Source organism: Xyrauchen texanus, chromosome 16, assembly GCF_025860055.1.
Source record: "Xyrauchen texanus isolate HMW12.3.18 chromosome 16, RBS_HiC_50CHRs, whole genome shotgun sequence".
NCBI classification, from domain to species: Eukaryota; Metazoa; Chordata; class Actinopteri; order Cypriniformes; family Catostomidae; genus Xyrauchen; species Xyrauchen texanus.
Window position 1 is genome coordinate 45,755,088 of NC_068291.1, and position 64,530 is coordinate 45,819,617.

The following is a 64,530-nucleotide window of genomic DNA, read 5'->3' on the forward strand; positions in this document are numbered from 1 at the left end:
TGATGGTTAATGTGAACATTAACTGAAGCTCCTGACCCGTATCTGCATGATTTTGTGCATTGCACTGCTGCCACATGATTGGCTGATTAGATAATCGCATGGATAATAGGTGTACCTAATAATGTGCTAATTGATTATATATTATGTGCTGTTTAATGGCTTTGGAGAAAAATAAAAACTATAAGGCAGGAAAAGTGGAAAAAGTAACAAAAATATACAAAAAATGTTTTGGCCAAATGAAATTCTGATAAATGAATTGTATAAAATGACAACATATAAAACCGATCTGACAACCTGAACTAACCTTAAAATATGCTAAGAATACAATTCAGCCTTTCAGTCAATATCTGCCTTCAATATAGATCATTCTAGAAAACCTCCCACACATTTGTGTAATTACACTTTCGACTTCTAGTTCTAGAGATAATGTCATTGAGTAAAGCAGCAGTATGAATGTTAAATCATCCCATTTCACAGGCAGAGGATGAACGAACTATGGGGTAAAGCTACCCCCTAAAATGTTGTTTGAAAAGAAACGTTCAAGCTACATAGCAAAAACTCCATTACTCATATTGATTGTTATTTAATGAAGGTAAGAGCACGCATATTCCTGAATTGTTTTGTTAAATCGGCATTACTGCAAACTTGAATCATAAGTAATAAACTCTGTCTTTCCTACATTTACATTTTTTCATTTAGCGCTTTTATCCAAATCTTCTTACAAGAGGAAAACATGAGCGAATCATCTCAAGGAGACAGTGGTACAAAAGTGCCATATTACAAAGTTTCACTACAAAGCTTCATTAGCTGTTTTTTGAAGACCCAGAGTGAGTCCGCTTCACGGATGGAGTTGGGAAGGTCAATCCACCAACAGGGTATGATGAAACCAAAAGTCCGGGAAAGTGTTTTGGTGCCTCTTTGTGTTGGTGCAACAAGGCGACGTTCATTAGCTGACCGCAGGCTTCTGGCAGGAGTGTAGATCTGCAGGAATGATTTTAGGTATGCTGGAGCAGATCTAGTGACTGTTCTGTATGCAGCATCAGAGCCTTGAATTTAATACGTGCATCAACCTGCAGCCAGTTGAGAGAGACAAAAAGTGGTGTAACATGTGCTCTCTTAGGTTCATTAAAGACCAGAAGTGCTGCTGCATTCTGGATCATTTGGAGAGGTCTAATAGCACATGCAGGAAGGCCTGCAATGAGAGCGTTACAGTAGTCCAGTCTAGTTATGACAAGGCGACTGAACGAGCAGTTGTGTGGCATGTACAGGGAGGAAGGATCTTATCTTCCTGATATTGTCGAGTGTAAATCTACATGATCTTGCAGTCTTTGAAATGTGGTCTGTGAAATTTAGCTCATCATCAATGGTTACCCCTAGATTTCTGACCGTTTTGGAAGGCAAAACTGTAGTTGGACCCAGCTGCACGGTGATGTTGTGTTCAACAGCAGGGATGGCTGGAAAGACAAGGAGTTCGGTCTTGGCTGGGTTGAGTTGCAGGTGGTGTTCCTTCATCCAGGCCGAGATGTCTGCCAGACAGGCAGCGATTCGAGCGGTCACTGTGGTGTCGTTGGGCTGGAAAGACAAGTAGAGTTGCATGTCATCAGTGTAGCAGTGGTAAGAGAAACCATGTGACTGAATGATGGGTCCCAGTGATGTTGTGTATATGGAGAAGAAAATTGGCCCAAGCACTGAGCCCTGAGGTACCCCAGTAAGTAACTGATGTGGCTTGGATACCTCCCCTCTCCAAGCTAACTTGAAGGACCTACCTGAGAGATAGGAGTTGAACCAGCCAAGCACAGTTCCAGTGATACCCAGTTTAGAGAGGGTGGAGAGTAGGATCTGATGGTTGACTGTGTCAAAGGCAGCAGAAAGGTCCAGCAAAATCAGAACGGATGATCTGGATTCAGCTTTCGCCTGTCTCAGCGACTCGATGACAGACAGCAGGGCAGTCTCAGTGGAGTATCCACTTTTGAAGCCCGACTGATTGTCATCCAGCAGCTTGTTCTGTGAGAGATTGAAATCTGATTGAAAACTGCCCTTTCAAGTGTTTTTGCCATGAATGGGATGAGAGAGACTGGTCTGTATTGTTCTATCTGTGTGGGGTTAAGTGCAGGTTTTTTCAGCAGTGGGGTTACTCGAGCCTGCTTAAATGTAGTGGGAAAAGTGCCTGCAAGAAGGGATGTGTTAATTATGTGTGTAAGTGCCGGTAGGATGGACGGAGAGATGGCCTGGAGAAGGTGTGATGGAATGGGGTCAAGGGAACAGGTTGTGGGGTGGTTGGAGAGGAGGAGTTTAGAGACCGCAGTGTCAGTCAGAGGAGAGAACATAGGGAAAGAAGGGTTGCATACAGGAGACGGGTGTTTGACAGGGTGTGGTGCTGTGAATATATTGCTGATGGCTGTAACCATATTAGTAAAAGATGTGGTGACGATATCTGCAGTCAGTGATGTGTCAGGTGGTGGAGGGGGAGGGCAGAGAAGTGTGTTAAATGTTTTAAACCACCTGCAAGTGTCTGTGGTGCTGTTGATCCTGTTCTGGTAAAATTAGGTTTTTGCAGATTTAAAATATTAGAAAAAGTTGTAAGCAGTGACCGATATTTACCTAGATCTTGATTTCCGCCATCTCCTCTGAGCTGCCCTGAGATCAGTCTGATGTTCCCGATGGCCGTCAGACAGTCAGGGGCTGGGTGGTGTAGTACGTGCTGTCTAGAGGAGAGAGGACAGATGTTGTCCAGGCAGGTTGTCTTACCACAGTAATCTTAAATTGAAACGAATTGCTTGGACCTGCATATTTAGCTTTGTGTTCCCGCACCGACATTAATGTCATAAAACGATGTCTTGAAAGGTTTTTGAAGTTTAGACCAAAATTTTTTTATTTATTTGTTACAAACTTGGATGAACATGTTTACATACATTAAATACTTTGTAATCCAAGAACTACACTACTTTATTTGTTAAAAATGTCAAATTATTTGAGAAATGAGGACATTCTCTTGGCACATGCACTCATCGATAGGCCGCAGCCCCACAAGCGATGTAAGATTAATTCGGCTGCAGCCGCTGATCTAGAGTCAGCTGTTTTCCTTCACACTAGCAATAAGGTTTGGAATTGTGATTGGGAAACAGATCCTAGAGCAGATACGAGCAGCAGCATCTCTGAGCAGCAATCAGAATTGTCTTTGTATTAATATAAACATGCCAGTGGCCAGGCGGAGACTAACCCTTCCCCAGCTCCACATATGTCCCGTTTCATAAATTTGTTCCATGTTTTCATTGTCCTGGGAACCGACATGGGTCAAATTATATTGGCATTATTTCCAGTTCCTCACAATTATTCCTGAATGACAGATTAAAATAACCTGGACAGACAAGTGTCATCATCAAAAATTAATACATTTATCTTTTGTGAATTGCATTATGTTCATTCTAGACAGTTTCATTCACAGGGATTGAGAGAGAGTTTGAATATATTCTGATGACGTTTGTAAAAATACATCATTGAACACTACTAACGCACATGTAAAGGTTCTTAAAGGGGCGCAACACCCCTCTGTTTCAGCACAGTTGAGCTCTCACCACAAAACATGCAGTGAAAGTGGGAGTGAACCCCAAAACTGTCTGATCCAGTCTTTATTTCAATAATGCAGTTAACAGCACCAAAGATTCTCATAATAGTTCATAACAGAATGCACAAATAAAGTGTTTCATCAGCTCACAATACATGCACAGAATCACACTGCTCATTTTATATCAGTAATTTAATGTGCAAATAGAGTAAATGCACAGCTATGCTGAAAATATGCACATACAAAAATTGTACACTTAAGATTTATTCTAAGACGTTGATTTCAAATATAAGTGCTTAGATCGGTTAACACCAAAAATGAAGATTCTCTCATCATTCATTATCATATTTAGAATAATATTTAAACTCTGTTGGTCCATACAATACAAGTGAATGGGTGCCAAAATGGTGACACATAAAAAGCACATAAAGGCAGCATAAAAGTATCAAGTGGTTAAATTAATGTCTTAAGAAATTATATGTGTGGGTGAGAAACTGATCAATATTTAAGTACTTTTTTTATCATAAATTATCCTCCTTCCCAGTAGGGGATGGTATGAATGAAGAAAGTGAAAGTTAAATTGGGGATCGACTGAGCAAGGAGGAGAATCTATAGTGAAAAAGCACTTAAATATTGATCTGTTTCTCGCTCACACCTATCCCTTCTGAAGACATGGATTAAACCACTGGAGTCTTATGAGTTACTTTTATACTGACTTGTGTGATTATTTTTAAACTTCATGATTTTGGCACTCATTCACTTGCATTCACCTACAAAACTGAAATATTGCCCAGTAGGTGGTGATCAAAGACTCACTCAGACGTGACTTAAATGTCTTCAATGGTCACACTGAGCGTGTCCCGAACTGTTTATAGAGATAAGTGAAGCTTCCGGCTAAAAACAGACCTCATAATAAAAGCACGAATCAAAATAAAAAAATGGTGATGCATAAAATGGAAGAATTAGGGACAAAAATATAATATAATTGTAAAGTAAAATGTAATATTCACTGTAATAATAATAATAATAATAATAATAATAAAGCAATATATCACCTGCATTTTTTAAATAAAAACGCAAAGACATGTTGAAAAGTTGTATTTTCACTTGTTAAAAGTTTTAAGGATTAATTGAATAGATATCATTTTGATAATTAAATTAAACTATAAAACATGGAATTCTGGAAAATAATAATTATTAAAATAATTATATTATTAAAAATAACTAAACAGGTGTGGTCAATAGCACTTTATCATATTAGCATATTTTTGCTGTGGTATAGAAATTGGTATCGTGAAACTTAAAGTGAGTGTGCACCGAGTTTACAGCGGGTTAGTGGGAAGTTTGTTTCACAGAAAGGGTCGTTTAAAAAAGATGTCTGTATTTCCTCTATTGGAGTAACATCAGTGGTGTATACATGAAATCTCTGTTCTTGAGGTATTTGGACCATTTCTACTGTGTTGTCTATTTTCACCAGAAATACTTTGCTGATAAAAGTCTTTCAATACTTTAGTGATAGCATTAAAATAAAGTGTAAGCTGTAAGAATTGAGTTCACAGCATTATGAATCCTACTGAAACTGTTCAAGCTCTTGTGCATCTGGTTTACTGTGCAATATTTGTTGTGTGTTGCATGTTCAGTATATTTGGTATATTGTGTCTAGAACGTCTATATGCATCGGTCTGATTCTCGAACAAAGGGTTGATCTTTTTAATTTGATTAGATTTAAATATGCGTTGGTTTATAATTCAAAGTTTTGAAGCATTTAGCAAAAGTGCTGATAAGTTTTATTTTACACCTGTTCAATTCTTCCTTCAGGTGTGTGTGTGTGTGTGTGTGTCGTAGCTTCACTCTCGGATCTCTGATCCAACTGTGCTAGCTGGGATGTCCTAACATGATATTACTTGTACCCTTTTCCAAACTGATGTAGTTTCTGTGCTCTGTGCTGTATAATGCTCCTCATTGGTTACAGAGCTGAAGGATCTGAGGTGATTAAATGATCATTATAAAAGTGGTGCTTTTATTTTCACAGGAACAAAAACCTGCTTGTTGACTTAATATCTGAGGCCAATTGTTAGGTGATCGTAATGCCATAAGGACATTCCCCAGCTGTGTAAAAATGGAGGTTTCATAGAGGGGTTGGATATTTAGAATTTCAACAATGTTCAGATGATTTTAGGTGGTTTTAAGATTAAATGTTTTCCGAATATCTCCCAGAACAAGTTCAATACAGACTGTGTGGAAATGTGAATTGTTTTAAGGGTCTGAATACTTTGTACATGAGCTTGTTATGCAGTCCTCTGGCATTCTCTTGTGGCGCACTAAATTACTGCAGTTACCACAATATCCCATAATGTGGATCTTACTGATGTTTTACTGTTTTAATAATGAATAGACTTCATTGAAACGTTAATCGCACTTCACTGAGTTCATTTGTCCTATAAATATCTATTTAACCATAAAGTATTTTATGAACTGGTGAGGGTTCACACTCAAGGGTCATCGCTGTGCCAATATGTGGCAGACATTTAGTTTCAAATGCAATTAAAATGGGGAAAAATGTATGTTGTCAATATTATTTGCAATTGATATGAAAGTATCTAAATGATTAAGCTTTTAATTTCCAATGTTGATTAATGCTCATTTGCTTTATCAAACTGCTGTTTTCAACAAAGCATGTGTCTGTTTTTGCTCTTGCATCAGTTTTCTCGTGGTTCCTCGTGCTGGTTAAAGTTTCTTCATCGTCTGACTATAACTTATTCATATTCTTGAGCTCAGCGTTGAAAGGATTATTTACATTTGAGCTAAAGAAAAAGTATGCCTATTTATTCAATTTCATCTTTCAAAAGTTGCTACAATGTTTCTGCTAAACTAGTTAAGCTTTATGTAATTCACTGCAAGCGCTTGTTCTATTTCATGATTTTGCTGCAAGCTGTTTTAATTCATGACTCGACTGCTCTTGGTTTAATATTTTACCTGTGTGCTCGAAGTCCTTTCACTAAATGCTTGTGTTAATTTCATATATTTTTTTTTTTTTAAATGAATGATTTCTCCAAGTTAATTGTATTTGTTTTCACTGCAAGTTATTAATTATTTTACAGGAAGTGGTTTTAAATTTGTGATTTAGCAATGAGCCATTTTGATTTTACGGTTAGAAGACTTGTACGTGTACTAATTGTACCAGAAATGGCCAACATGATCAATCTAAACTTGGGTAAATTCTGAGACGTGAGGTGGCATAGGCCAGATTATCAGTTATTCATGGGGTCATCCTAACATTGTGACATTTATGCTGTTAGAAGTAAACCATCTTGTTTCAAGAGTTTCCATTAGAAGTGCCTCAATGTAACCTTGATTTCTGCTTTTTCTTTCTTTCTAGAAAAGGAGTCTAGTAAAGGATTTAGTTTTGTGGTAATGACATGCCACACATGCGGCCGATTTTATCCTTTTAATTGTACTGAACCTGGAATATTCTCTATTCATATTAAACTGACACCAGTTTGTTCTTTCCATGGGATGTGGTGGACAAACATTCTTGTTTTAAGTGTTTAATCCAGGAGGGAGTCTTAGTTTATTCAGATTTTTACATTTCAACAACTGAGAATGATTTTCATAAATGGTTCCTATCCTCCGCTACGGAGGGTACATAACGATACCATGAACATTGGGGGGGACCAAACTCTGTGTGTGTGAGACAAGGTCCTGAACTATTATGAAGACCCTAAAGAGAAATTATTTTTAACCAAAGTAAGAATGCGAGTTTCCAAAAAAGTACCATAAATGTCCAGTACAATGCAAAAAAAAAAAAAAAACTATGTTTTTGTTTTTTGATTTAAATCACCACAAGCCTGATTCTCATTTTACTCAAGTGGCCGTCTGATGTTTGAAAACAACAAATCGCAGTTTGAGTCCATATGTGATGTTCAGAGGCATGTTAGTCTGTGGGAGGGACTTCAGACGACCCCAAATAAACCAGCATGCAACAAGCGCTGAGGGCAAATATTGGCGTTCTTGGAAACGTTGCCAAGACAGCATGAAATGAACTGGAGCCTTATTTACTTGACCCCTAAACAAAATGTATGTTTCCATGAACTTCGGAAACTGTCAAATAAGCAATTTCTTGTTCTCGTGTGCAGCCATCTGACACGACTCGCACGAACATTCAACTTGCATGTAACTAACAGGCAATGCACATCTCACATATTCTAAAATGGATTTGTGCAGCGTCCAAAAAGGAAATCACGTGATTTTCTGAAATGCAGTATACATTTACTCTTTATGGTTGCTGTGTTTTTTTTTTTATAAATGTGTTTTCAACAGACCAGTTAGAATATCCATACTTTAACAAAAATGTATATATGTAAAAACTGCAGATATTCATTTGCTTAACTAGTTGGCAAAGTCCTTCATGTGTAACAATTGGGTGGTCTAATCACCTTGCCAGAGCGTGTCCTAGTTTCTTCTGCAAAAACTTTGGGTAATGAAACCACCACCTCTGGAGATGCTACTGATGACTGGTTGATTTTTAACCCACAGCAGGAGCAATGTCAGTAGTATATGAATCCATCAGGAATGTGTAGATTTGGAAAATCAACCTTTGGCTTGAGTGGATGTTTCTCCTGTAAATTCCTCCATTGCCTATATCTGGTAAGATCTTTGGCTTATGACTTCAACACTACTTCAGGTTGCCATTGGTTCTCTGCTCTAACTCAGACTTTTTCTCCCCAACGCAAAGTAGTGTGACAACTCTGGTCTGCTCAGGGGAAAATGAGGCTGCGGGAACCAGCTTAATCAGTTGAGGGTGAGTTATTCTGTGAGGCTTTTCAGCGTTTACTCCAACTCTGTAGCACAAACACACACTGCCACTGCAGTCCGTGCCCTTGTAAGACTCTGGTCTCCTTCCCAACTGCCAGTCTGGCTGCTTTTTAATCTCTCTTAAGCTCCTCACTGAACCCAAAACAGCTGTTAAATTTACATTTTATTCATTTAGCAGATTTGATCCAAAGCGACTTACAAAAGAGGAATAAGACATCATTAGCAATTCAGACAGTGGTATGAAAAGTGCTGCATTACAAAGTTTCACTAGCATCAGAATAGTGGTATCCAAGACCGATTAGAGTGCAACAAGAACATGTGTATAATCATAATAAATGTATATTTAATAGGGCTGTTGATTTAACGTGTTAATTCAGTGCGATTCATTTGACAAAAAATAACTCGTTAAAAAAATGTACGCCATTAATCGCAATGCCCCCCAAAACGTAATATGGAAGATTCCTGAGAAATGCTTGTAGTACCACCTGTTTCCTCCAGAGGACACTAAGTGAAACTTCAGCTGGATGGCAATGCGCAGTTTATATAGTGAAGAAAAACACAAACGCGTGTTACATTCTTGTGTTCAAACACTTGATGAGCACAAATCTGAACTAAGAGATCTCAAGATGTGTTTAAAGTATTAAACTATATTTAATGACGCAGTGACCTAAATAATATGTTTATGACACAACACACCCGAGACGTGACACAAGCATGTTTGACACAGGTGTACATAGACGGTCCTTAAACAAGCGCTCATAATAAATCTCTGATTGATAAATTCACTTGTGTAATGGATTACTGTGAACTGTGTGTCAATGATTGACTTATGATCAATAATATGGTAATAATCAATACATTGTGTTCTAAAGACGCTTTTATATTGTTTTATTAATGATGAACTCTTCTGCTACAAGAATGTAATGCATTTTAATTATATTAATATTTTTTTATTTTATATATATATATAATTTTTTTTAAATATTTAAAGATAACTATGTATCATTATTTCATCATTATATATTGAATATATTTATATGAGGGGCTTTCTCAGCAAATTGTTGTATATCCGATTAATCGCGATTTAATTAATCGGGAGACCATGTAATTAATTTTATTAAAAATTGTAATGGATTGACAGGCCTAATATTTAACTGAACGGATTAGAGAATTCTAATCCTAACCTCCCCAGGTGTCAATCCTTGCATTTTCCTCTCCTGCCCTCTCTCTCAACAAATGTTGCTCAGCCACACCCACATCACCACATACCAATGACCCAAGTGAAAGCTCATACATACATCAACCAGTCCGATTGCATTCTACTTTGGCTTTGCTGTGAGGTCCACACGTCTTTACCACCTCAGGACAGCCCTTGGATGCAAGTGTCGCTGCCAATCATCACTGTAAATATCGTCCAGATAGGCAGTGGTGTAAGCAGCATGTGGTCTGAAGATTCGGTCCATGAGCTGCTGAAATGTAGCCAGGGCCCCAAACAAACTGAATGAATGGGTCACGAATTGGTGTATTTCGAACGGTGTGGAAAACGTTTTTTTTTTTCTTTTCTTCACTGAACATTGGAGTTAAGGGGATCTTCCAATGTCCCTTCATCAAATCTAATGTCGAATAAAAGTGATCGAGCGGTTCATCAATCCGAGGCATCTGATACATATCAAATTTAGACACCGCATTGACTTGTCTATAATTCACACCGAACTGGACTGAGCCGTCCATGTAATTAATTTGAATTAATTACACGGTGTCCTGATTAATTAATCTCGATTAATCGCCTATACAAATATTTGCTGAGAAAGCCCCTCATATAACAATAATTCAATATATAATGATGAAATAATTATACACAGACATCTTTAAATATTTAACAATTATATATATATATAAAATACAAAATATTAATATAATTAAAATGCATTACATTCCTGTGGCAGAAGAGTTCATCATTAATAAAACAATATAAAAGCGTCTTTAGAACACAATGTATTGATTAATATCATATTATTGATCATAAGTCAATCATTGACACACAGTTCACAGTAATCCATTACACAAGTGAATTTATCAATCAGATTTATTATGAGGGCTTGTTTAAGAACCGTCAATGTACACCTGCGTCAGACATTTTTATTTTTAGCAACAAGCCACATAGTGCACAATACTACAGATATATTTTATAATAATGCCGTTATATTCATTAGTGCAATGCTTTTCAATGCTTTGGAGTTGTTGGAGGTACAAAGAGAATTTAAATAATATATAAAATAAATCTCCAAAATACTACTGCGTGGGCACATTCCCATAAAAAGTGAGGGGCAGATTCATTCATCTACAGCATTACAGAAGGAGCGGATCTATTTCAGGAGCATGTTTCTTAAATAAAGATTGACGGGGTAAAAACGGTGTAACAGTTTAAAGGACACCTCATTAACCGGTAATTCAATATTTGTGAGGTAAAGATCGTACAATAGGGTGACCACCTGGCTATTGCTCTGTTGCAGGTCAGCAGACCTGATTTTGCGGGACACGAGGGAGAGATTACTTACTATTATTGTACTAGGTGAATAAATATTGATTTTATATTAGATGTATGTTTGCAGTGATGTTAAATGTTAATGACGGCGCTGTGAACGTCACTCAGTTATAAGGTCTACGATACAAACTAATTTGAACAGCTCAGACCTACTCAATGTAAATATAATGAAGTGAAAATAATAATCTAATCGTTAAAAAGCACATTTCCAAATAAGCACATCAATTCCATTATTAAAGACTAGAAAGATTAAATGCGTTCTTACAGGATTTAGTGCATCTTGAATTAAATGTTTTTGTCTGATCTGGCGGCTTCGACTAGGGCCTTCTCATTCATTATGACTATAGAACTCCTGGCAGGTGTAGGTGTTCACTTTCACCAGGAGTTCACTTTTGATGAGGTCCACAGATGCTCAGTTCCTTGTCTCTGTCCACGCAGCGGTCATCAGTGAAAACACCCTCTCCACGAACAGCTCAAAGCCAAAGATATCAGAGCTGTCATGTTTGGGGCACAGAAATGCTTCAGCAGAGCTGTCCGTCAAACTTCGGTGGCATACCCTGCACTCTCCTTTTTTAGGGTCACCTGTAACTGGTTTTAACCATGTATATATTTTCTCCAATTCTTTATTATACGAACAAAGACACTTTTTCTTCTCGGGAGCTCCGGATAGACCCGTGTTTTCCCGCTCTGGCAAGAAAAAAGGCTGCGCTGCGCATGTTCAGTGTTTTCTTATTAACTTTTTTATTGTGATTTTGAAAATAAAAGGACGATGAAATAAAATGACGCCGAAATAATAATAAAGGTAAAAAATTATACAGACAAAATTGAAATGCGGGACACTGCTTATGACTTGTGGGACGCGGGACAAAGCTTCCAATTTCGGGACTGTCCCGATGGTCACCCTACCATACGACCTGCGTCAGACATGCTTGTGTTGCGTCACGGGTGTGTTGCGTCATAAAAATAAAATGTTTAGGTAACTGTTGTTAAATATAGTTACTGTAAATACTCAATCTTTAAACACATATTGAGATCCCTTGGTTCGCATTTGAAACCTTAGTAATGCATATCTGTGTTGTTTTCTTCACTGTATAAACTGTGTGTTGCTCACACAGCTGAAATTTCACTTACTGCCCTCTGGAGTATACAGGTGGTACTACAAGCATGCGATTTAAATGTGTACATTTTTTTAACGTGTTATTTACATTTACATTTACATTTACATTTATGCATTTGGCAGACGCTTTTATCCAAAGCGACTTACAGTGCACTTATTACAGGGACAATCCCCCCGGAGCAACCTGGAGTTAAGTGTCTTACTCAAGGACTTTACCTTACTAATGATCAAAGAAATTGTATTAAATCGAATGGTAACAATGTTTAAAGCTTGTATTTGTTAAGAGTAAGATACACATAACCTGATTTCACCTTGTTGATAAACTGATAAACCTTATGAGTACCAATGTATTATACAGTGCACTTATTACAGGGACAATCCCCCCGGAGCAACCTGGAGTTAAGTGTCTTACTCAAGGACACAATGGTGGTGACTGTGGGGATCAAACCAGCAACCTTATGAGTACCAATGTATTATACAGTGCACTTATTACAGGGACAATCCCCCCAGAGCAACCTGGAGTTAAGTGCCTTACTCAAGGACACAATGGTGGTGACTGTGGGGATCAAACCAGCAACCTTCTGAGTACCAATGTATTACAGTGCACTTATTACAGGGACAATCCCCCCGGAGCAACCTGGAGTTAAGTGCCTTACTCAAGGACACAATGGTGGTGGCCGTGGGGTTCAAACCAGTGACCTTGCTGATTAACCTTCTGATTAACAGACCTGTGCTTTAGCCACTACGCCACCACCACTCCTGTATATTTTCTTGTATAATTAATCGCACATTATTAACTCGACAGCCCTAATATATGTATATATATATATATATATATATACACAAACAAACAAGTGCCTGTAATGTTGCTAACAAAACATATGGACTTTACCTTACTAATGATCAAAGAAATTGTATTAAATCGAATGGTAACAATGTTTAAAGCTTGTATTTGTTAAGAGTAAGATACACATAACCTGATTTCACCTTGTTGATAAACTGATAAATTGATTTTTAGTTTACAGGAAATCTGAGTTAATCTTTAACACGTCTTTATGACCCTTTCAAGAGTTCAGTATTTTGAATATGTGACTTTTTCCTAGTATTTCAGATTTGATCAGTTTCAGATTGAATTACTAACTACGCTGGAGGGACTATAAAATGTATCACAGCTGTTGAAATGCTTAACACATTTTTCTGACCTTTAAAGAACATGCATCTTCTAATAGTGTCATGGTTTGTCTTCCACTTCTCATTTCTCGGAGACGCAGCTGTCGTTAACCAATTTGCAGATAACACAGAATGTGACATTTTTTTTTTTCAAAGACAGAACCAGTTGGTTTGAACACTACAAGTCACGCAAGAATTTGTCAGACCTACAGGAACGATGTAACGGGTCATGAGAGTGTTTATTTTGCCACACTCTATGACAGAATAAATCGCATACCAATATATTCTGCCTATATTTTAAAGATCAGCAATGGAACAAAAAAACATTATTGGCAAATAGAACCACAGGTAAGAATTTTTAATGACTCTGTTATCTATTTTCTGATGGAAAAAAAAAACTTTTCAATATTACTAATCTCAGTCAGATGTGTAGTTATGATTCACAGAGACTAGGGTTCAAACTATGCAGCAACAAGTGCTGCAGTCACTTCCAATAGGATCTCATTATTTTACGTCTCATCACAAGGAGGTTTAGGACTTGCTCAGGGTGGCACACAGTGAGTCAGTGTCTGAGCTGGACTTGAACCAGAAACTGCCTAACCCTGCCCTTTTATTTAGCCACTGGACCACCAAACCTGCTTAGTTTGGTATTTGAATATTAGTTAACCAGCCAGCATTTTTTTTTATTATTAATTTGAGTTGTTTTTGTGTATAATAAAAAGGATAAGTTGCATAATATTCAATTTGGTACCTGTAGTTAAATACTTAAAACAATGAAGGCTCGTGTATCATTGTGTTTGCTGTGATTATGCAAGTAATGGTTATTTTGTTGTTTGTTTTTCACCCAAGGGACGCATTATTGAACTATCTTTGTTGATTTATACCATTTATTGTATTTTAATGCAAATATATCACACATTAAGGGTTAACAAGAAAAAACTAATTTCTGACTCTATGAGAAATGACCAGTTACCACCAATAGATTAGTACCAAAGCATAAATCAATTAAGTAATGCAAATCCATATGAACACTATTTCACATGTAAGTTACACACAAAAGACACATACTGAAGGAAAAAAACATCACAGGTTGTGATACAAAAGTTGTAAGAGAAAATATTCAATAAATGCTATGATACATACAGTAGATTTGTGTCTAGAGCTGCTTCACATTAATTGGCATCATTTATATTTAGCAGTTTGTCCCCTTATATTTCCATTAAAACTGCACTATTTTTCAGCTTGTAGACAACAACTTTGAAGCAGCAATGACAAGAGAAAGTGACCTTAAGTTGGAACATAATATCAGCGATGAAGATATCAAACTACATCAAGCTGTTGATTCCGACTACAAGATGTATTTGAACATCTATGACAGAGGGCATCTCAACCCAAAAGGACACCACGACACAACAGAATCCCAGTTAGCAACATGTACTCTTACAAATATCGTCCCACAGACAATATTGGTAAACCAGAAAAGATGGACCATATATGAAAATGAGTTACAAACTTTACAAAAGAATAAAAAATGTAAAGATTTGTATGTTGTGACTGGTGCAGTGCCCAGTGCAAATCGATGGCTGATGAATGAAACTGAAAAGAGAGTAAATGTGCCGAGTCACATCTGGAGTGCTTATTGCTGTGTAGACAATAATGATGAACCTCTGGAAAATGGGGGTCGTCTAATAAAAAATGAAGAATTTGATAATGAACTACAATCAATGAGTGTGCCTGAACTTCAAGTTCAGTTAAAAACACTGTTTAATGCAACAGAACAAATAATGATTTTCCATGGAAAATGTAGTCACGACAAGAGTCGAGTAAAAAAAAGTATGAGGAGAGTAAAAAGTTAACCAAATTTGGGGTAGAAATATGACCAAGCAGCAAAGAAATATATCCAGTGCAACTGGCATTAAAATGTAACCATTATAATCCATATAATTTGAGATAATAAAGTCGTAAAATATATACATACATGTTCTTTATTAATCTTTGAAACTGTATGGAATGTGAATTAGGTAAATGCTTTTCAAAATTCATGCGATTATTACAAGATTAATACTTAGTAAAAATGTTTGTTAGGTACCGTTTTTCTTCAGGTTGTTGATACATTATTTTGTAACTAAATAAGAATTGATTAAAGGTAATGATTGTGAATGATGCTTGCATTCATTAATAATAATAAAAAACTTGCTTGGTAAACCGAGTTTGTTTATTTATTTAGTTTATATCCAACTTGATGAAAGTCAGGTATTAGGATGTGACTTAATTATCTATTTTATTTTTACACAATTCCCACCTCAAGTTCATCAGGAAACATATAGAGATAGATGAATAAAACAGACTAGACAACACTACCACATTATCTATATATTGCACTTCATTCTTTTGCCTCACCTTTTGAGATTAGGGTTAGGGGCAAAACCTCCAAGACTCAGAAACAACGTGCCCAATAACAGTCTCCCCAGACTTGTACAGTTTGTTTAGGGGACTCGAAGGTTTCTGGTGAACCAACTGAACTTTGGCTAAATTACAAGAAAAGGGGTTCCTACCTATGCCTATTCATGCCCCCCAAATGGCCTTTGTGACCTTCGGAAACTAGTTTTTTTTAAGAATATCTCGATTAAAAAAAAATCCTAGTTCAACTACTTCCAATCTGTCCCTGTTCTAAAAAAGTTGCAGTCATATGTTTATTTGTGCCCCCCAGATGGCCTCTGCGACTTTCGGCTATTAGATTAAAACAGTTTTTTGAGAACCTCTTAATAACCTTCCCTCCAGTCTATCCTTGTTCTAAAAATAATCTCCTGTCTGTGCCCCCCAGATGGCCTTGGCGACCTGCGGCAACTAGGTTTTTCTCCTTTTCAAGGAAAAGGATCCCAAAAAAGATGAATTTAGGAACTTCATGCGTACATCTTTTCTGCCAATCTATCCTGAATATATACTCAGATCCCCAAACATATTTCTCCATATCTCATCAGAATTCCTCCTAAAAATATTTAAAAAAAAACCTTGCCCCTCCACCCCACTATGCCCCGAAGACTATCAAAACCAGAAAAAAACAAGGTAGGTTTGTGTAATGCCGTGTTGAGCAAAAATGTACTGTTGTAATGGTGGTGCTATTCACCAGTAAAAAAAATCTGCCCCCCATAAGTGCTTTGTCCTAGTGGACACAAGGGGGCAGTTTACTCACGTGATTCTCAACCCAGCCAACCTGATCGTTAACACCGCAAGGTATCCACAGGCTGCCCGAGAAGTGACTGAGAAGGATCTCATCTCGAAGGCTATGACTGGCGGATCCCAAAGCATCAAGCTTCTACCAGAGATAACCCCCTAAAAGTTTACACAAGCCAAACAGACATCATCCTTACAAAGACAACCGGATGCTGCAAAAACTTCTAACTAAACTAATGGTTCATTCTTCTTCTTCTTCTGATTAATGGCGGATCATATCTGGTGTATGAGTGTGTGTGTGAATGGGTGATTGGGAAACCGTGTAAAGTGCTTTGGTAACCTCTAAGTTTAAAAAAAGCGCTATATAAGTGCAGACCATTTACCATATCTTTATGATATATACCGCCACCTACTGGACTACTACACAGGAGTGTGTAAAAAGGACGTTTGGCAAATTATACATCAAATCATAAAAAATAAAAAAAATAAAATTCTTCTACTTAAACCAGTATCATTAAGATATATAATTAAATATTTGCTTCTTTGTCCCTGCACTCCTTGTGGCCCAACCTCAATCTGGTTATCATACATTCTTCATGCCTTTTAAGACCCAATGAGGTGATTCTTTTCCCTCCAACACAGTTCTGGTTCCTATGATAATGTCTGGCATTACTCTCTAACTCCCATCCATCTTGCCACCTAAGTATGATCTGTGATTTAATTAAAGCTTTAGCATCTCCTTTACCCAATGTAATGTGAATTTGTACTTGGTCTAATCCCAGAGCTTTTTTAGCTAATTTATCAGCAATTTCATTGCCATCAATTCCATAATGGCCTGGAATCCAACAGAACTGTACCACTAATCCAAGGCTTATAAGATTTAAAAGAAGATGCTTTACTTCTAATACCAAATCTTCACGAATTGCATTATCTGTTATAAAACTTTGTAATACTGCCATAGAGTCAGTACATATGACAGATCTCAGAGGTTTAGTCTCTTCAACCCACCTGAGGGCAGTAATTATTGCAGTCATCTCTATTGAATATACTGATAAATGGTCACTCACTCTATACCCATATCTTTTTCCAAATTCTGGAATATAAATTCCAATACCACAATGACCCTTGGATTCTTTAGAACCATCTGTAAATATTTTCAAATATCCATAATATGAAGTATTTAAATAACTTAAGCAGGCTTCAGTAAAACTTTGCTTAGTGTGATGCTCACCTTTTCCCGCTAATAAATCAATATTTACCTCTGGAACAGGAAGCAGTCATGGAGGAACACAACTTAAAGCTAATGCTGGACCATACTTCAACTCTTTTAATCCATAATGATTTACTAAATTGTCAATATTCCAAGCAAACCCACTGGACTTTTTACAATATTCCCAACAATCACTAAGTACTGACAGAGCTGGGTTGTTGAAACTTCCTTTTAACCTTACCCAATAAGTTAGTGACAATTTCTCAAACCTTAAATTAATAGGGGTTTCCTTAGATTCAACTAATAAAGCACTTGTATGAGTTGTTTTAAAAGCACCAAGGGCAATCCTCAATGCCTTAAACTGCATTCTTTCAATTTTCTTGAGGGATGTCTTACAAGCTGAGCTATACATTATACAGCCATTCCTAGTAAAATAAACAACCTTTGACTTTGAAATAGAAAATTTAAAACCCCAATCAATTCCCCACTGTTCAAGTACATGAATGTCCTTTTGAATCTTATCATTAACATATGTAATGTTACGTCCTCTTCTCCAAATGACAGCATCATCTGCATATAATAGACCTTCATTACTATCTCCCAGTTTTTCATATATGTCATTAATCATTATGTTGAACAAGATGGGACTGATAACACTCCCCTGAGGAATTCCATTTTCAACAATAAACTAATCAGACACTACATCACCCACTTTGACCCTGATGGAACGTTGAGATAGAAAGTCAAGTATATAATTATACATTTTCCCATTAATTCCCAATTTTCCTAATTTAATCAACAAACCTTCTCTCCACATAGTATCATAGGCTTTCTCAATATCCAGGAAAACTGCCGCCATTACTTCTTTCATTATTAAAGACTTTTCAATTTCATTGCATACTTTAACCAGAGCATCAGTTGTTGACTTACACCTCCTAAATCCAGTTTGATACCCTTTAATTGGATTTATGTATTCTAGAAAATAATTTAAACGTCCAACTATAATTTTTTCCATTAATTTTCAAAAATGTGAAGTGAGTGCAATAGGTCTATAGTTTCCTGGGTCACTTGAGTCTTTACCTGGTTTAGGAAATGGAAGGATTCTTGCCCATTTCCACATGCTTGGTAATTTACCTTCATTCCATACTTTGTTAAACAGCTTAAGAACTTTCTTCAATATATTATCAGGTAATTTCCTAAACATAGCATAACACAGGTTGTCCGTCCCTGGTGCAGAGTATGCAGTATTACTCAATGCCCTTTTAAGTTCTGACATATTAATTTCAGCATCCATAATAGACATATTTGACTCTTTGGTATTTAAGATATTCCTATTTATTTTCAATACCTCTTCTTTCCTTTTCATATACCGCTCCTCCAGGTGGCTACCCTTGTGTATGTCTGCAAAAGCTCTATAAAGCATATTGTATTATTCCATATCTGAGATTGCATGGGTCCCATCTTTAATTAAGACAGAAACCTGAGGAGGCTTAAATGTGCCTATCATCTTCTTAATCATCATCCATACTTTATTTAAAGTGGTCTCTCTTCCTATTGTTGAGCAAAACTGTCTCCATGAATCTCTCTTAGCCTCTTTAATAACCTTCCTGGCTAATGCCTTCTTCCTTTGGTAGTTAATAAGATTGTCCATTGTTAATGTTTTACGCAGATTCTTAAAAGCTCTATTCCTGTCCTTGATAGCCTCAGAACATTTATCATTCCACCATGGAACATTGGTTTGCTTCTTTTGGTTTTGACTAACAGGAATGCTTTGGCTGGCAGCAACCAATATAAAAGAACTGACAATACTATTAATTTCATCAACTGACTGATCATTATTAATTTATATACTTTCCCCATTCCCACAGCTTTCTACAAATTTCTCCCAATCTGCTTTTTTAAAATTCCATCTTTGGGGCACATAACTCTGTTCAATCATAAATGCAATATCAACTGCACAATTAATTGGGAAGTGATCACTACCCATGCTTGTGCTTTGATCTATTTCCCATTCACATCTACTGGCAATTTTCCTATCAACTAGAGTTAAATCTATACCAGAAGTTTCATTTTTATAAACATTAATTCTAGTACCATAACCATTATTTATACACACTAACATTCTATCATTCATCATTTCTTCCACTGCCTCACCATTCAAATCGGTCTGTTTACTACCCCATAAACTGTTGTGAGCATTGAAGTCCCCACACCAAATCTCTCTGTGGCTTCTCTTAACAATACTTTTCAATAACTCACTATTTAATGCTTTACATGGATTATAATAGTTAATGATAGTAAAATTACCTCTACCTTTATTAAATATTTCAGTTACCACACATTCATGGTCCTTGGAATTAATAGACCTATACGGTATTCCTAATTTAATAAATGTCATACACACTCCTCCTCTGCCTTTTCCTCTATCACATCTAATGCCATTATATCCTTTCAATACAAAATCAAGGTGTGGTTTTAACCATGTTTCTTGAATGCATATGACCTCAGGTTTTTCTTTCAGATTGTGTATATATCTCTTAAATTCTTGACCATTTGTTATTAGACTTCTGGCATTCCATTGAAGAATGAAAAACACCATAAGGCTTTTAATCACTATTTTGACCCTCATATTTACAATTCAGTATCTCTTGAATTTTACTAGCTTGTGAGCTAAATCCTAAAAAGTCATTTGCAATATCCACAATTGATTTTTCCTTATTACTTCCCTGATGAGGTTCAGTTGCTTTACTGATCACTGCGCAAATGAAGGCAAGGAAGTCATTTTTCTTGACCAACATTATTTCTTCTGACATTTTCTTTTTGAATTCACAGTATTCTGACTGTTGAGAATTACGTTTAGGCCTACTGACCTGTTGGACTCTCTCGTTAGGATGGCTCCTGTGGTTTACTCTGCTTATTGGGTTGCTAGCATTTGTTTCCCGAGCTTGCTCTGGTATAAACTGGGGAATTAGGCTAGCACCTTTCTTTTCCATTTCAATTTTCTTAACCGCCTCAGCATAGGAAACTTTATGAATCATTTTGCATTTCTGGACTTCTTTTGCCTCTTTGTGCTTCTCACAACCTCCATAAGCTGCACTATGATTGCCACCACAATTACAACATTTTAATACAGCATCATGTTCACATTTGCCATACTCATGTTCTCCTCCACATTTCGCACATCTAATTTTTCCTCGACATTGGCTAGCAGCATGACCATACCGTTGGCAATTAAAACATCTTAACGGCGGCGGGATATATTCTCTCACTGAATATGACATGTATCCCATTTGAACCCTGCTGGGTACTTCTTTCTTGAAGCCTAATAAAATAGACAGGCTTTCTATTTTATCTTTACCTTTTGTCAACCGCTTAGCTTCAATTAAATCATACTCTTTTAAACTTTCCATGATCTCTTCTATTGAAACTGAAGTTGGGATTCCAGATATTACTCCTCTGACCTTAGATGCTGCACCCGGAATATGTGACGTTACCTTGAGTTTGTTGAGTGTGGTTTTCTTGAGAATATTACTTCGTTGTTCCTTGGAATTTGCAAAGATCAGTATTCTCCCATTACCCATGAAACACGCGTGATTAATCTTGCCTATTTCCTTCTCTATTGCTTTCGTGATATGTATTGGATGTAAATCTGGTCCTCCCTTTTGATCAAACACCAAAATAACTTTCCAAACATCAATCTGAGGCCTCAAGGCCCGGTTACCATCTGTTTTGGTCTTTTTCGCCATAACTACTGATTCTATGGAGTCCCCTTCACTCTCTGATCTTTGTCGTACATTCTGCTTGTTGCCATTAACAACCTCATACCAAAACATTTTACCTTCATCAAGCATGTTATCTAGGTTTAACGATAATAAAGATCCACCAGATTTCTCAGCCATTGTCCAAATTACATTCACTGTGAGTAGTTTATTTAATTTTACCGTCCCACTCTATCAAACCGTGGAATTGTGTCCTATGAACGATTTCTCATCCTCCTCTGACAAACTGCCCTTCTTCCACTGAACTCTCGATCAGACACGTCCTGAATTCGGTTTTGCTTTGAGCTTGTGATGCCTCTCACGTCTTCCCTCCCCTAATGGTTCATAAATATCCGTACAACACCGGTGAGTACTTGTTACCCACAATTCTCCATCCAATTTAAAAAAAAAAATGCTTAACTATCTATGTGGAGGATATTCCCAAAACCCAACTACTCTCACGCCATCTCCCTCTTCCTACCCGAGGACTGTAAGTAAAAAAAGAAGGAAGGCCTATGTCCCCACTTTGTTTTGGGCTTGCCCCGCCATCCACCTGGACAAGGCCTCCCAAGCCCCCTTCACGGGAAAGCGAAGGGGGGGGGGGGTCACAAAAAAGAAAAATTGGAGGACTATAAATCAGGTTAGGGGAGGGCCCAGGTTAAAGACAGAGCCTGGGGGCGGGATTAGATCTTAAGTTTAGGGACGGGGACTAGGTTTAAGTTCAGGGTTAAGTGGTTAGGTTTAGGGTTAGTGGTTAAGGGTTGGGGGTTAGGTTTAGGGATTGAGTTAGGTTAGGGTTAGGATTACATTGTAGGCATGTAACTTTAAGAGATTCCAGGCCATGTAATAGGAAGTGTTTAACCACACATCTTTGTTTTCAAGTTTACGCTTGATTTGAAGACATGGTTGTGCATTCTGGCTCTAATAGAATTATTCGTTTGCCCAACATATTGTATGGAGCACTTAGTACAAAATATTAAATAAATGCAGTTGGATGTGTTAGGGGTGAGAGACTTTTTGATTTTAAAGATTTGTTTTGTGGACCTATTAGTCACCCACTGTTTTGGTTGAAAATGTTTATATTTAATTATTTTTTTCTTTTTTATATTTAATTCATTCAATTTACTTTTGATTAAATAGTCTTTTAAATTTTAGTTTCTCCTATAAGCTACAATAGTTTTGTGTTTTTGCAGAAAGGGAGTATCGGAGAGAAATTTGGTCAAATTAGACTTTAATGCCCTGTTCAGTTGAACACTCGCCTCAGAGAAATTTGAAATCAAGGGGATGATTTTAGATTGTTGTTGTTCGTCCTCCTTTTTCCCTGTTGGCATATGAAGGGGCAAATTTCTTTCCCATGGCAATTCCCTTAATCTGCAAGTAGAAGTCCGAATTAATTTAGTTAAATTAATTTCTAACAATTTGAGAATATGTTGATCTGGGCCCGTATGTATAAAACTTCTAAGAAATGCTCTTAAGAAAAGTCTTAAGCTTTGACTTACGTGTCAGAAAATACTTAGTAAAGAGTAGGACTTTTCTAAGAGTAGGAGACTTTTATAAAGCAGCTAAAAGCAACTTTCAGTAAAGTATAAGACTGATTCTTAAGTGCTGACTGAAGTGGGACTTAAGTGCTGTGAACTAAGGACTACAATGATGTGAACCCAAAATGTCCACCCTGAACCTCTGAATCAGCCAATAGTGAGCCTGCAAGGGTGAGGTCACAGCAGCATGACACAATTAATTCATTATTTAATTAAGACATAACAATTATTTCAATGTTTCAATTTATTTAGAATAATTCGTTTTTGCTTTGTGCAAAAAGATTACAAATAAGTACATGCATTTATTTCACACAATTTTAATAGAGTTTCAACACATTAATTAAATGGACAAATGTGATGCTATTGAAGTAATTAAGCTGATGAATCACATAATTAAAAATTGCACTCACAGCTGTATATAAAGGAAAGACAAAAGTTGCAAATTGGTAAAAAATGGATGCAAAAAGAAAACCAAACTGGTCCAAGGAAGAAAATCTTCTTCTAGTGCAGTCAGTCCTTAAATGGAAGGACGTGATAAGAGGAAAATTCAGTCCGACTTTAACAAGCAAAGAAAAGAAAAACGCATGGCAACATATTGTACTGACAGTAAATGCAGCATTTCCTCGGACAAGACGTTCAGCAGAGGATTGTGAGAAAAAGGTGGTACAATGTGTTGGCAACAACACACAAGGAAATTGCAGCATATAAAGAAAGCATGCGAGCCACAGGTACATTTTATTTTAGCTTATTAAACCATTTTATATGAAATGATTGTCTCCGTGTGGTCAGCAGCTGAGTTCTTGTCAAACAGGTGGGGGCCCTCCATGTAAACCTCTGTCTGAGATTGGCGAAATAGTAGAGGAGATACTTGGTACGGCCAATCCCTCTATTTGTGGCATTCCAGATGCCCCAGACCCTGCACTTCTCAAATTGAAGGAGTTACAAAGATGGTAAGAAGAAAATTATGCATGTAATAATGTATGCATGTAATGTGCCTTTTTAATAAATTGATAGTATTTCAATCACCACATTGAATTGAATAAACATGTTTAATATTGCACTGTTTAATATTTTCTGCATGTGAATGTAGTGTGGATAATTCTGGAGCCGGTACATCAGATGCATCTTCTCCTGTATCATCTCAGGACATCTCCCTGTGTCCTCCAGATGAGCCTTCTGCCTCACAAGACACTGGATTTGCACAGGGCGCAGCCACTGAGGATGACATTGAGTCCCTTAAAAGAAAAAAGCTCAAATTGCAAATTAAGTTGCTGGAAATTCAAAATGAATATTACTCACTAAAACTGAAAAGAATTAAGAATACTCAATGATTGTACATATGCTTTGTGTAATAAAATTGTGTAAGGAAAAATTAGTTTGTTGTTACTTATTGTCTACAAGTTTGCTTACCCAAAATGTGAGTTAGCAAAGCAGTCCCTGAATGATGCTCTCCCCGAAATGCTTTGTAATGTGTGTTCGGTGGTTTTGTCATCATTCTCATCATAATCATGATCACTGTCATCATCACCACGATCGTCATTTTCATCATCGTCATCATCATCATCATCAAGCAATGGGAGGTTACGAGCTTTGCAAATATTGTGCAAAATGCCACAAGCCATAATAATGCGACAAGCACGCTCAGGTGAATGTCGAATCTCTCCATGAAGGACATGGAATCTTCTTTTCAGCTGTCCAATTCCTCTCTCCACCACGGCTCTTGTTACTTTGTGTGCTCTTCATGACACAAAAACAATAAAAGAACATAGGTCAGATAAGTCAAGAATGCACTCATTGAACAAAATTGGTATCTTGTCTACAGTTCAGTCCAGTACAGTACCTGTTATAATTGAGCTGCTGTTCTCCTTGAGGTCTTCTGTAAGGGGTGAGAAGCCAGTGTTTTAAAGGGTAACCTGAGTCTCCCAGCAGATGACATCCAGGGCGAACATAATTTTGTTCGAATAACCCAGTGAGGCCACTCTGGGAAAGAACCCGAGCATCATGTGTTGACCCTGACCATTTTGGCACAAGATCGAGGATCTTGTAATTGGCATCAAATACGACTTGAACATTGATGCTGTGGAATCCTTTTCGATTGATGTATGTCTCCTCATTTATACTTGGAACAATGATGCGTACATGGGTGCCATCGATGGTTCCAACAACTCCAGGGAAACCCACAATCCTCATAAAATCTGCTTGCTTTTGCCGTATAGTTTGAAGGTCAGTTGGGAAGTCAATGAACTGCCTTACTATGTCTGGTGTGGTTAGTGCAGCAACAGTGGTATTTAAGACCCTGCTAACTGTGGACTGTGATGGCCCTAAGTCATCACTGATGCATTGCTGCATTTTTCCAGTCGCCAAGAAACGCAGAGTCATTATAACTTTCATTTCTGCAGTTAAGGCATTGTTTCTTACAGTGGGAGAATTTATTGAATTTCTGACTAGGTCAGTAACAAAAATAATACCCTGACGATCAAGCCTGTATCGTTTGATCAACTCTCTGTCATCATATAATTCCAACACATTCTTACGTTGTTGGAAACTGCGTGGCCTCCTCCTCTCTGATGCCATCTTGTTACTCCTAACTGGTTAGGAGACCTCTTCAGCTCTATTAAATTATTTAGGAGCTGAGACCTAGTCTTAACACTTAGGAACCTTTATGAATCACATTTATTCTTAAGAATAAGAATAAGAGTAAAATGACGTCATTCTTAGAATTTTGACACACTTAAGACAAAAAATTTACTCTGAGCGGCTTTATACACACGGCCCCTGGTCTTTTGGGATCTGGATGTTTCATCATACAATTCTTAACAGCTTGCAGTCCAGCCTCTGTCTCTATATTTGTGTAAAGACTATCTACGTCTCTTGTGAATAGAAAAGTGTTACAGGGAATTTTAATTTTTCCAATTTATCAATAAAATCATAGGTATCTTTAAGGTAGCTGGGGTATCTCTGTGCAATGGGCTTTAGAAAATGCTCAATATATTCTGCTACATAGTATGTCTCACTATCACAATCCGAAACAATCGGTCTGCCTGGAGGGATTTCTCCTGGCTTACTCCAACTCCCAGGGTCCTTGTGGATCTTGGGTAATAGATAAAACCTTCTGGGTCTAGGAGTATCACTACCAATCAAATATACTTTTTGTTTACCATTAATTAATTTTTTGACCCACAGGTCTTCTAAGATCTTTTTGACCTCAATCATAGTTTCTTTATATATTGGTTTTTCTAATTTCCTATAATGTTCTGACACACCCAGTTGTCTCTCACCCTCCCACACATACTGGTCTCTGTCCATAATGACAATGGCGTTTCCTTTATCTGCGGGTTTAATGACTATTGAGCTGTTATACTGTAACTCCTTTAGGGCATCAATTTTGGGTTGGGTCAAATTTGGGAAAGCTCTATGACTCCAGCCAAGGTGTTTAAAAGCACAATTATCTACTCTGATCATTTGTAATATTTGTTTAGGTAATCTATTTAACGCTGGGGACCAATCGGAACCATGTGTGAATGGGAGTCTTTTGTCATTGAATTTCATCCCTTCAAAAAATACCTCCAACTTTAATCTGCGATGATATTTCTGTAAATCTAACATTAGTTGTTTTTTCTGATCCTTGGCTGAGTCAAACGTGGGGACAAATGTGATACCTTTATAAAGAAGAGAAATTTGGGCAGGAGAAAGAGTAAATCTTTTAGATAAATTAATGATCATCTCATGTTTTCCTGATGTGTGGATATGAAGATTTATAAGTTTAAATGAACTGCCCAGTGCTCCAAGATAGCTTTGGCCGTTTCGGATTTCCAGTGGATGCCATCGCCTTCCACATGGAACTTCGATTGTGACAATAAAGGAATAAACCTCATGTTCTTATTAATGTGATCATTGAGGTGTTCAAGTAAAAGTTGCTCATCGAGTGGAAGTGTTCTCGAGAAATTAATCAAAGGGATAAAGATTTCAGCGTCTGGTAGTGTGTCCCTAGCCGTTTTGTATGCTCTTTGCACTTCTTTAATCGAGGTCATTCGTATGCGTTGTTGTCTGTTGTTGAGACCAAAGGAGAGAATGATTTTCTCCACCTTGGTGGCAACAGTGGCTCCTCTGAGTAAATTGCCCGCATGTTGTAATTTAGCGCCCGGGAAGCTGTCTATCTGTAAATCAGGAATCTGAAACGTTGGGATTCTAGATACATTGGAGTCACCCATGATTATACATTTCTTCCTAAGTGTGAGGCTCCAATCAGTAGTTTTTCTAGTCATATAAATGTGTCTCTTATTGTCTACCTGAAATTGGGGTGTTGGGCGTACCTATTGGAGTCACATCTCTAGGTCTAGTCGGGGTGCACGTTTCCCTGCATGCCTCCCAACTCTTTTCCTCATCCAGGGTAATCAGCTCATCGCCACTTGAATTTGGCTGATTGGCTGGCTGGATTGTGGAAACCAAATAGGTTGAAAGGTCGAGGTCGCCCAACGAGTCATTTGACGATACCCGGGGCAAGTTAGCGGTTTATTTTGTGCCTCACTTATTTGAGGAAAAATCACATGACCTTCGGCTGCAGATTCAACACACTTGTTGGGTGGAAAGTTTGGGACACGTGAGGGTTTTATGGGAACAACGAGGGAACCACCCCTCTGTCCTCTCTCGGAAGCCATGTTTGACGGGGAGAGGAGAGAGGGTTCTTTTAAAAGTGTTTTACTCCCCCATAAAGCACGTCGGCCTTCAGTCCTCTGCTCCAGGGGTGCCGCAACCCCCGCTTTTTGGGGAAAGGGTGCAGATCCTGACTACAGAGGGGGGAAGTCCTTATCGTATGACCTATCCCTGAACAAATATGGGGAAGAATGATGTGGTATTGTCAAAAGAGGAGGGGAAGTTTGGTCCTCAATATGTTGAACACCATTTTTTGGCTTCCCCACTGACTGTGTGGTTTGGTGTTGACCCTGATTTGTAGCTGTTCGGGTCAAAGCATCAGGTTTGGGTGGGCATTTAGCTGTCTGAGATTGTTCTGAGGTCTCTTCATTGATTTCACATGTGTTGTTGACAGGCAATTCTGCCGCAATAAGAGCCTCGGCTTGTTCGATTGTCTCTTGACTTATTCTGTGTCCGAAGTTGCGATAAGCCCATTTTTCTGCAATCTCAAAAGCCCAAACCCAATCGTCTTGGTGCATGTGCCTCCTGAGGTCACTAATCGTCTCTTCGATTAGTGACTCATAATGCTGTTCCAGTATCAGCTGGGTAGTGTAAGACCAGTTCTAGGCGTTACCCTCCAGGAGGTCTTTAGTCTTTTGGGTGAGGGCGACTGGTCTGACCACATTCTTCAGGACCTCTGTAACTCTTTTAAAGGTCACTGGTTGGTTGTCTTTAATATTTGTGGTCACTTTACTTAAGTGGTGCACCAAGCGAATTAGCTTATAGGTCAATTTGATTGTGGTTCTGAATTCAGATGATGCTGGAGTATAGTTTGGGTTTTCCGCATCTCTGAACCACAATCTGTTTCTTCCCCTACTCTCTTTTCTGTGTGGCGGAAAACGCCTGTTCAATGTAGGTCTATTAGGTGTGTTATAGCCCCTAATGAATTTAAGGGGTGATTTTAAATCTCCGAGAAGAAATTGAATTGTCACAACCGGTGATGTTTTCATAGTTCGTGGATGCTAAATCATGATAATCAGACCTGTTGTTCAGATCCATGTAGTTATGTCTAGTACGATTTGTTCTCTTTTGATGAAATTTCTACCATGATGGGGAAAATCACTTGCTTGGAAAAAGTCTGGATTGGTTATGTTATCAAACTCGGTGTCATAATGTCTAGAACAATCCCATCTAGAGATAAATGTCTTTGTGTAGTCTCTACCATAAAAGGAGAAATCACGTTGGTTTTTAGTGTATTGTCTACTACCATGATGTGAAGACTCACATGCATATTCAGTGTTAATGTATTCACCATCACCATTAACTGTACTACGCCCGCATTTTCGCAGGGGTATTAGATCTCTCGCGATTCGCGAGTCATCAAACCTATCCTCAGTTAGGGTTAACTTCGTGGTCCACCGCGTCGATCAAAACTATCCATTTCGGGAGAAAAATGTAACTTACTGCGAGTATGCAGTTCAAGCCACTAAACTGTTTCGATACGTACTGTATCTTCTTCAGGCCTGGCTTGAACGTAGAAAGCAGTTGTTTTAGATCTTAACGAAGTGCGTCGTGCAATCAACAGGTGAAAAGAACGAACAGTGCGAGGTTTTGCATTGTTTTGCGAGACTTCCTGGTCGCGAGATGTTGACGCATCTCACCCGAGCCGCATCCTCCGCAAAAACTGTGAATAACTCAAAGTTATCAATTTAACAAAAAATTCTGGTCAAATAGGAAAAAAATCAGATGGTTCGTTTGATACCCTTCTTTAATCACCAAAGATCTCAGCTTTGCCATAAATAGCAGCTGAAGATGAAAACCGAAAGTTAACCCTGTCAGTGCTGGACCTTTTAATGTCTGCTGTAAAGCTTCCTTGCTTACTGTGAGAGATCAACCAGGTTTGATTCCACCCTCCACTCAACGATCACTCTCACCGGATTACTAATCACACACACCTGTTCACAATTAACAAACTCACCAACTTGCACTATAAAGCACTCACCAAAACCCCAGTTCAACGTCAAGCCTCCAACAGGAACAAACCCTCACCGTGATCTTCTGAACCCCTGAAACTTTCCGATTGCTGACAAGTAACGTTAAAACTTACCTGAATGCTTCTAACTTCTATGTCCACATTCTGTTGTCTCCAGGACTCCTGTTACATTTCCTATCGCCAGTGCCCGTGTATCCCTCTGATCTGCCAGTGAGTCTTCTGATCCCGTTTCCAAGTATCTGCTTCTTAAAAGAGAGGATTTGCATCACTGTCCTGTGATTACTTGATTCCCACATTCCCGAAGTGGTTGTGCTTACCTGTTGCCTGTCCGGCATCGAGTGATCTTCACCGTGTCTGCACTTGAACTGCCAAATTACTCACCCTCACTCTTGCCACCTAAAATAAAGCTGTGTTTGGATTCACTTACCTCTGCCTCCGTGTGTATATCCTGACAGAAGGCTTGACCGACACCGTCATGGATCCTACACAGCCCGAAGACGGCACTTCCGCAAACCCCGCTTCTTCTCTGGTGTATGTCGCCAACTCCGTCTCCCGACCAGCGCCCTTCTCAGGTCGGGCGGAGGATTGCAACGGTTTCTTGCTGCAGTGCTCGCTCGCCCTTGAGCAACAACCTCAATTGTATCCTACAGAAAGATCAAAGATCTCCTTCATTATCCAGCAATTATCCGGGTCAGCATTAAGGTGGGCTGAGACTTTATGGTTTCAAGGGACTTCGTTAACCTCTTCACTGCAGAGTTTCATCACTCACTTCAAGGAAGTGTTTGGGCGCCCGGCAGAAGATTCATCTGTCAGCGAGCAGCTGTTACGGTTACGTCAAGGTAAAAGATCCGTCTCTGAGTACTCTCTGGAATTCCGAACTCTAGCATCAGCAAGTGGGTGGGACGAAAAGGCTCTCCTTGCTGTTTTTCGAAGAGGACTGAACCCCACGCTGCGTCTCCAGCTTGCCATTTACGACGACTCTCTAGGACTTGAAGTTTATGCAGCAGACTCTCCGAGTGCATCAAAGATCTCAAAACTGCTATCTAGAAATCCAACCACCAGCCCCCGTACTTCATCAAGCTTCACCTGAATTCTACTCAGAACCGAGGTTGGAAAAGATGCAAGTGGAAACCCAACGACTGTCTCAAGCTGAACGCAATCGCCGCCGAGAATTAAGATTATGCCTATACTGTGGGATTGAGGGTCATTTCCTCCGTGCATGCCCATCACGCCCCCCTCATCGACTCGTAAGTTCAGTTCTTCACCACCCTGTAGTCTCAACACCGTTAACCATATCAGTAACTCTGAAATCTCCAAATTTTCACGCTTCAGTCACGGCCATCGTGGACTCCGGGTCGGCCGGCGATTTCATATCAGGAAGTCTCTGCAAAAAACTCAAACTCCAGAGATCCAACACAGCCAAACCATACTCCATCCATGCCGTGACTGGTGAAATCATCAACAAAGGGTACGTAACATCTCGCATCAACCCCATTACTTTATGTGTTGAGAACACTCATCAAGAGTCATTTGAACCGCTCATTCTTGAAAATAGCCTAACTGACATAATCCTTGGGCGCCCATGGCTCATCCGTCATCAACCTACCATTAATTGGAAATCTGGCAAGATTCTGAATTGGGGTTGCGACTGCCTACCGACTAACCTTGCATCCCCTGTATCCCCATCCATCGAAGCACCTAAGTCAAGTTTCAGTGAGTTCAACTTCCGTCGAAAGCCCGACAGAAAACCTATCTGTGATTATTCCTCCAGTGTACTCCTCTTTTGCTGATGTGTTCAATCCGGTGGCAGCTTCCAGGTTGCCACCACACCGACGATGGGACTGCGCTATTGACTTGACTCCAGGAGAACCCATTCCCAGGGGTCGAGTATACGCCTTGTCCATTCCTGAACAAACAGCTATGCAGAAATACATAGAGGAAGCTCTACACCAGGGGTATATCTGACCATCCACCTCACCTGCTGCCGCCAGTTTCTTCTTTGTCCCCAAGAAAGATGGAGGGTTAAGGCCATGCATAGATTACAGAAAACTCAATAAGATCACCGTCAAATTCAGTTACCCACTCCCTCTTGTCCCATCTGCCCTCGAACAACCTCGAGAGGCAAAGATCTTCACCAAACTCGACCTAAGAAGTGCATACAACCTGATTAGGATACTGAGAGGGGATGAGTGGAAGACAGCATTCATTACCCCCGCAGGACACTATGAATACTTGGTGATGCCGTATGGCCTGGTAAACGCCCCTTCTGTGTTTCAAAGTTTTATGGATGAAGTTCTCCGAGATTTCCTGAACCACTTTGTGTTGGTCTATATCGACGACATCCTAATCTACTCGAAAAATCCAGTTGAACACCAACGTCATGTCTCCCTAGTGCTCCAAAGGCTCCGAGATTTCTCCCTGTTCTTGAAGGCAGAGAAGTGCCTGTTCCATCAGCCCACTGTCGAATTCCTGGGTTATCACCTTAGTGAGCGAGGAGTTGAGATGGATGACCACAAGACCAGGGTCATCACCTCCTGGCCCACACCGCAGACGGTAAAGGAACTGCAAAGATTCCTGGGGTTCTCAAATTTCTACCGCCGGTTCATTAATAATTATAGCATGTTAACAGCTCCACTAACCTCCCTCCTAAAGGGAAAACCAAAGACCCTTTCTTGGAACCCTGATGCCAAACACGCCTTTCAGTCTCTCAAGATTGCCTTCACCAGTGCGCCCCTGCTCCGTCACCCAGATCCTGAGAGGGTCTTCCTCGTCGAGGTAGATGCCTCTGATACCGGGGTAGGAGCTATCCTCTCACAGTGCTCAGAACACGCTTCCAAACCCATGCCCTGCGCATTTTTCTCACGCAAACTATCCACTGCGGAAAGCAATTATGACATTGGCAACCGAGAACTCCTGGCCGTTAAACTCGCCCTGGAAGAGTGGAGACACTGGTTGGAGGGGGCCAAGCAGCCGTTCATCGTCCTTACTGACCACAAGAATCTTCAGTATTTGAAGGAAGCCAAGAGACTCAACCCCCGTCAAGCCAGATGGGCCCTGTTCTTTACTCGGTTTCACTTCCACATATCCTATCGTCCAGGCTCAAAAAACATTCGAGCGGACGCCTTGTCGTGTCTCCATGCCCCCAAAGCACCCCAGGAAGAGCCCGAAGCCATCCTGCCTGAAAAGTTATTTGTTCAACCCATCCAGTGGGATCTCGACGAACAACTCAGCGAAATGTCACTACGCGTCCCTAGCCCCCGGAATGTCCCGCTGGTAAGATCTATGTGCCAGAAGATTTCCGCACGTCTCTCATCTCCTCTGCCCATTCGTCTGTTGGGACAGGTCACCCAGGTATCAGTAAGACTCACTCGACTCTCCAGCACAAATACTGGTGGCCAAATATGCGAGGGGACATTACGACGTTTATTCAGGGATGCGCTCTCTGCGCCATGACTAAGGTTCCTCGTCATCTACCCACTGGGAAATTGCTACCACTGCCCATCCCACACCGGCCCTGGTCCCATATTGGGGTAGATTACGTCACAGACCTTCCCGCCTCTGATGGCTATACCTGCATCCTTGTGGCCATAGATCGATTCTCAAAAGCCTGCAAGTTAATCCCCCTAAAGAAACTGCCCACAGCCTTTAACACCGCAGAGTTACTCCTAGAGCATGTTTTTCGCAACTTCGGTATTCCAGAAGATATCGTGTCCGACAGGGGGCCCCAGTTCATCTCCAGGGTGTGGCGAGCGTTCTTTACCCTGTTGAACGTGATGGTAAGCCTAACATCAGGCTATCACCCACAGTCTAATGGCCAAACCGAACGCAAGATCCAGGATGTCAGCCGTTTCCTCCGTACACTCTGCCATTCCAACCAGCACACTTGGAACCGATATTTGATCTGGGCGGAGTATGCCCAAAACTCTCTCCGGCAGGCATCTACAAACTTAACCCCTTTCCAGTGTGTTCTGGGTTACCAGCCACCACTATTCCCCTGGTCTGGTGAGCCCTCCGAGGTACCCGCGGTCAACACATGGTTCCAAGACAGTGAGAGAGTATGGAATCAGGCGCACCATCATCTCCAGCAAGCTATTAATCGCCAGCAACACTTTGCAAATCCCCGTCGCCGTCAGGCTCCCAATTACCAACCCGGGCAACTAGTATGGCTTTCCACACGGGATATCCGTCTGAAACAACCCTACCGTAAGTTAAGCCCTAAATACATTGGTCCATTTCCCGTGGAAAGACAAGTCAACCCAGTCACCTACCAACTTCGCCTACCTGCTCAGTACCGCATCCACCCCACTTTTCACGTCTCCCTCCTGAAACCCCATCACTCACCTGTACCTGCTCCCTCTGCAGACCCTGTCCCTGAGGATATTTCCCCAATACCGCCCATTGAAACCGAGCCCATCTACACAGTGAAGGAGATATTGGACTCCCGACGTCGAGGTGGCCGACTCGAATACCTGGTGGATTGGGAAGATTACGGACAGGAAGAGAGATGCTGGGTACCCCGTAATGATATCCTCGACCCCAATCTACTCACCGAAGTTTCATGCTCAGCACCCTGGGAGACCGGCACCACGACCTCGAGGTAGGCCCCCACGACGTCGGGGTCCAAGGTCGCTGGCGCGGACTCTGGAGGGGGTACTGTGAGAGATCAACCAGGTTTGATTCCACCCTCCACTCAACGATCACTCTCACCGGATTACTAATCACACACACCTGTTCACAATTAACAAACTCACCAACTTGCACTATAAAGCACTCACCGAAACCCCAGTTCAACGTCAAGCCTCCAACAGGAACAAACCCTCACCGTGATCTTCTGAACCCCTGAAACTTCCCGATTGCTGACAAGTAACGTTAAAACTTACCTGAATGCTTCTAACTTCTATGTCCACATTCTGTTGTCTCCAGGACTCCTGTTACATTTCCTATCGCCAGTGCCCGTGTATCCCTCTGATCTGCCAGTGAGTCTTCTGATCCCGTTTCCAAGTATCTGCTTCTTAAAAGAGAGGATTTGCATCACTGTCCTGTGATTACTTGATTCCCACATTCCCGAAGTGGTTGTGCTTACCTGTTGCCTGTCCGGCATCGAGTGATCTTCACCGTGTCTGCACTTGAACTGCCAAATTACTCACCCTCACTCTTGCCACCTAAAATAAAGCTGTGTTTGGATTCACTTACCTCTGCCTCCGTGTGTATATCCTGACACTTACATATTAAAGTGACTCATGAAGTTATAAATTGTGATGATATCAATAAACTCTTACTGGTGTTATACAATTATAGAATTGTTATTATGATTAAATCAATAGACCCTATTTGGTGTAATATCATTATATACTTGATGTTATGATTAAATCAATAGATCCTTATTGGTGTTATGTAATTATATAATTGCTTTTGTGATTAAGTCCATAGGCCCTATTTGGCGTTATATAATTATATAATTATTGATTTGATATAATCCAAAAAGGTTTATATTTCAGAGAGAATTTTTCCAATCATGCTCCATATATTTGAATTAACCCAAGAAAAAGTTTTAAACCCTTATCGTACACTGTAAAAAGTTTGCTGTAATTTTTACAGTAACTTACTGTATTCTGGGAACAGTGAAGCTTCTCTCTACATCTGCTGGAGTTGCAGTGACCTAAGTGCAGCAATTAACAAAAAGTAGGAAGAAATTCATTAAATATATAGAGAACATACTTGTGTCTTTCTTTACAATACTTTCTAATAGGCTCCTCTATAGAGATTATGCTTAAATGTCACTATGTGTTATATCTTGTGATACAACCCCTTGACCAGCTCAAGTATGTCTGCCTATCTTGCAATTCACAGTTAAATTCTATAACAGGCTTATTACCTGTAAAGATTGATTTTTGAATGATGCAAATAAAATGGACCCTCAAATGCATGACACATGTATACAAAACAGGAATAGTCTTTAAAATGTCAAACTATGATCCTAATTACAATCAATATTCTCTAGAAACAGCTGTTCAAATTAGCATTCATCATTACATCAGCTAAAAGATAGAGTGAATCCTCCCTCTCTCTGAAGTACGTCATTGTGGTAATCATAGATGAAAACTGCCAGGTCAAGTTGACAAATCTAGAATTAGTCATATTTTGATATGGTGATAAAACCAGGAAAGCGTTCACACAGATAAAATTACAATGTTTGCACACAAATCGCGCGGCCATTTTTACATTAACCACTAACTAGTTGCTCTGTAAATATCAACCACGAAACATAATGTTATGAGAGGCTGCTGATTTAATGGATTTAATATTAAAGTCAAATACAAACGCCAGTTTCTTCCTTTTGTTTGTCTTTTGTTACCCAACTTTACCAGCGAGACCCCCTGACCACCCTGGTTAAGTTAAGCAGACAAACAAAAGGAAGAAACTGGCGTTTGTATTTGACTTTAATATTAAATCCATTAAATCAGCAGCCTCTCATAACATTATGTTTCGTGGTTGATATTTACGTGGTTGATATTTTAGAGGGGCTTTTGATGTGTCACCGTGTGAAATTTGGGGTTTGTTGGAGCTCAGGGAGCAAAGTTAGAACACGTCCCACTTACCATTTGTACCATTCATTTTCACAGCGGGACCGTGGACACGGCTCTGAAAGCTCCAAACGCCTCCAAATTGATATTTGTAGCTTCACAGGGACCTCCCTAGTCAGTGTGCAAAGTTTCAAGTCCCTATTACTTCGTTAAGTCCTTAATTGGCTGACTAATGTGTGTAATGTGACAATAATATTTCTATAATATTTTTCTAGATTTTTTTTTAAGTACTTCTTTAACTCTGAGGGACACAGCTTTTTAATATGTTGTTTCTGAGGGCCCAACAATGAAGCATTCGAAGCCCCCAAGTCTTTGCATCAATTTTAACATCGTACACGAAACCGCTATAGAATTGCATTGGTTCAACGGGCAAGTGGGATTTCTTGTAAAAAGAGGTCAAAAGGTCGCAGGACCTCCAAATTTGGGATTCTGGAGCCCCAGGGCCCCCCGGATCAGTGCTTAAAATTTGGAAGCTCTAGACATTTTCTGAATGCACTCTTTCAGCTCTAGACCTTAAATGAACACCCAAATGACTTTGCACAAGCCAAAAAAAAAAATGGAAAAAAAATTTCATTCTAGAGAGTTGTGCTTTTAATATGACACGCTAGGGGCCCCGGACTACCAGCACGTGAAGTTTGGGGCCCAGAGGAGCTTTCTAGAAAAAGTCCATCTGCCATTTATTTCATTCATTTTCTACAACGGGTCGATGGACGGGGCACCAAAAGGTCCAATCGACTCAAAAACGATATATGCGTGTCGTCAGGGCGTCCTTCGACACCGTGGGGAGTTTCGTGACCTTTTGACCTTTTTTTCCATTCATTTGGCCCCTTTAGGGACGTTGTCCACGAAAACGTTGTGAAAAATGCATTGATTCAAAGGGATAATGGGACGTCTGGAAAAGAGGGGTCAAAAGGTCGCAGGCTCTTGAAACTCCCGGTCCGCGAGCGTCTGGTCCCCAGGAATCAGGAACCAAAGTTTATGGTCTCGAGACCCTTCCTGAGCTTATATTCAACCCCTAACCCTAGTTGTCTCTCATGCTTCAAGAGGCTCTTTCAAGCTTTAAGTGCAAACGGACTTTGTGAGAATCTTGCGCAAACTCCCCCAAAAAACGTTTCCTTTTTTCTAGAGCTTCGTGCTCTCGGTATGTCTTTCGAGGGGCGTCAGGCTACCGGCGTGTGAAATTTGGGGGCTGCGGGAGCTTTCTAGAAAAAGCCCACGTGCAATTTGTTTCATTAAATTTTATGCAACGGGTTGGCGGACGGGGCTCCGAAAGGTCCGAATGACTTGAAATTGACATATGCGTATCGTCAGAGTGCCTGTAGACAGCGTAGAGAGTTTCGTGACCTTTTGACCTTATTTTCCATTCATTTGGCCCATTTAGGGACGTTGTCCACGAAAACGTTGTGAAAAATGCATTGATTCAAAGGGATAATAGGACGTCTGGAAAAGAGGGGTCAAAAGGTTGCAGGCTCTTGAAACTCCCGGTCCGCGAGCGTCTGGTCCCCACGAATCAGGAACCAAAGATTGGGGTCTCTAGAACCTTCCTGAGCTTATATTCAAACCCTAACCCTAGTTGTCTATCATCCTTCAAGAGGCTCTTTCAAGCTTTAAGTGCAAAAGGACTTTGTGAGAATCTTGCACAAATGTTTCCTTTTTTCTAGAGCTTCGTGCTCTCGGTATGTCTTTCGAGGGGCATCAGGCTACCACCGTGTGAAATTTGGGGGCTGGAGGAGCTTTCTAGAAAAAGCCCATGTGCAATTTGTTTCATTAAATTTTCTACAACGGGTTGGCGGACGGGGCTCCGAAAGGTCCGAGCGACTCGAAATTGACATATGCGTATCGTCAGAGTGCCCTTAGACAGCGTGGAGAGTTTCGTGACCTTTTGACCTTATTTTCCATTCATTTGGCCCATTTAGGGACGTTGTCCACGAAAACGTTGTGAAAAATGCATTGATTCAAAGGGACAGTGGGACGTCTAGAAAAGGGGGTTCCCAAGGTCGCAGGACCTCGAAATTTCAGATATTCGATCGCCAGGGGCCCCCGAGTCAGGTCCTAGAGTTTGGAGGCCCTGGGGGATTGCTGAGTATTAAAGGCTCCGATGAATGTACTGTAGCACACAGGCCTAAAATGAAGCCTGTCTCATTGATTCCTACGACAGGCAGAGAGATCTGTTGAAAATAATGAAAAATACTTTTTTGCACCCTAGGCCTTAGCCCTCTTAGTATGTCGATAAGAGGCCCTTGACGTGTCACAGTGCAAAATCTGGGGTCTTTAGGACATCGGGAAGAGCAATCCCACTTACCATTTGTACCATTAATTTTCACAGCGGGTCTGTGGACATGACTTGGAAAGGTCTAAATGGCTCCAAATTTGAATCTGTAGCTTCTCAGGGGCCCCTTAGTCACTGTGAAAAGGTTCAAGTCTGAATGATTTTGTTAAGTGCTTCATTGGCTGACTAATGTGTGTATTGTGACAATAATTTTTCAGGAATATTTTTCTTGATTTTTTTTAAAGTACTTGCTTAACACCGAGGGACATGAATTCATTATATGTTGTATCCGAAGGCCCCAGGAATGAGTTCTCGACGGCTGAAGTTGCTGGAATATGATTCAAGGCTTTTTTCACTGAATCATACAGGAAGTGCCACTTCCAATTTGTTTGAATGGCGCCAAATGCATGGCTCGTGGGAAGTAATTTTTTAAGCTCATTGTGCATGTTTATGAGTTGATAGTTGCATCAGCTTGTTATATTGTGCTGAGTTGAGTACTATTTCATAAAGGAACATAATAAAGCATACTGTTTCCCCCCACTACAACCTCAATTGCATGTATTAGCTTGTATTTGGATCCCCTCCCCTTCTCCATTTTCAAGCCAGTTGCAATGGTTCTCCAACTATAAGTCAATTACAATGGTAATGATTAATAATTGACCTTTGAGTCTCACACTTAAGCTAATTGTGCATGTTGATGAGTTGATAGTTGCATCAACTTGTTATATTGTATATTCTGAGGGCTGCCAAAGGGATTTTGTCAATCAAATCGAATGTAAACGTTACTGTAAGTGTTTAAAATGTATTGTGCATGAACTTAGTGCTGAGTTGAGTACTCTTTCATAAAGGAACATAATAAAGCATACTGTTTCCCCCCACTACAACCTCAATTGCATGTATTGGCTTGTATTTGGATCCCCTCCCCCTTCAATGTAATAAGTGGTTTTTGACTTGTATTTGGAGCTGCACATGCCTATATATATAAGCTGCGATCTCATTGCCCATACATTTTCTGCTGTGATTCCGTGTCACCCATTGACGACTCTGCCAGAATTGACCCGAGATGTACTGAGAAGATGCTGTTGGAATCGTGCCCTCTTTGCTACCGTGCTTTCTCCCAGCTAAGCCAGCACTTGAGGTTATTTCACAGCATCCACAACAAAGAGGAAAGGAGGCTTCTGCTTGCCTTGGTGTCTGGAAGGATCAACATCCGTGATGGATGTTGCCTCATTGCAGGATGTGGGAAAGACACAACGCGGCTGGACAGCCACCTGAGGCTCCACATTGAACTGACAAGGAAAGCTCAGCACGAAGCCTTCACGTTTTGCAAAAGAAGAAATATCATGAGTGAGCTGTCAAAGCTGAGGGCGTCTAATCCAGCTGTGGCGATGATTTCGACTTTGGACCTGCAGAGGTGGAAGACGAATTCGAAGGCATCGGCATGCTGGAAGAAGCCACCGTGCCCCTTGAGGAGGAGAAGGAGGAGACAATGTGTGCTCTGGAAAGCTGCAGGGAGGAGAAGGATAATCTGAGATCCCAAGTCGACGACCTCAACAAACAGGTCGACACCATCACAGAGGCTCTGAGGAAGGTAACCCGACGATGTCGTATCCTCAAGAGGAGGTTGAGGCCAAAGACGTTCACCAAGGTGAGCCGGGTGACCAAGAAGCTCCTCGAGTCTCTCAGGCCTGAGGAGGACAGCGAAAGCTCAGAGGACCCAGACACGCTCCCCTTTTCACCTTCCTGTGAATCCACTTATCAGTCATCCACTCCAAAACCATCCACTCTGCAGGTGCCCTCTCCGCAGCCATCCACTTTGCAGCCGCCCTCTCCGCAGCCACCCACTCTGCAGCCTCCCTCTCTGCAGCCACCCACTCTGCAGCCGCTCTCTCCACAGCCACCCACTCTGCAGCCGCCCTCTCCGCAGCCATCCAGTTCGGTGCCATCTACATCGCATTCTCAGCCCTCCAGTCAGGAAAAGCAACAGGAGGAGATTCTCCCCCACTTTCCAGATCATGTGACATCACTGAGTAAGAGCAGCGGATTTCCTAAACGCGCCTCATAAGTTTTATTGAATTGTGCAAACGTGCTTGTCTTTTTTTGTATCCATCTAGATGTTTTGCTGGAGGAGTACAGGGGCCACCATGAGGGACCTGAGCCGAACCCAAAGCTGAAGGAGAACGTCGGGGGGAAAATATACCGCATTAAGAACTTCATCGCCTTCATGGCGGTGGGTCACACCAACCTCTCCTCTTTTCTTTTTCTAAACGACACCCCTAGGATTAGAGGGTAAGCCACGCAAGTAAAATATCCGATGCCATGTCGGTGCACGATTGCCGTCAAGTAACACGATTTGTGTGTCAGCACAAATGGATCAGCAGTCTCAGGGCATGCAAAATGAAGGAGACCATGATAAAACACTACGTCCTGAGCGTGGGCCAGTTCATGAGCTACATGAAGGAGACCCCCTAGGCGAGAAACGCGCACACTGCCGACAACAGGCTGAAGATATCCAGGTTCATGTGCCACGACACCAAAATAGCCGAGAAGTTTTATGCAATAAATCTGAACCCCAGTCAGACCTTGGAGCACCGGCGTCTGGTCGAGGCGGCGCTGGAGGGCCCCGAGCTGTCCCCAGTCAAGCAGGAGCCCAAGCGCAAGCACGCCAGGAGGAAGGCAGCCAAGCCCAGGAAGCGCGCTCGAGAAGAGGAATCGCCAGCTGACTCATCCCGCTCCCAGTCTTCTGAAGGCAGCGCCAGTTCAGAGGGAGAGGACGTCGAGGCTGAGTCCCATCCGGTGAGTTGACCTCTTTTGATGAACTTTGATCAGTGGACTTTGTTTGGCTCTGCACCATTGCTGATTCTCTTCTCTTCTCTCTTTTCTTTTCTTTCACAGGACTCTGACATGGAGGAGCCAGCCGAACCCGGCACCAGCGCCGCCCAGACACCGGCCAGCCCCCGAAGGATGCGGCAGAGGGCTATGGTGATTCTGTCGCATCTGAAAATGCACACCTCGGGTTTCTCCATACCACAAAAGAAGTCGTCCCCTTTCAAACCTAAAGTATCAAAGTCCTTCACACCAGAGGGGCTGGCGAAAGCCAACGAGGCCAGAGAGTGAGTGAGGGCAGTTCTTAAACTCCGCAGCAGTTTCTGCAGGAAGTGAGCTATTTGGACTAATGCGCCGGTATAATTTGGACTCTTTGCCATGCTGTTGGGCCACATTGTTTTTCAATAATGCCGTTCTTGTTTTTTGTTTGAACACAAGTTTTTGCTGTACTTTGTAAATGTTGAATGATGTTTGTGTGTCTTTTGTCATATTCTATTGTACATAGTTCTTATCACATTGTTGCATTGTTGTTGTCTCACACATGTTTGTACTTTGTAAATGTTTAATGATGTTCAATAAATGTGAGTTCTTCTTTACTTTGGATATGTCTCATCTTGTTCACAGAGTCACCTAAATGTGATTGTAAGTCATACATTTGATCCTCGAGTTGTAAAAATGAAGTCCACCGAGTGATGATTTTTGGCCTGTTAAATTGACTGGAAGTGGGTCTACCCACTTGCCATTTATTTGAATTTCCTGAAATCATTGGACTTCATTTGGACTTGGTGGACTTCATTTTTACAACTCGAGGATCAAATGTATGACATATAATCACATTTAGGTGACTCAGTGATGCCCCCTGATCAACCTGAGCCCTTCAAAAAATTTTTAACTGACCACGAAACCTTTACTTCTGTGAATGGGACAAATTGTACATGGGATGTCCAGATCTCAGCTCTGTATTCACTTAGGAAGCTGAAACTTGTGTTTCTGTCCTAATCTCAGCCTCCTCTTTCTATGTTGCGAGTTTCAAGAAGATCGGAGGATGTCGATCTTCTTGTTAATCTTCTTGTTAATCAGAAAGACCCTGGTTCGAACCCCACAGCCACCACCATTGTGTCCTTGAGCAAGGCACTCCAGGTTTCTCCAGGGGGATTGTCCCTGTAATAAGTGCTCTGTAAGTCGCTTTGGATTAAAGGCTCTGCCAAATGCATAAATCTAAATGTAAATGTCTTGACATTTATACCATAGAAAGAGGAGGCTTGGAGAAGAACATAAACAGAGGTTTCAGCTCACTAAGTCTGTCCAGACCTGAGATCTGGACATCCCACGTACAATTTGTCCCATTCACAGAAATAAAGGTTTCGTGCTCAGTGAAACTTTTATGTTTTGAAGGGCTTATGTTGATCAGGGGGCTTTACTGAGTCACATAAATGTAATTTTAAGTCATAAATTTGATCCAGGAGTTATAAAACTGATGTCCACCAAGTGATGATTTCAGCCAATGCAAATAAATTGTACGTGGGTAGTCCCACTTCCAATCAATTTAATGGGAGACATTGTATGTGGGATCTCAGCTATCCCTGTCTGTGATTTTGTGCTAAGAAATCCACTTTTTAGCACTTTTGCACAGTGCAGTTCTCAATATGTCCAATATGTCTATGTATGTATGTATGTATGTATGTATCTATCTATAGGATGGTTGTCTGTCTGTCTGTCTATCTGTCTGTCTGTCTGCCTGTCTATTTGTCTGTCTGTCTGTCCTTTTAGCCCATTACTTTGATTGGAAGTGGGACTACCCACTTCCAATCAATTTAATGGACCCAAAATCATCACTTGTGGACTTCATTTTTATAACTCCAGGATCCAATTTATGACATATAATCACATTTAGGTGACTGTAGGACTCCCCCTGAACATAGTGCACCCATCAAAACATAAAAGTTCAACTGTCCACGAAACGTTAATTTCTGTGAATGGGACAAATTGTAAGTGGGATGTCCAGATCTCAACTCTGCATTGACTTAGGAAGCTAAAAACTGCATTTCTACTCGAATCTTAGCCTCCTGTTTCTTTGTTGTGAGTTTCAAGAAAATCAGAGGATGTCGAAAATTTCGGCCAAAAAAACTAAAGTACCTTTTAGAATTTTTGCGCAAAATTTTCAACTTCCTCTGATCTTAGTGCAATTTATACCATAGAAAGAGGAGGCTTGGAGAAGAACATAAATAGCAGTTTCAGCTTCCCAAGTCTGTCCAGAGCTGAGATCTGCACATCCCACCATCAATTTGACCCATTCACAGAAATGAAGGTTTCGTGGACAGTTGAACTTTTATGTTTTGAAGGGCTATGTTGTTCAGTGGGAGTCCTACAGTCACCTAAATGTGATTTTAAGTCATAAATTTGATCCAGGAGTTAAAAAAAACCATGTCCAAAAAGTGATGATTTCAGCCAATGCAAATAAATTGCATGTGGGAGTCCCACTTCCAATCGATTTAACGGACCCGAAATCGGACCCGTAATCTGACCCGACATTATAACTTGGTGTACTTCATTTTTATAACTCCAGGATTACATTTATGACATATAAATCACATTTAGGTGACTGTAGGACTCCCCCTGCACATAGTACACCCTTCAAAACTGACCACCAAGTGATGATTTCAGCCATTTCAAATAAATTGTACGTGGGTAGTCCCACTTACAGTCAAATGAATGGGCAGTGGGCTGTTGGTGGACATATAGCTATACAATCAATTGCTAATGGGCAGTTAGTCTGTTGGTGGACATGTAGGACTCCCCCTAAACATAGTACACCCTTCAAAACATAAAAATTCCACTGACCACCAAGTGATGATTTCAGCCAATTCAAAAACGGGCGCCAGTGCCAAAAATTTTTTTTTGAGGCTGGCGCGCAGTGTACACGAACCCTCGTACAATTCCCCATTTCGCAACGCCCGATTTACCACCGGTCGGAGGCTGTTTTGCTCAATTTGACTTTGCTGCCGGTAAGGCCTCCTGCTCAGACTCCCCCTGTGTGTAATTCCATGGTACTGTCCCCTCACGAGCGGACCCCCGTGTCTCCCTTAGGCAGTTAAAGCTGCCTCAGTCGCCGTGCTGTATGCTTCCCCCCTCTACGAGGCTGGATCTACCACCGCACCAACTTTTCCACATAGGTCCTAACAGGCCATGTGATGTATTTTCCACTCTTTGCCTCCCCTGCCGGGTAGGTGTGGCCTCTGCAGGGCTTCTCCCCCTGAAAGAAGGGCTAAGACCCCCTTCCCTCAATGCGTGTAAGGGCCCCGGCCGAAGTTGCTCTATGCGAGAAACATAGAGAGAAAAGAGGCCCAGCCAGGCTGGCCCGTTCCCAGGTTGGCGGCCATCACCTTGTTCCCCCCTCCAGGGTAACCAGAAGGACTCTGATGGCTTTAATGGGGCATTGGGGAAGGGTACGTGCAGTCTGATACAGTTGGTTGCCTTTGCACGTAGGAATACCTGCTCACTCCTGTATCAGCAGTTCAAGTACACGGCTCAGCGCATGGCACGTTTATAAGGGGACCCCTAGTGTCACTTCTCTGACACAACGTGAAGAGAACGACAGAAGGGGAACGGAGGGAACGAGACGTTGTGTCTTCCCCGCCACATCGCTGAGCCGAGCCACTGTTGTGGCCGGACCATTTCCGGCTCCTCAGAAAAATCCTGAATGAACTCCCGTATTTGTGCCGCTTAAATACCCGTATGTCCGGGGGCGGGACATGCAAATACCGGCTGCCAACTTCTCATCTGCCTTTTTTCATAGATCAGAGGTGAATATCGGTGCTCAAGAGAGACCCCCAGTGTCGCTTCTCTGACACAACATCTCGTTCCCTCCATCGGGGAACGGAGGTTACATACGTAACCTAGACGTTCACTTCTCCTTACAAAGAGTGGTCTTGTAAGGCTGTCCAGTGTTGTATTGATCTAATACCTGGAAGTAGATCTTGACTCCAATGGAAATACTGGCAATTCCAAAAATCATGTCTAGCTTCCAAAAAGTCCTTCTCACTAACACATATTTAATGCTAAAAAAATTGTATGTATATTTCCAAAAAGTAAGTCTTCTTCCAAATGTAACTTCCCAATTCACTTCTCATTACAAAGAGTGGTCTTGTAAGGCTGTCCTACGGTGGCCCAGTAGTGCACAACACAACGAAATTCAAAAAGCAAACATAAGTTCACAACACAACGGAAACAAGCCACAACACAATGCAAAAAAGCCGCAACACAACGGAAACAAGCCACAACACAACGAAATAGCCACAACACAACGGAATAGCCACAACACAACGGAAATGATCCCGACCACTAGGGGGCAGCGTCGGCACTAAATGACTAAATTTTGACTGTCTGATCAGCCTCACGTTCTGTTCCTGTCAATCATACACAAGGTGTCAACCAATTATACGGCATGAGGGAGGGGCCGAGCCATCACACACTCACACACACACACACACACACACACACACAGCATCAAACTCGGAGGAGAGGAAAAACACATGTGAAAACAAAGCAAAAGCAGGAAAATGAGTCGGAAGCACAGCAGCATTTGGAACCACTTTAATGATGTGGACAATGTTAAAGCACAGTGTAGAATTTGCCAAAAAAAATATCGCATAAAGCCGGCTCTACGCACAACCTACACTGGCATATGCGAACTGTGCACCCAACTGTGAAGCTAGCGGAGCTTCAAGAAACAGCTTTTTCTTTAATATGGGTTCTATTATGTTCAGATTGTATTTGTTTTGAATGTTGTTTCTATACATTAAAAAGTTCTAATGCAAATGCTTAATAGTATTATTTTTTCATAACAAATCAATGCATTTTTAAAGAAATTGTGAGACATTGCGAGTATGATTTCATTTAATAATTGAATTAGAATTGTTTTCACACCTATCATAGAGAAAACATTTTTTTTTTAAAGAGCCGTTTGTGAGCCAAAAGAGCCGGCTCTTTTCAGTGAGCTGAGTCAAACGAGCCGACTCACGAAAAAGAGCCGGATTGCCCATCACTAATCCAGACCGCCAGCGATAACGCATGGGAGATTGAGAGCAATTTACCGTTTCCGGAAACCACCTGTCCCCCTAGTGGTCGGGAGCATTTCCGTTGTGTTGTGGCTATTCCGTTGTGTTGTGGCTATTCCGTTGTGTTGTGGCTTGTTTCCGTTGTGTTGCGGATTTTTTGCGTTGTGTTGTGGCTTGTTTCTGTTGTGTTGTGAACTTATGTTTGCTTTTTGAATTTCGTTGTGTTGTGCACTACTGGGCCACCGTACTGTCCAGCCTTGTATTGATCTAATACCTGGACGTAGATCTTACCTCCAATGGAAATACTGGCAATTCCAAAAATAATGTCTAGCTTCCACAAAAGTCCTTCTCACTAACACATGGTTACTGCTAGATTTGTTTTATGTATATTTCCAAAAAGTAAGTCTTCTTCCAAATGTAACTTCCCAGTTCACTTCTCATTACAAAGAGTGGTCTTGTAAGGCTGTGTTGTATTGATCTAATACCTGGACGTAGATCTTGCCTCCAATGGAAATATTGGCTATTAGGGTTAGGTTAGGGTTAGGGTTAGGTATAGAGGTAATTACGACTTCCACCCTCATTATGTCCACCCTCATTTGCATATCGAATCTGATTGGCTGGATTGTTTCACAGATAAATCTTTAGGACGGTCGGTCCGATTTTGCCAAGCTTGGTGTCATCGAATTCAGAATTCCGTCTGCTTTCATGTGACGAGGAGAGATGAACAGAAGAAGAGAGCAATGGAAATGTAGCGCTGAAAAGGTAGAACAGTCTTTTGTATGTAGGTTGTGAGTGGTTTAAAAAAGTCACATGCACGCCTTTAAGATTTGCATGAATACGACTGTAATGGAGACGTGGTAATGAACGCATTTTTCACAAGAATGCTGAAATGTTTTTGTAGGAATTGTTGGGTGGGATAAACTCAATCCTTTATTATTAATATAATTTCATGAAACTTATCGGGTCATGCTTGTGAGGAGGAGATTATTTTGTTGCGAGCAGAGCAGACTTGAGTCCAGTAAATATTAAAGAAATTGTTCCAAAAACAAATGCATCAGAAAATAACCGAAGGACTTGAAAACTTTTAAGAATACAAACGGCATCGAATCTTGCCACGATAATGAGATGACACACTTGTTAGGGGCGTTTTGTCCTTTGAAAAGAAATCTGCGAAATCCAATAAAGCCCTTTCGCGGTTCAATCGCTGAGTCATCGATTACAATAACAACACATCAATTCAGATTTCCTTAAAGATAACTTTTTTTATTATTAGTTATTTATTTTATTTTATTTTATTAATAATCATGCCAAGGTCTTACATGAAATTGTGTCAAAAATTGCAAAACATTTTTTTAAAAACACACATACAACAATTATAAAAAAAACAAAAGCCAGAGGGAGAAAAAATTAATAATTAAATCTATATAAGGTTGAACAATGGAAGCATTTTTTGAATTTTCAATGATTTTTTGTTTTTTATGCCCATAAAAGACATAATATAGATAGTTACAGTCAACCAGAAAAAGTGACTTGACATTGCAACTCTCAACGTGTCCAACTTGATGAAGCCGGATAACCGTTGCATTTTAGAAATGAGTTGACAAGTGAAGGGATGATGAATTTTATTATGACAAGAGGAGCTTTAAAAACAATATAATAACAATAAATAGCGATACATGAAATGGCTGAGGCTCCAGTGAGTTATAATTGTAACTTCGTGGTTTTGCGACAGGTTTTCACAATTCAAAGCCTTTTTTAAGACCAACTGAAGAAAACTCAAGGAATCGATTGAAGGGAACAATCCACCAGCGAGCTCTCGAATTGTAAACATCTAGGGAGCGCCCGAAGATTTACATTTGTAACGACCCTTCAAAGTGTAAAAATTCAACTTAAAGGCTTGAATCCCTCTGCTCCCAACCACCAGCACGTGGTAATAGCTTAGCCCCCGCCACTGGGCGGCAGTCCATACAATGTCAGTCTATGGAAAAATGTTTGTCTGTGGGTCGCTGCTGTTCTGTTTGGGCCTGGGGGTTGCCGAGAAGACCAGCGTTTGCCCCGTGACTCTGGGAGGTACGCTCGCGGAGATACGGGGCTTTGTTATGGCCCGCATCATATATGGTCCAAAGCGAATTACAGTGCACTTATTACAGGGACAATTCCCCCGGAGCAACTTGGATTAAGTGTCTTTCTCAAGGACACAATGGTTGTGGCTGTGGGGATCGAACCAGCAATCTTCTGATTACCAGTGATGTGCTTTAGTCCACTACGCCACCACCACTCCATATTAAGCATGCTGCCTATATTAAGCATATTTGGACTGTAATAAAACGGGTTACACTGGGGCGGGACACACAAAAGTGTAATATGTTTCTCGTGGAAAGACCCCGATAGCGTGTGCAAAGTTTGGGAACGATCGCTCGTTCAGTAGCCAACACGTGACCTAAAGCGTGCTCCTTCCACAGAGGCTTTATATAGCCCCGACTATATTAAGCATATTTATACTGATAATAAAAGGGGTTGCCCTGAGTAGGGGCACACAAAAGTGTAATGTGTTTCTCGTAGAAAGACCCCAATAAGCGTCATAAAGTTTGAGGAACGATACGCTCGTTAAGTAGCCAACACGTGACCTAAAGCGTGCTCCTTCCACAGAGGCTTTATATAGCCCCGACTATATTAAGCATATTTATACGGTAATAAAAGGGGTTGCCCTGAGGCGGGGCACACAAAAGTGTAATGTGTTTCTCGTAGAAAGACCCCAATAGCGTGCGCAAAGTTTGGGAATGATCGCTCGTTCGTAGCCAACACGGCGGCCTAAAACGTACTCCTTGGCCCTTTATTGTTTCCCCCCACTGGGCGGCAGTCTATACAATGTGAGTCTATGGAACAATTCTCACAAATGATAAGAGTTTTTTTACATCTGAGATGTACTGTTGCAGAAATGATTTTTAATGTCATTCTAAATTTTGCAAGCACAGTATTAAAGTGAATAATTCAGGTAGAATTATACAATAACACGAGAAAATTGTATTGATGGACTTATAAGGATAATAACAAGAAAAATATAATACTACTAATAATAACATTAATAATAGTAATAATTCATTTAATTTATGAAGTGCTTTTCTAGACACGGATGAGAGACAGCAAAGGCTGTCCATTTAACTGGCCATATATATATTTATAAAATCTGCATGTTTTAAAAACACGTGGACGCCCCCTAAAGGTTCAGCATTGAAACTGTCTGTGATTCTCTGTTAAAATATCCACTTTTTAGCAGTTTTGCACAGTGCAGTTTTCAATATGCCTGGTTCGCCGAGTGGACATCCTGCGGCAACGGGAGCGGCTCCCGCGCATGTGGGCGATGTGGCGGGGGGGCCCAGCGGTGGTGGTCTTCACGGAGCCGGCGTGGTGAGCACCGCTAACATCCACAAACGCTTTACAGTAAATAAAGCAATACGCATGAACCGGAAGTGGAAGGTTGTTCACACTGTAAACAATGCACGCATAATCTGGGATCAAAAAGTCAAACCAAAAGGTCTCTTTGGTGGACATCTATATATCCGAAGTTTAAAATCAAAAAGCGATCAAATTATCCACATGATGACTGAATCAAATCTGGATTATTTTTGCCTATCCGAAACTTGGCTGCACAAAAATTCCCCTACTGCTGCGCTTTTAGTTCCGGGGTACGTCTCCTACAGGAGAGATAGAGCTGATGCCAAAGGGGGAGGGGTTATGATCTATGTGAGAGATAACATACAGTGCAGTGAAATCCAGTGGAAAACCCCAATTGATCTAGAATGCGTTGGGTTAAATTTATCTCTTGCACCTCAGATGTCTCTCACATTATTAGTCTTATATCGACCACCATCTGCTAAAATAGACTTTTATGATAAGTTTAAGGAAATGTTAAAGCAGTGTGATTTTAAAAAGGAGGTTATAGTGATGGGTGATTTTAATCTACACTGGGACGATAACAGTACAAGGAAAAAACTGCAGCAAATTATGGATGGATTTAATCTTGTCCAGATGGTTAAAGGACCAACACGGATCACAAACAATTGTAGCACCCTAATTGACTTAATCTTCACCAATTATCCGGAACGGATCACAAAATCATTCAATATGTTAACTGGTCTCTCAGATCATAACATGGTGCTGATAGCAAGAAAATTAACCAGAAAGCGATTTGCAGCTTATTCCGGAAAAAAGCAGTTCATCGGCATTCCAAGGAGCAACCAAGAACAATTTCACACAGCAATAAGAAATATGAACTGGGACACTTTATTAATGGACAATGAATTGGAAATAATTAGTCAGAAATTCACTGAATGCTTACAAACAAAAATTAAAGAATTTGCAGTGACAATTAAACACAAAAACAGAAAGCATTCTTTTCCCTGGCTCAGTAATGATATCAAACAATTAATGAAAGACAGAGACAATGCCCTTAAAAAAGCCATAAAGTCAAAACTATCTTGTGACAGACAAAAATTTGCTTCGTTACGGAATAAAGTGATAAGACAATTACGAAAAGCAAAGGCAGACTTTTTTATTACAATTATTAAAAACTGTCATGGTAACTCAAAAGCGATTTGGGAACAGATCAATAGACTAACAGGTAAAACTTCTTCTAGTAATAACTCAATACAACTAAAGAACAATGGGATGCTTATGCAGGATCCATCTGCTGTGGCTGTCGAGTTATCCAGGGAATTTTACGCATCAGCATCTGCCTCTAACTCGAAAATGAGCATCAGTCATTCAAAAGGACACACGGAACAACTCCAAATGGATTTTCCACAACTTGTATTCATTTTTCAAAAGATCCCATAACAGATTGAACAGTAGTCAGATTCAAAGTTCAGATAGTCCAATTAAAACTCTGTTTCAATTCAATTCAGTGGTACACAAATCCAGACAATCACATCAGTTTGTTCTTTTAGCTTCTTTCTTGAATTTGCTTGTTAAGTTGCTTGTTAAGTTGCTTTCTTAACCACTTAGATGAATCCTTCTTACTTGTTAGCTCTTCTTAGCTTTTGTTGGATTTTATTAGCTTTTGTTAAATTTTGTTAAATTTTGATACATTTTGATAGGTTGATAACCTTAAAGAAACAAAAAATAAACACTAGCATTACTATTAACATTTACTTAAATATAGACAAAATACTATGTGAATAAAATATTCTTATGCACCACTGTCTCAACATTCACTTATTTCTAAATCTAAGCATAATAAGCATAATAAGTTAACAAACTGAAACAATGTGCTCACAGTTCACTGTTACTTAGTGTAAACACACACCGAACAATATGTACATTGCCTGCAAACGCTAATGTTTCACAATATGATCAATTCATTTCTAAATAGTCCATGATTGTCTTCAAATAGCACAGATTAGAGAGATAATCAACCCTTTCCCGACTAGAGAGTGTTTGATCCTACCATCAGCGTCCCTGGGATGACCGTTCGCTGGTTGCGCTTTCCCTTTCTTTCCGCGTTTCACTCACAGTCTTTAAGCCCGAATGCTTCTCCACATAGAAGACACTTGTGCCACTGGATAATGATATCTTATCCTTCTTTCTGCACTCAGTTTTCTCTGCTCGCATCCACTAACAGCTTTTACTTCCGTAAACTCTCCGCTGTTTCCGCTGCTTCTCTCTACGTCACATTAAGTGCAATTTTATTTAATTTTTTTTTTTTTTTTTTTTTTTTTTTAACAGTATCTTTTCCTTAAAACTGCATTTAGCTTCACACCTCCCACTTGAGCTCCTTGTTCTTGAACCCAAGGAGGTCACATCATAATTATTTTCCTCATGCTCTCATGGTTGCTCCTCAACAGGAATTAACACGACTAACCGCCTAACATCTCTGTGAAGGATGGTTGAAGGGATTCTATTGCTCAATTCTTTGGTGCCTCCTTTTGCACTCACTTGATTACACTTTGAGCTTAGGACTGGGTAGCTTGGGAAGACTCTTACATCCACATCTCTGACAATGCCTTTGGGATCAGCATTTGCCTTGACTACTCTGCCCAGCTTATACTGACTCCTTAGTGCGTTTTGGTCAGCTACCCAGACCACATCTCCCACATCAACATTCCGATCCTTTGTGTGCCATTTACTTCTTACAAATAAGTTTGGTCCTGCTAACTGACTCCACTTCTTCCAGAATTTGTTGACTTCTCCTTGGACAACCCGTAGTCTTTTGTAGGGATAGCCCATGAAATCGAAGTCACCAGGATCTCCTCTCGGCCCTGTCCTTCCCAGTAGGAGAGAGTTTGGGGTAACGTATTCTATACACTCCTCTCGACTCTGAATCCTTGCATCTATAGGTCTCTCGTTTGCCAGGTTAGCTGCCATGTAGAGGAAGGTTTGGAATTCTCCCCACGTGAAGATACCCTCGCCTCCAAGGTTGTGAAGAGCTCGTTTCACTATGCGGACAGCGGCCTCTGCTGCTCCGTTTCTGTGGGGAGAGCTTGCAGGATGGATTTTCCAATACCATTCGGTGCCATTTTTAGCAGCTTCTTGTTCCAGCTCTGATTTCCCTACTTTGTTCAGGAATTCGTAGAGTTCCGCCAGAGCTGGTTTAGCTCCTACGAAGTTTGAGCCAGAGTCTGACCACAACTTTCTGGGATGCCCTCTCAAAGCCGTGAACCTTTTGTAGGCTAATAGAAATCCTTCAGATGACTGGTCACTAACAACATCTGCGTGAATAGCTCTTGAGGCCATGCAGCAGTACACAATTCCCCAGACCTTGAGTCGCACTCTTTTCCTGACTTCGTCCTTCACCTCGTAGGGACCGAACAGATCTAAGGTTGTAAACTCAAAGGGCGCAGCTGGTCTTGTCCTTTCAGGCGGGAGGTCGCCCATGATCTGTCGACATTTCCTTGCTCTTGCCTTTCTACAGATCACACAGCTGTCTACTACCTTCTTGATTAGTCTCCGTCCCTTCATTATCCATGCTCGTTTCCTTGTCCTAAGGAGAGTCCCGGCGATCTCTTCATGGTTTGCGTTATGCGCCTCATGAGCCAGTAGTGTGGATATCCTTGCCTCACAGGGTAGTATTGGGACTGCGATCCCATCTTTGCTAAAGATTTGGACTCTTCCACCACACACTAGAAGTCCTGAGTCCTCTTCTTTGTACACAGCCAGTCGACTAAGCGTTGTGTCTGGAAAGGTCACATTCTCCTGAGCTGCGAGAAATAGTCCCTTTAGGGCATCTTCTTGCTCCTTTACAGTCAACACAGTTTGTCTGATCTCATTTCTTGATGTTAGTCCCTCTTGCTTCATACTCCCGCTCCTTATCTCAAGCCACTTCCTTACACCTCGCCATATCCAGCCAATGACTCTGACCAGCCTGGTTAAGCTGCTGAATCTTTCCACATCAACTAGATTCTTGGTAACCAGGTTACTTAGCATTCCCACTGGAGAGGGTTTCTCGAGTTTCACTCCTTCCTTCACATGGACTCCTGGGTTAGAGACGATGTCAGCAAGGTCATTCTCGCTCCTTGGACTTACTCCTTCAGGGTCCGCCCCTTCCTTCTTGCTAAGGCCTTTCCTCATTTGAGCTCTTGTCAGCACTGCCGAGAAAGCCTTCCTTTGGAGCTTATTGATGTTCTCTCTGGCGTCGGCTGCGATTTCACCAGCCGATTTCTTGGGCCATTCCTCCACTGAACTTCTGAGGAACTGTGGCCCCTTCTGCCATACAGAATCTTTGTCAAGATCTTCAGGAGCACCTCCTCTTGTAATAATGTCTGCAATGTTGAGATTCCCTGGAATCCACCACCAGTCGCTGACTGCTCCTGTCTTCTGTATTTCTCCGATCCTATTTGCAAAGAAGGTTTTATATCCATAACTGTCACGTTGGATGGCTCCCAATACTGTCTGACTATCCACAAAGTGGAACCACCGCTCAACCTCAGTTCTCCCGTGCCTCTCAAAGTATCCTCTGAGGCGTGTAGCGAAGACTGCGCCACAGATCTCAGCTTTCACAGCGTCTCCCTTTTGTTCCAGTGGAGTCAACTTAGCTTTGGATTCGACTAGTCTAACATCCACTCCTTTACTCGTGTCCCATCTGAGATACAGCACAGCTCCGTAGGTTCTGTCACTTCCATCTGAGAACGTGACTCCCCACGGTTTTCCTATCCAACCAGCTGGTGTGAGACTTCTGTGGAACTTGACTTTATGGAGTCGTACATATTCCTCAAACAACCTGATGGCTTCCTCCCGAAGGCTCTCAGAGAGCGCCTTGTCCCATGTCTGCCGGGTCAAACGCCTACCTCCTGCCTCTTGGAACGCTTTTCTGACGAGAATTGCCCCTTTCTGCTTTGCTGGCGTGACGAGACCAATTGGGTCGTAGAGTCCAGCTACTTGACTTAGTAGATGTCTCCTGGTCAAAGGGTTTGGTGTTTTCGACCTTACTTCCCTCTCGAGGAGATCCTCCTCTGTCCGCATCTTCTTTTTCCTTTTCGAGAAGTTGATCGAGGTCATGGCATAAAGCTTATCCTCCTCTGCTAAGTACCCTATGCCAAGCGCTTTGCCATCTTCTTCCCTCAGTTGGTTCGGGAGTCTGATAGCCTCATCCTCAGGGGTAGGGCCCATTCCCTCGCAGGTTTGTCCTTGGGTTTCTGTCCTCCCACTTTGCTCAGACCTGACCCATGGTTTAAGCATAAATCCACCTGCCTTCAGGATCTCTTCGAGTCCACTAATTATCCTGGTCAGTTTCTCCTGGTCATTATGTGACGTGAGGATGTCATCTACATAGCTATCTTCTTCCAGGACTCTACGCTCCTCTTTTAGATGAGTAAACGCTAATAATCCAGCCGTTTCGCGATGGCCAGCTGTGCGATACACCCAGCAGGGCGATCCCCAATGTTTACCCTGGTGATAGCATACTCTCCTATTTCCTCCGTTTGTGCATCTCTCCAGAGGAATCTATGGAGGTGTACTTCTTGTTCCTCCAACCACACCGAATTATACATCTTCCTAATGTCTCCCAAGGCGCCAAACACTCCTTTTCTAAACCTAAGCAAAACAGCTCTTATAGGGTTCAGCACATCAGGTCCCTTCAATAGGAGGTCGTTCATGCTCAGTCCTTTAAACTTCTGGCTACTGTTCCATACGAGACGTACCGGAGTGGTGACTGAATGTGGGTTTGGTGCTACCAGATGACTTACGTACCAGACTGGGCCGTTCCACCTGTCAATGGTTTCTTTGGTGAGCTTTATTGCAGCACCCCTCTTCACCATATCATGGACTTGAGCTGCATAGACACTTTGCCACTCAGGCACTCTTCTGAGTTGCTTCTCTGTTCTTAGGAAGGTTGCCTCCACTCCACTCCTATTATATGGGAGAGAAGCAGGGTCTTGGATCCAGGGATACTTTGCATCCCAATGGGGAGACGTGCTGTGAGAATCCGCCTGTACATAGTTTAGACCCCTTCTTATGATCTCGAGTTCTTTCTCCTCTGCTAGGGTCATCTCCTTTCCTCCAGGCTGACAATTTCCACAGCGACAACCTCCACATTTCGGCTCACAGGCAGCTCCAATACTATCCCAGCTCCACCACTTAAGGAATTCTCGTTCGCCTGCAAGTGAGTTTTTCGTTTCAGCGCTGACTAATTTGCTCCTCTGGGGTCCCTCAGAGGTACTCAGAGATTCAACCTTCCCGAGGACTTCCTCATACCTGACTGCAGCTGTTCTCATGGACCGGGCGAAGTGTGTCTTTGACTCGTACGCAGTCATATCCACAACTTCAAACAGATCTGGATGAGCTCCACCCACCATCTTTCCCAATGGGCTGTCCCACAAGACAAGATCTCCGACAATCCTTACTCTTTGCGGAGCAAGCCTTCCTTCCCGGTGACTGAGGAGAAGTTCAATTTTTTCAGGTCTCTTCAGTTCTGCTAGGTCTACCTCTGGGAAGAATTCCTTCAGTTGCTCTGGGCTCACACCTTTGTGCACTTTAGCAATCTCCTCTAGTCCATAACAGACCAATTGGTGGGCCTTTTCCATACCCTTGGGGGTCTTAACTCTGATTCTGAGAAGGTATCTCTTGGTGCTAACTCGAATGGCCATCTTTCCAACTCCGTGAACTACTAGAGTGATCTTCTCACCTCTCAGCTTGAGCCTGTCAGCAGCTTCATGGGTAATGTAGTTTGTGTCCGATGCCAAATCGACCAGAGTCCCAATCTTCTGCCCTGCATTTGCCGTTACCTCTACTAGCATCATGATGACAGGTAGTTCTCGCAATCCACCTTCCTCCAACAGTCCCAGCTGGTTCTTACTGGATCTTCCTATTTTGGCTCTGTTGGTAAATGCTTTTCTGCATTTTTCTGCTAAATTTGGAGAAAGCTCAGATAGGAATTCCTCTTGCTCTATTGTTAATCTACCACTTTTCTTACCTTCTCTGGTGGTAATCTTGCTCTCATGCTCAGGCTTGAGCTCTACCTTTGGGCAGAGAAGGTAGTGGTGGTCTGCTGAAACTCCTCCTCTGCAATCGTTGTTCCTGCAGAGATATGTGTCCCTGCACCTGCTACTGTCCACATGGTATCCCAGGCACCTTATGCATACTCCCAGCTTTCTCACGACTGCCTTTTTCTCAATCAGTTTCAGCTCTTTGAACTTTTTGCAGAAGAAAATCTTGCCTCCGTGCTTCTCAGCCCTGCACACAATGCATGTGCCCTCAGATGAGACTCCCTTTGTTGCCTTGGTAAAAGCATGACTTCTCTCGAACTTCCTCTCTGGTCTTTCTACTTTCTCCGTGACTTTGAGCTGCTCAAGTTTTTCTAGTATCTCTTCCTCTCTTTTCAGGAATTTTAGGAGTGCGTCGAAGTGGTTCTCTGATGTGATGCCACTTCTTGGATCTGTCATCAGGACTAGCCAATCCCTCTTTATGAACTCGGGTAACTTACTCTCTATGGACTTAACTATAAGTGGGTTCTTTATCGCTCCAGTGTCCCCAAGGTCGGCGAGGTCTGTAAGGGCTTTCTCCACCATCTGGATCAACTCGATCACCTTTCGTGGCTGGTTCCCCCTTACAGCAGGAAATCTTTCTAGTTCCTCGACGATTTCCAAGGCGATTGTGGTTTTATTGCCATATCGATTCGTAAACACTCTAAATATGTCTTCAGCAGTATTGTATGAGGACAGTCTGAGATCTCTTGTAATTTTGTCATCTACACTATCCAGTAGCTGGATTTTCTTTACTTCAGCCGACCCGGTTGGCTCTCCTTGCTTCTGAAGGCTTTCCCAATCACTTTTCCAACGATAGAAGTCTCTTTTGTTCCCACTGAACTTTGGTAAACTTGTTGGTTTAATCCTCACTATAGGCCTAGCCTGAACAGCGGGTGCTACTGCATCTAATGATGTCCTTGCACTGTACCTCGTGGATAGCGCGTCCTCTGCGACTCTCCGTGCCCTGGCAAACTCACCTTTTCTTGCTTCAAGTTCATTACTAGTCACTTTCAGCTTCCTTACACGGCTTTCCAAGTCTTTCCTCTCAATCTCAGGGGTCCATTTCTCCCAATTTGATAAAGCTCCTCCTGCTTCCTGGATAAGCCTTGTGAGAAAGTTTATTTGTACTTCATAGTTCTCATACCCGTCACTTTCGATGAGTATGTTTGCTACGCGATTGCAGGCTTCCTCCGCCGCGAAGACTGAGGCTGACACCTCATTCTGACCATATCTTGACCAGAGATTATCCTGAACAATCTCCTTGACTTCCTCGAATTTCAAGTCACAATACTCTGCTGTCTTCCTAAAGTCAGCTTCCTGCTGCACTAAAAGTGCTGCCTCTTTGCCAACGTCTTGACCATTTTCCGCCTCAGCCAGCAGCCCAAACTTATAGTCATCGTTGGTCTCAAAGACTTTCCTTGCAATGGATGAGAGCTTTTCAAATTCTTCCTTGAGCTCTACCTCCACCAACCTGTGCACTTCTCTGCAGAGGAAGTTAGCTTGTTTGGTAAAACTGATCTTTGCAGAAGTTCTTTCTTTCTTGAGCTGCCCGATCGGCTTTCCAACCGCATCCTCAGCCATTTTTGGATGATCCACTTAACACTTTCTTCGTGTTAACAGTCTTTCCGTGAACTTCACCAAACTCGATCCTCTCATACACTGTATGAGTCCAGCTACTATGCGCTGCCACGAGTGTAAATGTCCACTGCTGCTATGCTGACTGTCAGAAGTGGTTATCAACTGTCGAGTTATCCAGGGAATTTTACGCATCAGCATCTGCCTCTAACTCGAAAATGAGCATCAGTCATTCAAAAGGACACACGGAACAACTCCAAATGGATTTTCCACAACTTGTATTCATTTTTCAAAAGATCCCATAACAGATTGAACAGTAGTCAGATTCAAAGTTCAGATAGTCCAATTAAAACTCTGTTTCAATTCAATTCAGTGGTACACAAATCCAGACAATCACATCAGTTTGTTCTTTTAGCTTCTTTCTTGAATTTGCTTGTTAAGTTGCTTGTTAAGTTGCTTTCTTAACCACTTAGATGAATCCTTCTTACTTGTTAGCTCTTCTTAGCTTTTGTTGGATTTTATTAGCTTTTGTTAAATTTTGTTAAATTTTGATACATTTTGATAACCTTAAAGAAACAAAAAATAAACACTAGCATTACTATTAACATTTACTTAAATATAGACAAAATACTATGTGAATAAAATATTCTTATGCACCACTGTCTCAACATTCACTTATTTCTAAATCTAAGCATAATAAGCATAATAAGTTAACAAACTGAAACAATGTGCTCACAGTTCACTGTTACTTAGTGTAAACACACACGAACAATATGTACATTGCCTGCAAACGCTAATGTTTCACAATATGATCAATTCATTTCTAAATAGTCCATGATTGTCTTCAAATAGCACAGATTAGAGAGATAATCAACCCTTTCCCGACTAGAGAGTGTTTGATCCTACCATCAGCGTCCCTGGGATGACCGTTCGCTGGTTGCGCTTTCCCTTTCTTTCCGCGTTTCACTCACAGTCTTTAAGCCCGAATGCTTCTCCACATAGAAGACACTTGTGCCACTGGATAATGATATCTTATCCTTCTTTCTGCACTCAGTTTTCTCTGCTCGCATCCACTAACAGCTTTTACTTCCGTAAACTCTCCGCTGTTTCCGCTGCTTCTCTCTACGTCACATTAAGTGCAATTTTATTTAATTTTTTTTCCTTAAAACTGCATTTAGCTTCACAGTGGCACAGACACTAAACGAGTATTTTGTTGATTCTGTTGATACCATAGCCAAAAGTTTCCCTATGAAATATAACAACTTACCTGTTATTAGTTCAGATTTGTTAATTGAGCCCCCACTACATCCAAAATTTGTATCCATATCTGATGTGGAAAAGGTAATTACACAGCTTAAGTCTTCAAGAGCAAAAGACGTGTATGGGATGGACACACTCATGCTCAAACAAATAGGTCAGTCAATTTTGGGACCACTAACGCACATCATTAATGTGTCACTAGATCAAGGGAAATTTCCTGAGTCATGGAAACTTGCTAGTGTCATTCCTATATTTAAAGGTGGTAATTCCCTTCTTTCATCTAATTACCGACCTATTAGTTTTTGCCAACAGTATCCAAAGTCTTTGAAAAACTGGTTGCTAAACAAATCACCAATCATCTTAATTGCAGTTCTTTTCCTTTGCACTCAATGCAGTTTGGTTTTAGGGCTAATCATTCCACAGAGACAGCAATATGTTATTTTCTAGAAAAGGTTAAATCAAATCTGGACAATGGAGGGGTAGTGGGAGCAATCTTTTTAGATCTTCGTAAAGCATTTGACACAGTTAACCATTCAGTTTTACTGCATAAACTTCATGCATTTAATTTTTCCCCAAAATTCATTGACCTCATTAATTCATATCTTTTATCTCGTTCACAAAGTGTAAGAATTGACCAATATAGTTCTACCCCCTTACCATTATCAACTGGTGTTCCACAGGGTTCAATTATAGGTCCAATTCTTTTCAGTTTATACATTAATGATTTACCATCTTTGTGTAAAAACTGACACTTTGATGTATGCAGACGACACTGCTGTCTTGGCCTATGGAAAATCCACAGAGGAAGTTGCCTCAAAACTTACAGAGGCCATGTCACTGATCTCAACCTGGTTAGAGCAATTCTGTATGCAATTGAATATATCCAAAACAGTAGCAATGTTCTTTTCAAAAAATAATATAAATATAAAACCTGAAATTGTAATATCTGGAGAAAGATTACAGGTCGTCACAGAATATAAATATTTAGGACTATATATAGACTCTAACCTAAACTTCAAAACTCACATAAAAAAAGTTAGTAATAGGATTAAGTTCAGTCTAGTGAACTTCAGATTCATTAGAGACTTTCAACAGAAGCTGCTAAATTATATTTCTTTTCTCTGATTATATCCCACATAACATATTGTTTAATAAGCTGGTCCAATACTCACTCTACAACAATAAAACCATTAAAAACATTATACAAACAATCATTAAAAATACTGGATAAAAAACCATACCACTACCACCACTGTAGTATTCTGAGGAAATATCAGTTACTTACTTGGGATAATCTAATTAAATACAAAAACATCTGTTTAATTTACAAAATCAGACATGGTCTAGCACCTCCTCCACTATGTGACTTTATACATTTTAGATCTAGTGAGATTAGGGTAACCAGAGGGGCAGTGAGGGAAGACTGCATTATCCCCCAGAGAAAAACAGCTTTTGGTCAGTCTGTTTTCTCCGTAAGAGCAGCGCAGCAATGGAACACAGTGCCTGAAAACATCAGAGAGTCCTTGTCATTCTTTTCATTCAAAAAGAATGCAAACAAATGGCTTGTTGAGAGCCAATCTTGTAGGCACTAATGCTTTCTGTGTACACTTAAACATTGTGTATTTATTTTAATAGGAATTGTATTTTTTAACCATAATGTGTTGTATGTAATTGTATTTTTGTGATTTTATCCCTGTGGTTATTTATAAGGTTGCCTTTTTTACACCCGGCTGGGGGACTACCGATGAAAATTAGCACTTCTGAGCTAACTTGGGTACATTTACATTGTTTCAATGTTGATTAATGTACACTGTCCCCTTTCAAAAAAAAATAAAGAGAAAGAAAAGAGAATATGTCCACTATTCAATTCAATACAATTCAAAGGGTCTTTATTGGCATGAATATAATCGATACAGTATTGTCAAAGCAGAGGCTGTGTAAAAAAGAACTACACCTTAATCTATAATTACATTTAGTTTAACAAATATAAAAATAACTATCAAAATAAATTCACTATGTGTATATGTGTGTATATATTTGTATCTGCAAGTCGTAAATCTATCTTTCTATCTACCTAAATATCTATCTGTCTGTCTGTCTGTCTGTCTTTCTGCCTTTTCTATCTATCTATCCGTCTATCTCTTTGTCTGTCTATCTATCTATCTATCTATCTATCTATCAGCTATGCTGATGACACGCAACTCTACTTGTCTTTCCAGCCCAACGACACCACAGTGACCGCTCGAATCGCTGCCTGTCTGGCAGACATCTCAGCCTGGATGAAGGAACACCACATTCAACTCAACACAGCCAAGACCGAACTCCTTGTCTTTCCAGCCAACCCTGCTGTTGAACACAACATCACCATGCAGCTGGGTCCAACTACAATTTCACCTTCCAAAACGGTCAGAAATCTAGGGGTAACCATTGATGATGAGCTAAATTTCACTGACCACATTTCAAAGACTGCAAGATCATGTAGATTTACACTCTACAATATCAGGAAGATAAGACCCTTCCTCCCTGTACATGCCACACAACTGCTCGTTCAGTCCCTTGTCATAACTAGACTGGACTACTGTAACGCTCTCATTGCAGGCCTTCCTGCATGTGCTATTAGACCTCTCCAAATGATCCAGAATGCAGCAGCACTTCTGGTCTTTAATGAACCTAAGAGAGCACATGTTACACCACTTTTTGTCTCTCTCCACTGGCTGCCGGTTGATGCACGTATTAAATTCAAGGCCCTGATGCTGGCATACAAAACAGTCACTGGGTCTGCTCCAGCATACCTAAAAACATTTATGCAGAGCTACGTTCCCACCAGAAGCCTGCGGTCGGCTAAGGAACGTCGCCTTGTCGTACCAAAACAAAGAGGCACCAAAACACTTTCCAGGATTTTCAGCTTCATCATACCACGATGGTGGAATGACCTTCCCAACTCAATCCGGGAAGCTAACTCACTCTCTATCTTCAAAAAACGGCTAAAAACACATCTTTTCCAAAAGCACTTAACCGGTCACAAAATATTGATGTAATATTGAAAAATCCCCTCCCTAGGCCTATTTGTGCCCCCCACATGGCCTTGAGACTTTCGGCCACTAGGGTTTTTTTAAGAAAATCTTGATTCAAGAACATCCTTTATTCTGCTTTTTGTTCCAAACAAGTTCCAGTCCTATGCCTATTTGTACCCCCCAGATGGCCTTGAGACTTTTGGCTATTAGGTTAAAACTTTTAGATTTCTTCTACCGTCCATCCTTGTTCTAAAAAAATTCCTGTCTGTGCCTATTTGTACCCCCCAGATGGCCTTGAGACTTTCGGCTATTAGGTTAACACTTTAGATTTTTCCTACATTACATCCAACGAGAAATTCCTATCTGTGCCTATTTGTACCCCCCAGATGGCCTTGAGACTTTCGGCTATTAGGTCAACACTTTAGATTTTTCCTACATTACATCCGATGAGAAATTCCTGTCTGTGCCTATTTGTACCCCCCAGATGGCCTTGAGACTTTCGGCAACTAGGTTCTTAATCTTTCAAGGATAATGATCCCACGAATAATTAAGAGAAATCAGGGAGTTTCTTATGCACAACTTTTCCTTATTACAAACTAAACCCTATCTTTTCCTAATCCAACACCCCCCCAGATGGTCTTAGCGATATACAGCCCCAAATGGCCCTAGCGATAAGTCACAGACAGGCTTTTTAAAGGGAAAAAACCCCCAAAATAATCCCAAGACCCCCATTCAGACTACCCCCCAGAAAGTATTTCTTTAAAGGGGAATATAAATGACACCTCATCAGTAGCAAGCCCCAGAATCTTCAGGTGTTTCAGCCTTTTCTTACTATACACCCTCCTCTGGGGAGGCCCGCCATAGGGGATCAGTCCCAGGCGTGTGTCACAATGTCCAATTACTACCCCTCTCTTCCAGAACCGCAATGTGTTTTTTTTGGGTCTGGCTTATCCCCTTGTCTAAAGTTATTTCTACATACAACCCCCCCTACCTCCCTTCTTACAACATCCATTTATCAAGACAGACATTTCTGGGAGACCCCCGGAGTACCAACCTATCCTGCATATATACTCCCCAAACACATTCCTCCATATATCATCGAAATTCCTCCTACAAAAAAAATTCTAAAAAAATCTCTCCCCTCCAACCCTCTACACACCCGAAGACTATTGAAACCAGAAAAAACAAAGTAGGTTTGTGTAATGCCGTGTTGTGCAAAAATTTACTGTTGCCATGGTGGTGCTATTCACCAGTAAAAAAAGCTGCCCCCCATAAGTGCTTTGTCCTAGTGGACACAAGGGGGCAGTTTACTCACGTGATTCTCAACCCAGCCAACCTGATCGTTAACACCGCAAGGTATCCACAGGCTGCCCGAGAAGAGACTGAGAAGGATCTCATCTCGAAGGCTATGACTGGCGGATGCCAAAGCATCAAGCTTCTACCAGAGATAACCCCCTAAAAGTTTACACAAGCCAAACAGACATCATCCTTACCAAGACAACCGGAGGCTGCAGAAACTTCTGACTAAACCAACGGTTCATCCAACCATCTTCTTCTTCTTATTATTATTATTTTTATTTGGCGGTTAGCAACTATTTCTTGTGCATTACCGCCACCACTGGACTGGAGTAAGGCACGGGAGTTACTGACTATTCTTTACTGTTATAAACAAACAAAATATACCAGCAATTAAACAAATATTGATAAAAAAAATAAATAAAAAAAATACAAATTAAGTTAATCTTATATCCTTTTTAAAAGTCCTGTACTTTTCAAAAAAGAAAGTAAGAAATCAAAATTCTCCCTTGAACTTCTGTTCAATAGTGTTTTAGTTTCTAAAGACATTTTCTTTGCTTTCAACTCATTAACAAGCCTTTGCCTTGCCTCATTGTATTTATGACAGTACATTATTACATGCTCTACTGTTTCAGGTATATTACTCTGCCAATACTCACAATTTCCATCTCCATG

At 40.9% G+C, this 64,530-nt stretch overlaps 1 protein-coding gene across 1 annotated transcript; it reads right to left on the reverse strand.

Moving 5' to 3' along the window:
- Positions 1-24,298: 24,298 nt before the first annotated feature.
- On the reverse strand, positions 24,299-25,271 carry LOC127656797 (putative nuclease HARBI1). The gene is made up of 2 exons (XM_052145256.1): positions 24,733-25,271; positions 24,299-24,629 (listed from the first exon to the last, which is right to left on the reverse strand). The coding sequence occupies exons 1-2, from the start codon at positions 25,269-25,271 to the stop codon at positions 24,299-24,301; spliced, it is 870 nt and encodes a 289-aa protein (XP_052001216.1).
- Positions 25,272-64,530: the final 39,259 nt, after the last annotated feature.

Excerpts from the sequence above, each read along its gene's own strand:
- LOC127656797 (XM_052145256.1), bottom strand. The coding sequence starts at position 25,271 with ATGACTCTGCGTTTCTTGGCGACTGGAAAAATGCAGCAATGCATCAGT. Across the intron at positions 24,630-24,732 it reads CAGCAGCTCAATTATAACAG|AGCACACAAAGTAACAAGAG; the intron begins GTACTGTACTGG and ends TGTGTCATGAAG.